The sequence below is a fragment of the Lissotriton helveticus genome, chromosome 4_2, assembly GCF_964261635.1.
Source record: "Lissotriton helveticus chromosome 4_2, aLisHel1.1, whole genome shotgun sequence".
NCBI lineage: Eukaryota > Metazoa > Chordata > Amphibia > Caudata > Salamandridae > Lissotriton > Lissotriton helveticus.
In genome coordinates this window covers 34,809,144-34,881,232 of record NC_136064.1, presented here as the reverse complement: position 1 = coordinate 34,881,232, position 72,089 = coordinate 34,809,144, and positions in this window count along the sequence as shown.

Genomic DNA, 72,089 nt, shown 5'->3' with positions numbered 1-72,089 from the left:
ACTATTTCGTCTGGAAAAGTGGTAGAATCAGTAATCCATCGGACTGCTGATCGGGCTAGTTCTTGTTCATGCATGGTACTTAACTCACTGTAACCGATTCGTGATTTCAGAATGTGATCGGTAGCTTGAAACACTTGTTCTAGAGAACCTTGTTCTGGTGCTGGATGATGGAAAGTAGACTTGTGTTCTAGGCGTAAATGGCGATCTGGAAATCTAGATTTTCCTACATACGCTATTCTGGCGGGATTCTCGTCCTCTACCTCTTCAGTATCAGAGTTACTTTCTTTCTCGCTTACTTGTGCTGCTTTACGTTGTTCGTGTATCTTTATTATTTCTCTACGGATTTTCTTGTACATACTCTCCATAGCACCGACGGTCTTGTGCTTACCCTCGGCTATATTATCACTCCACCTTGTCAGGATTTTCATTTCGGCCGGATCTTTAGACGGGTAATCTTGTTCTCTTATTAGACAATTGATCAGAAACTTTAATATCATGAGCTGGATCTCGGCTTTCCTTTGAGACATGGCCTCGCTAATACTTTCTGGATCATCCCCTGTACGGATGAAACGATATATTCTGTCTAGATCTTCTTTCATATTCGGTAAGGTGACTAGATACTCGGCCACCTTTCTTACGCGGAATGAATATAAAACCATATTATCCTCGCCTGGGACTGGATCATAGCCGCATTCGCCAAGGGATTTTCTTATTTCTGCTACAGTCTGATGTCTAGGCGTACGCTGTGACGCTTGTGCATGTAATTCGGATAACGTTAAACGCTTGTGTGGCGGCGGGGTTTGAGGAGTACCTCCCCCTGCGGCCCCTAAACTGGAGTCTAGGTCTACTGAGGCTCTTCATCCTGGCAGAGTGGGAAATGGAAATGTAGGCTGGACTTGTATGACGGACTGGACCGGGGGTACCGTAACAGGTACTCCGGTGTCTGGAGGAGCGGGAAGTGCCTGATTTACAGGGACTGGTGGAGCGCGAACAGGATTTGCATATTCTGGGACTGTGTCGTCCAAATAGGACGAAATAAAAATATCAGCTGCGGTCTGTTTGTGACGTAGCTTGATCGGAACTAATGGTGGCGGGAAATTACTGGATGCCTCTGGGGTCGCTTTTGGCAAGCCCTCGGCAAGGAGAGGATACATACCCCTAATAAGGGCATGCCTCTGTCTGTCTGACTGTTCGGCTTTGACTTGTTCACCAATCTCGATTAGTTCTTTTTCTTGTGCTCGTTCTAAGGATTCTCTACTTAATTCTGACTTTCTGATTTCCTTTTCAGTTCTCTTATGAGATTCTTTACGCCATAACTCGATGGCATCTTTCTGTGATTGTCTGGCTTTCTTTTTCCATAATGCTTCTTCTACTCGCATGATGTACTCGGCATCCCATGTACCCGATACGGGCCATCTATACTTTTCTTCTAACTGTTTGGTATACTCTACCCATAAATCTAGATACAATATGGCGCTTATGCCATGCTTCTGATACATAAAGTGACCTGGACTGTCCCTCGGCGGGACAGGAACTGCTTCTTCTAACAAACCCTTTCTAGTTTTTAGCTGACGTAATCTCGAAAAGAGAGACATTGTAAACTTGAATCGGAACACAATACAATACACGAGAAACAATAACAATTTGGAGAACAATTCAGGCATACCACGACATTGGAAATACATTGAACAACATCATAACATAACAGTTCGGACAGAATATTACCTGGAATACTGAGAACAGAAACACAAGAATTTCTCGAGAACGGAACAGACTAGAGTTACTGGATGCACTGCTGAAACAGTACGGAACATACCGGTCCCATAAAGGGACGCATCAAGACCCGTATCCACCTAGATGAACACTTCGTTTGTGAGTCTGTGTACCACCAACCCACGGACCAGAGTCAATTTAGATTGACCCTGTCTAGATACTACCCCAGTAATGGTACTCACCGGGCAGCAAGAACGGAAAGCCTCGGACTGGACTGGACTGCTACGACGACGGACGACGAACTTCGGACTTCAGTTACGGGTGGGCCTCCGGATACCTCGGACCTTGGACTCTTGGCTTGGGCTCTGGTCGGGACTCGCCGCGTTCCTCCACCGTCTCGTTTGGATGCTGGACCGCCTCCTCCGTCTCCTCCGTGGGCCTGAGGGATACTTGAAGCAGAAATATCTGCCGGTGCACAGAAGAGTTCCGTCACGACTGCAGAGGGTCAGGGGGTCGGCGTGGCTTCACCGACGCGTGGGGAAAGGGCAAGTCCCTATTCGGGCGCCATTATGTGGTAAATAAATAAATAATACCTCTCTTTTTGACTAGACATATATCATAACAGATAGCTCAATAAATAAGAGTCAAGATTCGAGGTAGTAGGAGTTTTGCAGGTTTAATACAGCATAAGGACAGGAACAGGACAACCTGCATAGGAATAGGATGGCAGGGCCCAGCAGCTGCTGGGGCTGGGTCTGGGATGAGCGCGCTGACTTTTAATAACAATACATGAGCATATATACATAACGCAAACACATAGCATTACATTGCAGTAGGCGTAGCAGTGGGTGGAGCAGAAGGCGTGACGCGTAGCAGTCGCGAAAGATAAGGGCGAAAAGAGGTGTAACGGGGCGTATACATAGACATGTGATGCAAACATAACAGAATATGTCATGAATGGGGCGGAAACCATGGAGGGGGCTACCTAAGGAGCCGGGACCTCTAACCTGATGGTGCGCGCAAACTAGCAGTGACGTGCTACTAGGAGAAGCTGGGGGCTATGAACTCTGTGCTAGGAGCAGAGACTGAAGTCTGGAGAGTCAGGGCGACATGTACCTAAACAGTATCTAGTATCTGATGTTTAGAGAACATGTTGATATAAACTAGAAGTCAGGAGGGGAAAGGCTAACTTGATTCTAAGACTGGACCATGCATTATTCTACATGTAGTGCGTGATGAAGAATATTAAATGACCATTAAATGCAGTATTTCTCTAACGTGGAGACGTGAAGGCTAGACAATGACGGAAACTATTGATGCAGTTCAGTAGCTTAGGAATGCAGAGAAGGAGGACTGAACTGATAACTGGAACTATAACATACTTTTGGCAGACTCAGAGACTGAGCCAGGCTGAGCCGGGCACTGCGAGGCAGGAAGTAAGTGAAGGGTCGAGGATACAGGTGGGGGCTGTATCGCTCCTCAGCGAGGCTTCAGGAGACAGGAGCTGAATCTGGTGTCCAGGCCCTTTTGAGGCCTAGAAACGGGGACTTTATAATAGAATAACGTGCACACTGAGAAACGTGGCAACGTAGCTTTACATAGGCCTGATATTCGTAGTATTCACGAGGACTGGAAACTGGCATACTAGAGGTGGACACAACTGTAATTGCGTCATTAATCGGACATGGGGAATGCATATGCATATTTAATCATGCACACATAACATATGATGGATGACACGTAGGGACACAGAACATGGCAAAATTTACTTTTCCACACTCTCTGGAGGATTTACCCATCCCTGCTGAATGGCATGTGGAGGGAGGTCCTACCAGAGAGGAATTCTGTAAGGGGCAGAGGGAGTGCCCTACCCTTGAGGGACTGAGGCGTCAGGCTGAAGCCCAGGCAGTAGGTGATGCTACGGGACACTACCATATTTACTGGGAGGATGGCCTCCTCTACAGTGAACCTAAGGTACCTCTACCTGGCTCATCAAGGGCCTTGGTGGTCCCGCAGCAATACCGAGCCTTTCTGCTGGAATTGGCTCATGCGATACCACTGGCAGGACACTTAGGCCAGGACAAGACCTTTGCACGGCTTGTCCTCCACTTTTACTGGCCTCAGATGAAAGTGGCGTCCAACACATACTGTAGGACATGTGTATCCTGCCAGGCTAGTGGGAAAACAGGGGTGAAGCTAAAGGCTCCCCTGGAACCACTTCCTGTCGTTAGCACCCCCTTTGAAAGGGTGGGCATCGACATTGTAGGGCCATTGGATCCACCAACAACAGCTGGTCACAGGTTTATCCTGGTTCTGGTGGATCATGCCACACGGTACCCAGAGGCCATCCCTCTGAGGACTGTTACTGCACCTGTGGTGGCTAGGGCCCTGATGGGAATCTTTACCCGGGTAGGATTTCCCAAGGAGGTTGTGTCTGACAGGGGGACCAACTTCCTGTCAGCTTACATGCGGACAATGTGGAAGGAGTGTGGGGTGACCTACCGGTTCACCACTCCTTATCACCCCCAGTCCAATGGACTGGTTGAGAGGTTTAATAAGACCCTGAAGGGCATGATAAGAAGTCTGCCGGAGAGCTTACGGAGGAAGTGGGACGTCCTCCTACCTTGCTTGCTGTTCTCTTACAGAGAGGTGCCGCAGAAGGGAGTGGGCTTCAGCCCGTTTGAATTGTTGTATGGGCACCCTGTGCGTGGGCCTCTCAGCCTGGTGAAGGATGGATGGGAGAAGTCTCCCAGAAAACCTCCCCAGGATGTAGTGAGCTACATGCTGGCCTTCAGAAGCCAGATGGCCAAGTTGTGGAAGCAGGCTGCTGACAACTTGGAGGCCAGTCAGGCAGTCATGAAGGAATGGTACTACCAAAATGCTCACCCGGTGGAGTTGGAGCCTGGCCAGAAAGTATGGGTGATGGAACCTGGAGAGCTAAGTGCCCTTCAGGATCGTTGGACAGGTCCATTTGAGGTGTTGGAGAAGAAGGGTAAGGCCACTTACCTGGTGGATCTTAAGACCCCGCAGCAGCCCTTACGGGTGCTGCATGCCAATCGCCTCAAACCCCACCATGAGAGGCCAGAGGTCATCCTGATGTTGGTGACTGATGGTGCTGAGGAAGCAGAAAGCGAGCCTCTCCCAGATCTCTTTTCATGTCAAGAGAAGGATGGTTCGGTGGAGGGAGTGATTCTCTCCCCATCCCTAACTCCAGAGCAACGAGAGGATTGCCGTCAGGTATTGGGGCAGTACTCCTCGCTGTTCTCCCTTGTCCCGGGAAGAACCCACCTGTGTACCCATGATGTGGACACAGGAGACAGCCCCCCAGTGAAATCCAAGACCTACAGGCTGTCGGACAAGGTGAAGGCTAGCATCCATGGCGAAGTTGCCAAGATGTTGGAGCTAGGAGTGATAGAACCTTCCAGCAGCCCTTGGTCCAGTCCGGTGGTGCTAGTCCCAAAAGCCGCCCCACCGGGCACCACACCAGAACTGAGGTTCTGTGTGGATTACCGAGGACTGAACTCAGTTACAAAGACTGATGCTCTTCCAATCCCTAGGGCGGATGAGTTAATTGACCGGCTAGGAGCTGCCCAATACCTAAGTACCTTTGACCTCACTTCAGGGTACTGGTAGATCTCCTTGACAGATGGAGCAAAGGAAAGATCAGCCTTCTCCACGACTGAGGGACACTTCCAGTTCTGTGTGATGCCCTTTGGGCTCAAGAACGCCCCTGCCACATTTCAGCAACTGGTGAACCAGGTCCTCTCTGGAATGGAGGGTTTCTCTGCTGCTTACCTGGATGACATTGCTGTCTTCAGTAGCAGTTGGGAGGACCACTTGCAACATTTGCAAGCCGTTCTCCAGGCTCTGAAACGAGCTGGATTGACCATCAGAGCCAGCAAATGCCAGATTGGGCAGGGGTCGGTTGTGTACCTTGGACACTTGGTGGGAAGGGGGTCAGTGCAGCCCCTGCAGGCGAAGATTGAGGCAATCATGGCCTGGGAACCCCCCAAGACACAGACTGAGGTCCGAGCTTTCCTGGGCCTCACAGGTTACTACCGTCGCTTTGTGAAGGGGTATGGCACTATTGTAGCGCCCCTCACAGAGCTCACCTCCAGGAAACAACCTCGACGGGTAGTTTGGACAAAGGCTTGTCAGCAAGCCTTTGAAAAATTGAAGCAGGCAATGTGTGAAGCACCGGTCCTGAAGGCTCCCGATTTCTCCAAGGAGTTCATTGTCCAAACAGATGCATCCGAACATGGCATTGGGGCAGTGTTATCGCAACTAAATGAAGAGGGCCTGGATCAGCCTGTAGTCTTCTTATCCAGGAGACTACTTCCCCGGGAACAGAAGTGGAGTGCAATTGAGAGGGAAGCTTTTGCGGTGGTGTGGGCTCTGAAGAAGCTGCGGCCATACCTCTTTGGCTCGCACTTCCTGGTTCAGACTGATCACCGCCCCCTTCGTTGGCTGATGCAAATGAAGGGGGAAAATCCCAAGCTGTTGAGGTGGTCCATCTCCCTACAGGGAATGGACTTCCGGGTGGAACATCGGCCTGGAGTGGACCACGCCAATGCAGACGGTCTCTCCAGGTATTTCCGCCTTAGTGAAGAGGACTCCCAAGGGGTTGGGTAGTTCTCCCCACTTTCAGCTGGGGGGGGGACGCGTGTTAGACCTGTCTGGATTTTTTTTGCGTAGTCCCTCCTCATTATTCTTTATTTTGTCCCCTTTTTGCCCCACATCCCCTTAATATTTTTGTGTCCACTACTTTTTTTTAGGTGTTGGTCAAGGGGATAGGTGTACTTTTTCCCCCCATAATCTTTTACCTCAGGCCCAGAGGCCTGTTCTGTCAGGAAACTGCTGTAAATCACAAAATGGAGGGCCCTAACTGTTTCCAACTGCCACATCTTAGACTGCCCCATAGGATAACCTTAGGCTTTCCAGAACCTTCTGGACCCTACTGGACTCTGTGTGGGTAGACTATAAAAGGGCAGGGGTCAGGAAGCCATTTTGTGTAGTCCATAGTGTGAGAGGAGAGAGGCTGTAGTGTGAGGAGGAGGACGCGCTAGAAGAGGCTAGTTGGTTAATTGAACTGACAACACCTTTCAGAAGACGTTCCCCCTTGTGCTCCTGACCGAACCCTTTCATTGGGCTAACATCGATCTGGGCCAGTCAAGCAACCAGGGACTTTGGACACCTTCCCAGTTTGGGCCGTGTCTCACATCCGCTTTCAAGACCCCCCATAGGTTTACTAACTAGCTCCCCGCCTTCCTGCTGAAGTTCTAGCCTACCCGGATTAGAAGAGCAGTGCCCGGTGTGTTTTGACATCTTGTGAGGCCGAGGCGTCTCTGTCTGGAGGGCGCGAGGGGGCGTGAAGGAGTGCAGACCGCGGAAGAGTGGCGCAGCTTGCTGTTCAAGCCACGCGGCGGAATTGGCGGTGAGACGCTGTTCCCCTGCGCAGGAGCAGAAGCGTGTATCCCCCGGCGGAAGGAGGCGGTGCCGTCTGTGCCACTGGTTCCCCCGCATCTGCGCAGCAGAGGCCTGCATCCGAGAGACGCGAGGAATTCCCAAGGAGCAACGCGTCTCCGGTTACCTCAGCGGACCCGGTCTGGTGAGGGCTGGGGCGGAGGAGCGTCCCGCATTCCCCGAGGAGCGGGAGCCTAGAGCCACAGCCGATCTGTTGTCAGCTTGCCCAGTGTCCGCTTCAGACGGTGAGAGGAAGAGCGAAGGGCCGCCGTCATTGATCCTCCCCACTCCAGCCCTGAGGTCAAGAGGCTGGCTGGGCGGGGATAGGTGGCTGCTACTGCCGCTGGTGTTTTCTTCGGTGGAGCCGGCTGTTAGCCTCTACCCCTGTGGACTGGGGCAGGACAAGAGACCCAAAAACAGTAAGGAGCAGTGGGGGTGAGGAGGAATAGGGCTGAGCCCTCTTTGGTGTCGTGATAAATCACGAGTCCTAGCGCCTAGCAAGATGCCCTGATATCCTGACGTCTTTAATCTTAAGCTGTGTCAGAGTAGGTGAGGGGGAAGTTAGCTTCATATCCCCAACCTCATTTTTACAGGTCTAAGAGAAGCAGCTATTACGATAGAAATCAGAGGGGAACCTAAACTACTGTCAGAAGAGCGCTGACAGTACTTGCTAAAGGTGAAACTCCCTTCAGATCCTCATAGCAATTGTTGTTGAAGAACAGTAAACTTGTGAAATTCCTGCATTCCACTCTGAATGTGCATTCTAGCGCTGTATTAAGGTGCAGATAAGGGGAGAGAGATCTTAACACTGTAGTAAAGGTAAAGCCAGTGATTTGGCAGGTTAAAGTGATGAAAAATATTGATGTCATTGATTACTAATGCAAAGTGACACTGCTTAGCGCAATCCTATTGAGATAATTTCAATTCCAAAAGCAAGCACTTCTGAACTCGTGACAACTGAATGTTTTGAACTGTAATTTTTCCACAGCAAGAAGAGTGTTATTTACTTCTCTACATCAAAGGTATAATTGTTATTTCTGAGAAGAACTGAGATGTCTCACACTGTATAATTTGAAACCAAAGAGTATATTATTTTTATAAAGCAGTGCCTATTTTCCCACAGTTTTGGTGTAGCGTTTTCATTTTGAGTGCTATTGCATGGTTTTACTTTTTGGTGGTCTGCAACCTTCACACTGTGCCTCTGAAAGGTTAGTCTTGCCCTAGGCCAGGCTACCCGAGTTCCAACACTGGCTATATGCACAAAGTTAGATTTTATGTTCCTCTTCAAAAGCATTCAAAGCCTTTAGCGCCATGAAGCCACCCGGTGTACGTGTGCTCTACAAATTATTACTAACATTAACATTAACATTAGATGAAGGTGATGCATGCCTCCTAATCCTACTTGACTTATCTGCGGCTTTCAAAACCGTTGATCACCCAGCATTGAGCGACTTCCTACCCGCTCCATGCTTGTTCGCTCACGTATCTGATCTATACCCAGCTCGATCCTGCATGGTCTATCATAATATCTGTCTTGTATATCTGCACATAACTGTACATGTTGTAAAGTGCTCCGATACCCTCAGGTCCAGCTAGCGTGTAGTATTCTCACATGATGTTTCTTTCTCTACGTTTCTTCACTCTAGCTGCTCAGCCTGTGTGTGTGTCCTCTGTATGGAATGTTGGTGCGTGGACCTTTACTAGAATGCCTGGGTGACTGGATGAGGTGTGACAGTTGGTCAGAGGGGCTGAGCAGCTAGCAGGCTGCTCCTGGTGGGGTTGTGAGTTACCTGTGATTTACCACCTACATGACTTTTACTACCTATTAACCAACCTGTGAATAAACCTACTTGGTTTACATCATACCAGCGTAGCGTGGTTACTACATTAATTTTGGCGACGAGTTGGAGACCTCCCCACGCGCTAAAGGGGTAAAAGTAACCTGAAGAGACCTGAAGATGTCTTCCACAACAAGTTTGGTAAAGGCTACATCTAAGAGGAAACGACAGGCGAAGCCTACAGGAACAAGACTCAAGACGCAAGAGCCACAAGTTGAAGCAAAGAAACTCAAGAAACCACAAACTAAGGAAACACAAAAGGAACATATACAGCACGCCAAAAAGCCCCACCAGTGTCCATCAGACCGGACAGCCCCTGCCAAAGCGTGCTGTGTGGAGTTCACCTGGAAGTTATGGACTCAATGTGCACATTCAAGAGAAGTAAGCGTTGTTTATTTAACTATATTTGGCTCTTTTAAATCAAATGAACGCTGTGAAAAGACATTTGTTTCGTGTGGCTCTGCGCCAAACAAGAATGTTGTACTTCATCTTATGAAGAGACAATGGCAAAGAATAACGTTACATCTAAAATATGTCACCACTTATTTCATGAACGCTGCGCAAGCTAAAACATTCTGTACTCTCTTCATTTGGAATTTGTTTTACAAGAACTGCGATTCAGGTGAAGTGAGAATTATCCATTTAGACTTTACACATGTCAACTCAAATTGATTGCTGCACAGTTTGAAATGTGAAGGACTTCCTTACAAATCTATTTTACAGTGAACTGACAGCCTTTTCTGTCATCTGGATGCTGCACTAGTTGAGAACGGTGTGCCATTTCAATTGAAAATGCCGATTTAGGAAGCCTTCCTCTGGATGCTACACTCGTTGAGGAAGGTCTAATTTTCAACTAAAAAGTAAAATATAATTTTGATTTAACTTCTAAGTTTAAGCAGAGATTTGGTGCCTTCGGTGTTTCTCAACCACCACATTTACATTTTAAATCAACACTGCACAAGCTATTGTCAGCGCGCGCCCTTACCTTCACGAGGGTTGCATTCTCTACTCTGCTCACAGTACTATCATAGGATGTTTCTGACTTGAGCCATCCGGCGCTGCACCAGAAAACGTGCCGCCATCTTAAGGCTGGCAATTCAACTCTTCAATTCCAAGTGTGATTTTACAGTACAATTTCAAGTGCTTGACTCCCGTTTTGCCAACCACGTTTGTGTCGGTTGTGATATTTTACTTAAAGCTAATTGAAGCTTTGGCCTTTCAGGAACACCGTCGTGGGAGCAACAATTACACGCTTTCCTTGCCTGTTTGTGGATTTTCATGAGGATTAAGCTATGTCCGGTGAGAGGATGTATTTGTCTTCTTCCGATTCTACAACTCACTCATGAAACTGTAGCATGAAGAAATCGGAAAAACATACTTTGAAGGTTTATCTAAGCACATGTGATTTTGAAATAAAAACAGTGACTCGTTTTCTTTGAAGGTTGCATTTTTTTTATTCTCGAGTTGTGTCGATCTGGTTTACATGCATATCTTCATTCACTCATCTATATTATGCTGCCATCTAGTGGCTATTTTTCACATTTTCTTTTTGATGTCTTAATTCCATTTCTGTTTGCAGCGTTTAAATCAAAATCACATTTCAGTATATATGTAGCAATCTTACATGTCTCAAGTACAGTTTACAGCTTTATAGTATTACAGTTACGATTATTTCTAGTACAGTGTTACAGTTTTATGTTTATTCCCTTAAGTTAAGGATATGTAGTTTTCTTTACAAGTGTTTACGGCACTTTACATGGCCTCTTCACAGGGGTGTACCTTTACACGGGGTGAGTTGTTCCCTTACAAGAGGGTTGGCCCTACATCAGGGTAAGCTCTGGGACTTTTTTTATATCCAATTTTTTACTGTTTACATTTCGTTTTTACCCTTACGCGAGGGTGGTGTTTTTATTGGTTGCAGGGGTTGGTCTCTGCGTACATAAGACGCATTACGCCGCATGATTTTTCTTGTTGGTTCTACATATTGCTGGCCTCCTCACATTGGAGAGTTTTAACATTTTTTTTTACAGGTTGTCCCTTTAGTAATAGTGGGGCAGGGCATAGGGTGAAAGTCCTTTTGCAAGATTTAGCTACAATTTACATGTCCCCAACAAAGGGGTGAACCCTTCACGGAGTGTGTTTTCCCTTACATGAGGGTTGGTTCTAGGGTTTTGGTTGTCCTTATCAATTGTTGCAGGTGTTATTCCTGCGTGCGTAAGTCACCTTGTGCCGCACTTACATATTGTTGTCCCTTGTTGATATGGGCGCAGGACTTAGGTTTTTAGTCCCTTATGTCCACATTACTTGTCTTCCTACACGGGAGTGCACATCACATTGCATTGGTGTTCCTTATTTTAGTTTGGGGCAGGACATTAGGTTTTTAGTTCCTTTTGTTCACATGATTGGATATTCCTTACAGAAAACACAAACGGTTGTCACTTGTTAATGGTGGGGGCAGGATTTTGGGTTTCAGTCCCATTATTCAACATTACATTTTCTTCTATATTTATTTTTTGCATTTGAGAAGGGGGATGGTTATATTGTATTCAGTAGCCATCTTTCCTTCCTGTCTTGGGTTCCTTTCCCTCTCGAGGTGCGGTGTTCCCGTCATCCCTGGGTCTGGGCTTTTGACTCTGTTTTAACCCCTTCGACGCTCATGACGAGCTCAGCTCGTCATGGAGTTGCCATTCACTTCAATGGAAATTACATTACAAATCTGCAAGAGCCTTAGCATCCAAGTGGTTTTAAATTGTTCATTTCCTCTTCATGATGTTCTCTTCATTTTGGGTGTGGACTGTGTATGTATAATGTACATTTATGCTTATAGTTAATTGCATGTTCATAGTTATGCATTCACTCTTTCTTCTGTTCATTAGGGAAGAGGTATGTAGTATTCTCACATGATGTTTCTTTCTCTATGTTTCTTCACTCTAGCTGCTCAGCCTGTGTGTGTGTCCTCTGTATGGAATGTTGGTGCGTGGACCTTTACTAGAATGCCTGGGTGACTGGATGAGGTGTGACAGTTGGTCAGAGGGACTGAGCAGCTTGCAGGCTGCTCCTGGTGGGGCTGTGAGTTACCTGTGATTTACCACCTACATGACTTTTACTACCTATTAACCAACCTGTGAATAAATCTACTTTGTTTACATCATACCAGCGTAGCGTGGTTACTACATAGCGCTATATAAAACTCCTAAAATAAAGCAAATAATTAAAATAAAAACATTGAGACACCCAAGTACCGCACTGGTATCAATGGCACAGTCCTAAGAGGGTTCACATCTTACCTGTAACATTGCTCAAAACAAATAAAAATCAACAACTGTCTATCAAAACCTACACTAGTTCCTCTTGTTGTACCCCAAGGCTCAACTCTATCCCTATCCCTTTTCAATCTCTTCATGGAACCCCTTACTGTTATCCTGAACCAAGAAGGGGTCAAATATGACCTATACCCTGCTGACACCCAACTCTATTATGAAATTAAATCACCCAGTGACATCCTACACTACTCAAGATACAAACTTGGCTTAATATCAACCACTTAATGCAGAACCCCAACAAAACTGAACTATTACTTTTCTCCCCAAAACACAACCCTCTACCAATCCAAGTCTTGCTCAAGATTGTGGACACCATAAATTGTTTTGTAATACTGTCCAACTCAGTTAAATCCTTGGGCATCACCCTGGACAAAACTAAGTCATTGAAGGACCACATCAATAACTCAGCCAAAAGAGCACTCTACACACTAGAACACCTCAAGAAATTCCAACCATTCATTCCCCAGAAGATTTTAAGATGGTAGTGCAATCAGTACTCCTCTCAAAACTGGATTATGGTAACGCCATCATCACAGGAACTGCGGAAATTCACCTTGCCCCCTTAAGTCCCCTTCTCAACATGGCAGACCGGTTTTAAATGTTTTGAGCACATCACACCAGCCCTCAATAGCCTCAATTGGCTCCCACTGGAAGGATTATAATTCTACAAGACTGCTTGCATCATCCACAAAGCCCTTCATACACATAACCCCAACTATTTGGAGAACAAACTTTCGAAAGCTGGAACAGCCAGATCTCTAAGGAGTTCCAACTCCATTCTTCTCATACCTCCCAAACTGAAAAAGAAATCCTCCTGGATAAGCTCATCTTCTGGAAATGCTCCCAGGACCTGAAACTCCCTCCCTACAGACCTGCACTGCAACCGTTTATTTTCCTGCTTCAAAATGGGACCTTAAACACCTACTGCTCAACAGATTCTTTAACACGCACCCTAACAGAGCTATGTTCCCAAAGATCACACCCGTTCTGACTTTACCAGTTGCAGCTGTAAATGTATTGCTTCAGCTGTCTACTATGTACTATGTACTCTATTACTATGTACTCTATTAGCTCATGCTGTTCCTATGTCTTCATACAGTAACTACCTTTGTGGCCTAATTATTTTCTTTGTCTACATTTATGCATGTACTTCGTTCAAATGCATTTTATGTAAATCGTTCCGATACCTTCTGGTTCAGCTCACACTACATAAAACGTATAAATAAATAAAATAAACATGATAAGGAACATACAGTTCAAATGCATTTGAGAACACCGGAATTTCGAAAGCGGAGGCGGAGGCGGAGGCGGAGGCGGAGGCGGAAAGCCGGAGGTTAGCACGCTGCACCTGAATTGTATTTTAAACTCTGTCACTATTGTCTTCACTTACTGTTGATTTTAAAAACTGTAATTGACCACGAAGCTCACCTGAGCAAAAGCGCCGTACTCACGCGCTCAGCCTGCCCTCCCAGACCCTCCAAAACACAGCGAGTCCCCGCTGTCAGAGGGGGAAAACGCCCACACCGCCAGCGCGGTCAAAGGCGAAGCCACGCCCACTGCGAGGCCACGCCCACCGGACTACTTAAACGCTCGTAACAGCGCAACACTCATTTCTGATTAATTTCCCTCTGAGGCGGAAAGCCGGAGGTTAGCACGCTGCACCTGAATTGTATTTTAAACTCTGTCACTATTGTCTTCACTTACTGTTGATTTTAAAAACTGTAATTGACCACGAAGCTCACCTGAGCAAAAGCGCCGTACTCACGCGCTCAGCCTGCCCTCCCAGACCCTCCAAAACACAGCGAGTCCCCGCTGTCAGAGGGGGAAAACGCCCACACCGCCAGCGCGGTCAAAGGCGAAGCCACGCCCACTGCGAGGCCACGCCCACCGGACTACTTAAACGCTCGTAACAGCGCAACACTCATTTCTGATTAATTTCCCTCTGAGGCGGAAAGCCGGAGGTTAGCACGCTGCACCTGAATTGTATTTTAAACTCTGTCACTATTGTCTTCACTTACTGTTGATTTTAAAAACTGTAATTGACCACGAAGCTCACCTGAGCAAAAGCGCCGTACTCACGCGCTCAGCCTGCCCTCCCAGACCCTCCAAAACACAGCGAGTCCCCGCTGTCAGAGGGGGAAAACGCCCACACCGCCAGCGCGGTCAAAGGCGAAGCCACGCCCACTGCGAGGCCACGCCCACCGGACTACTTAAACGCTCGTAACAGCGCAACACTCATTTCTGATTAATTTCCCTCTGAGGCGGAAAGCCGGAGGTTAGCACGCTGCACCTGAATTGTATTTTAAACTCTGTCACTATTGTCTTCACTTACTGTTGATTTTAAAAACTGTAATTGACCACGAAGCTCACCTGAGCAAAAGCGCCGTACTCACGCGCTCAGCCTGCCCTCCCAGACCCTCCAAAACACAGCGAGTCCCCGCTGTCAGAGGGGGAAAACGCCCACACCGCCAGCGCGGTCAAAGGCGAAGCCACGCCCACTGCGAGGCCACGCCCATAATACCTACTACAAATGTGTCGGCCATTCCAGCGCAGCGGACGAGCGCAGCGGGAGCGCCGTTTGCGCGCCAAAGGCGCGCCTAAGGCAAGCCCGTCTGCGCCCGTCCGCGCACGACCGGGCCTAGGGCCAGACCCCCTGGCACCCAGAGCCTCTACCAAAACCACATATTCCCGTCGTGACCTTTTAAGCCTTAGACCTTCCATCGCCCCCTCATGCAGATATATCCATGATATGAATGGACCCTTTGTCAGCTGCACGAACTGCCAGCCAGCCCAGCTTAAACTCCCCACACGAGTGCTGAAGCCCGCAACCCTCAAACTTGCCTCGCTGAACTGTCGCTCCCTCCCTAAACATGCGACACCAATCCACCACTTAATAGAAGACTACGAGATTGACATTCTCTTCCTAACGGACACGTGGCTCACCCCACACTCTGACTCGGACATAGTGTTAGCCACACCACCTGGATTCCTCATCCAGTCTCTCCCTCGACCACTAGGTAGAGGTGGAGGTATTGCCATCATCTACCGAGACTCTTTCATCTGCAATTCCAGCGACGCACAAATTTCAGACTCTGAAAGCCTTCAATTCTCAATCAAACTAGACCCTACGAATTCCCTTTCAGGGATTCTAGTCTACCGTCCCCCCGGCCACCCTGGTTCCTTTCCCAATGCCCTCTTAGACACTGTAGCTACACAGGCTCACTCCGTCACGAATTTTATTTTAGTGGGAGACTTGAACATCCACTTCGAAGACACTTCAGATTCTGGAGTAGTCGACTTGATCACTGAACTAGCGGCCTCGGACCTCCGTCTCCTTAACTCAGGAGCCACTCACATTAAAGGCCACCTGCTGGACCCAGTCTTCACCAGCTCCCCCGCGATGCAAGCAATAGACTCCATCCCCCTTCCCTGGACGGACCACTTCTTGGTCCTATTCCAACTTCCAGGTTCCCTTAGGAAACCTCAGAAATTGCCCACTTTCACCAGAGGCAGGACTTGGTCCAAACTTCCCATTGAAGAATGGTCCAATACCCTGATATCTACTACCCCGATTCATGAAGATATCCCGGACAACGCCGACAGTAACTTCAGTAATTGGATCACAACCTCCCTTGACTCCGTGCTCCCACTCAGAATGCGCGAAGACAAAACCAACAACACGGGTTCTGCACCGTGGTTCACCCCAGAACTTCGTCAGCTCCGCAAAAACTGTAAAATAGCCGAACGGCTTTGGAGAAAAGACTGGCATAATGCCAGCAAAGAGGCCTACCACTCCTCAGTCAAAATCTATAAAACTGCTATTAAGCTCTCCAAAGCCTCCCACTATGACACCCGGATAAAGGAAGCCTCAAATTCCTCTAGGGAATCCTACCTCATCGTGAAGGAGCTATTGAAAGTTCCCATCTCTCCCTTGTCCACCACCCCCCAGGTAGACAGAAGCAATGACCTAGCCACATATTTCAACAATAAAATCGCCCGTATCCTCACATCCCTCCCTCTTCCTAGCTCCCCCACCCGCAGAAATATTACTCAGCCCCCCGGTCAGACGGGAATACGTCCCCAACTTGAGACATTCAGGCCAGTAACGCCTAACGAGGTGGAAGCAACCCTGAATAAAATAAAAAGCGGATCTCCTTTAGACCCTGCACCCTTGAGATTTCTCAAAAACGTGGCCCCCGCTATCACCCCTACACTCACGGAGCTTATCAACTGCTCACTTGCACAAGGATCAGTCCCCGACAGCTGGAAAAGTGCAGTGGTGAAGGCACTCCTTAAAAAACCTCAGCTCGATCCAACTGATATGGCAAACTACCGACCCATATCCCTCCTCCCGGGGATTAGCAAGATTACCGAGAAACTGGTGAATAGTCAACTCTCCCGATTCCTCAAGACAAATAACATCCTACGGCAATCCCAAACCGGGTTCCGCCCGGGACACGGTACAGATACCGCCCTTCTTGCCGTCATCGAGGAAGCAAGGCGCATTCTAGACTCAGGAGGATCAGTGGCAGTGATCCTCCTGGATCTGAGTGCCGCCTTCGACACGGTCAACCACCGTGTCCTCCTCCATCGGTTGGCGACAGCAGGGCTCACCGGGATGGCACTCAGCTGGATAGAGTCCTTTCTCACCGGACGCACGTTCCAGGTCTGGGACGGTGAATACCACTCGTCCACACTTCCACTCACCAGCGGGGTTCCTCAGGGCTCCTCCCTGAGCCCCACGCTTTTCAACGTGTATATGGCCCCTTTGGAAGATGTGGTATCACCATTCGGGATAAAAATCGTGAGCTACGCTGACGACACACAATTGGTCGTCTCCCTATCCCAACTAGACGACCACCCAGACAAATTACCAAACTGTCTCACCGAAATTCACGGGTGGATGTGCGAATCGTCATTGAAACTCAACGGTTCCAAAACCGAAGTGATGCTCATGGGCAAACAATGGGCGACCATCCCCCCGGCGATCTGGCCAGACGTGTTCGGGGAAATCCCCACCCCGAAACACGAAATCAAGACCCTCGGAGTCTGGCTAGAACCCGATCTCTCAATGAAGACCCAAGCGGCCAAAACGGCCGGGACCTGTCTTGGGCTTCTGCGGACTATCCGCAAAATCTTCCCCCTTCTACCGCCCGTGTCCAGGAAACTTCTAGTTCAGGGCCTCATAATGTCACGGTTAGACTATAGCAATATGGTCTACCTGGGTGCGCCGGAAGCTACCTTAGAGAGACTGCAAAGAGCCCAGAATGCAGCAGCTCGCCTAATCATGAGCGTACCTCCCAGAGTATCCGCCAAACCCGCTATTAAGGCTCTGCACTGGCTCCCAGTCCGCCAAAGGGTGAAATTTAAAGCCATGTGCACGGCCCATAAACTAATCAATGGCTTGGGACCTGCGATTCTCAGCGGCTTGGTCACCCCTTACATAGCACCGAGAGCTCTACGGTCTGAGAACGAGCACCTGGCCAATATCCCCAAATTCAAGAGGACACGTACCGGAGGCCGACGTTTCTCTGTAAAAGCGTCCACTGGTTGGAACTCCCTCCCACGCTCCCTCAGACTGGAGCCCAATTACCTGACGTTCAGGAAAAAACTTAAAACCCTCCTGTTTCCTAAATAAACCCTTCTCCCTTTTCCCCCTCAGCAGGATTTAATCTTTATAGCGCGGGGATGCCCTCGGGTCACCAGGCGCTTTATAAGTTGCTAAAATAAATAAAATAAATACTGCCCAATCAGAAATGTGCAAATTAATATTCACACGCTGTGGGAAGTACTGCTCATGTGTGAGTGATGAGGAGATTTATACGCTGGGGATATCACGCTGCAACCAGGCGTGAGCCTAGATGGATGGAGAGGGTTTAACACTATTCCAATGTGGAACCTTCAGCAAGTCTGCAATGACTAACCCTTTAATGCACTAATACTGGATCTCACGCCCAACGGACTCAATACTGCATGTGAAGGGTGACTCTAAACACCAGCTTACGAAAGAGACATTGATTACATCAGAGAGACCACTGCTGCTTTTAGCAACCTATTTTTTTTTTAACCTTTATTTATAATTTTTCAATGAAGGTGCATTCTGTGTTCTTGTCATGTTATATCGTAAAGCATAGCACCGGCGTATAGATATAGATTTGCGAAGGTCGCTTTTCAACAGGGACATACAAAGTATTCCATGTGAAGAAATTAATAACATTACATTGTAACAGCTCTTACCCTCAGCATGGTTACACCTGAATTTCGTATATTGGAAACATTTGCTTCAACAAAGCAAGTAACTCAGTGTCCATGATGCTGTGGTCCGAGATTGCAGGATATACATACCCCTCTATCTTTCTGCTACACTTTACCCCTTGCATAGCTGACCCTCCGAGTGTTGTCTGTCAGCGCCAGTGGCATCTCCTGCTTTACTGTGTAGGTGAGCTTTAAATGGTCCCCATATGTCGCGGGGTCTACTACAGATCGGCATCAAATCCTTAAGCGTATCTGCATGTGTGTTACGATACGTCATAATGCCACAACTAAGCGAAATTGTCGGTATTGGGCCCCTCATCCAGCACATCCGCACTCATCGCATTGCCAGCAGCATGCACATTGCCACAAGTTATCGAATTTTTTTGGTACCCCAGAATATAGACCCAATAGAACCAGGGTTAGGCAGTCTGGTATTGTATGACCCACCATTCCCTGAAGCCCTGTCAACACTTTAAACCAGAATGCATACCCAGCATTACCAACGTCGTATCTCTCGCATTGGTCCCCCTCGCATAGTTCATATCTACAAAGTGGGGATGGTGTATAATAGACCCTGTTAAGATATTCAAAATGCACTAGACAATGGGGCACATGCATCATTGTAAATTGCATTCGCAAATGGTGCGAATCGCAAAATTCGGCCGTTTGCGAATGCAATTTCAACTTTTGGGATGCATCATCCTTTTTGTACTTTTCGCAATTTAAGAAATCGCAAACTTGCGATTTCTTAAATTGAGAATGCATTTAAGGAATCTCAAATTGAGGTTTCTTAAATGCAATGCATCAAACTTAAAAAATTAGCGATTTCGCTAATAAGGGGAGCAAATTACCATGAAGTTGACCTTCATGGTAATTTGCGAAAAACTTTGAAAAATGCACTAAAGTGCATTTTTCAAAGTTCCATTTTACACACACACATGCCCTTGGGGCATGTGTGTGTGCAAGATGTACTTATAGGCAGATTTCAGGGGTGCAACAGGGTGTCCTTTGGACACCCCTGCACCCTTGAAATTGCATTCTCAATTTGCGATTCTCTAATGGAGAATTGCAAATTGAGAATGCCATCCCATTCATTCCTATGGGCCTCTAGGCGCATAGGAATGCATGGGGAGGTGTGAGAAAGGGGATCCCGGGGGAGGCAGAAGATGTCTGACTCACCACCCCTAGGTCCACCTCTCCGTCAAGAAGTAGCCGAGCGTTACTGAGAGGCCTCCTGGGTGAGGGCCCTCTCCTAGGATCATACAGCAGAGTAACCACAACACTACAAATGGACACCACACCAGAGGTTGAGTTCGTAAGTTTTATCAGACAATAAAGGGTGCTGGTTCTCAGCGGTATGTACAAGTAGATTGAGGGATCTATAAAGTCTCGTAAAAGGGTCAGGGTAGCGGGACAGTCTCGGTTGGGGTGTAGGAAGGGATACCCTGCGCACAGCTCTCAATCCTCGAGCCGGGGGTTCCGAGAGGTCGAGCCGCGGCAGCGCCAGCAGGACTCGACAGGTGGTCTCAACGGAGAGGAGGCCGCGGCAGCGCCAGCAGGCCTCGAGGTGGTTTCGGCGAAGATGGGCCGCGGCAGCGCCAGCAGGCTCTCAAGATGGTTCAGCTGCGGCAGCGCCAGCAGGCTCTCAGGATGGTTCAGCAAAGGTGGGCCGCGGCAGCGCCAGCAGGCTCTCAAGATGGTTCAGCAAAGGTGGGCCGAGGCAGCGCCAGCAGGCTCTCAGGGTATCTTCCGGTTACAGGCAATGAGTTCGTCTGGTGTCGGCCGCGACAGCGTCAGCAGGGCTTCCAGTCCAGGATACAACTGGCGTCCTACTCCGGGGCTGGCCCAGATATAGGACTGGAGTCCTTTGATGTCCCGACCCTCGCGCCTGGGGGCCAGAGGGGCCGGGATGACGGTGTCCAGACACCCAGAAGGGGGGTGGAGCCAGCGCCCAGGGAGGCCAGAGGGCGATCGATACCAGGCGTCCGGGGACGGCTGGAGGGCCATCGAAACTCCCCTTCCTCCGGGATCTGTTGAGTGGCCACTCGACCACCTGGGTAGATCTTGGCGCCTCGATGTCGGGGCTTTGCTGGGCCTGGGCCGGGGCCGAGGCCATGTGTCCGTGACGTGGTGGGCCCAAGATGGAGTCGGGCGAGGCCTCGTGCTCAGGACGTGATGGGCTCATGATGGAGTCAGGCTGGTAGTGATGGTCCGGGATGGTGACCGGACCGGTAGGGTTGGTGCGTGCAGGATCGGGCGGAAGGGGCCGCCCGAGGCTCTGTGGAGGGCCGATGTCGTCCGGGGCCCGCCATGCGGGAGGGGTAGGACCACGACACGAGGCTGGGTCCAACAGGAGGTATTCCTTAATTGCGATTTTCAATTAGAGAATCGCAATTAAGGAATTTTAAGAAATCGCTATTTTTTTAGCGATTTCTTATGCATTGCAGTTTGCAATTCCTTAATTGCGATTCCATATTTTTCGCAATTAAGGAATCACAAAAAGCAATATTGATGCATGTGCCCCAATGCCTGTCATTTTGCGATATGGTTTTAATCACTGAACAGCAGTATATCCATTGTTTATCAGTTATTATTACTCCCTAGTCATCTTGCCATTCCAGCCTTGCCTTCCTACTAGCGGAGTCATAGATCTGCCGCATAAATTTATAAAATAGCGAGATCCCATGTGCTGGGGAAGTTGCGTTTAATAGGTGTGATAGGGGGATTGTTTCTGGTGGCTCTGTCTTATCCGTACTTAGCTGTACTTGCAGCGATTGATATGCTCTGTGGCAATTATATCTAACGCTTAGTAATGTCTCGGAAATTAAGTCTAGAACCTTTCCCCAGGGTCTCAGGGTTTCAGCCTTAAAAAAGTGTCCCATATTCTGTATTTTGCCTGCTTTAGTGCACGCTTTACTGCACCATCTGCGCTCAAGGCCCTGTAGCACAATCGGATTGCCCTGTGTCCGCTATGGCCAGTCCGGGCCTGTCCATGGCGTGGGTGGGAAGGGGAGATTTGTTTAGGGTTCTTCTGCAACTTCATTGTGATTCTTGGCATATTCAACATGAAAGACGCTAGATGAGATCTGACAAGCTGACAGAGGTCAGGACCAATGGGTGATGTACACAACACTGCTAGCTCACCACTCAAACGAGGTACAGTTTTAAGATTCCTCATGTGGAATGTAAGGCGATTAAATCACAACTGTAAAATATGTGAAGTAGTGACATATCTCCAATATCAAAAGATAGGCGTGGCCATATTGCAGGAAATGCACCAAGTACCCCAGACCAGTCTCCTAACGCAACATATAATGAGGGGGGAGTGTTTGGCAGCTGGGTTCACATCCCATTAACGTGGGGTGTTGATATTGGTGCACATGGTTCTGGCATTACTCTTATGAAGGTCCACACTGACACAAAAGATAGATTTGTGATTGCTCGCTGCAGAAAGGGCCCTTTCGATGCCTTATTAACCCCTTCAGTGCTAATGACAAGGGTAACTCGTCATGGAGTTTCCATTGATTTCAATGGAAAGTCAATGGGAAGAGGGGGATGTACCTTAGCAGCCAAGTGGTTAATAAGTGCATACGGGCCAAACTATGACGACCCGCAATTCTACCACGCATTGCATAACAAAACGATAACATATAGCCATATGCTGCATATATGGGCGGACACTTTAACTGCATTTTAACCCCTGAATTGGACAGATCTAAAGGCCCAACACGAAGACCTGCAGCATCGGCACGCACCATCACTACCATAGCGGAAACTAGCGGATTAGTGGAGCCCTGGCGACAAATTAATTCCCATGGCAAACATTATTCCACTGTCTATGATACTGACACACACATTGAGTATTGGTAGCTGCAAAATCGGCCGAAAACCGGCCCTGGCAAAGAGCTCGGCAGCACCCCAAACCCCCCCCCCCCCCCCCCCCCCCTCGGGGGAGGGTGGGTGAGGGGGGCCGGCCGAGCACTTTGCCAGGGCCGGGTTTGGTTCCCAGTCCGGCCCTGGCCATGGACCTAAATCTGGAACTTAGCCTGCCAAGAGTCTCACATGCTAACTCCCCTAAGAAGCCTGAAATGAAAAGGAAAGTAAGAGAATGAAAAGAGAAAAGAAAAAGAAGAGGGAGAAGATCTTAAACAGTTTAAGCTAACAGTAAGTGTGGTTGAAACACAGGGGCGAAGAGCGTCGTGTTGCCTCTATTCACATAGATATATGCTTACATATCCCTGCTGTATTACATTTATCGCTGCTACATCGTATTGACATGTAAGCACCATTGCAGAGCCACTAGCATCAAGTCAATGGTTGTTGCTCTTCCCGGCAACCAGAGGCACATTTACTGAGTTTACTAATATATTAGTGGTTTTGATTCAGCAGCGCGGTCCACCCAGCAGCAGCAGCCTGATGGGGGCTCACCTTGGCATGCATAACTAACAGGCATGTAGTGTCTTCAGCATCTCAAGAGCAGACCGGCAAATGCTGTATATTGGTGACTCACTACTACTCATACAGTCATACAGTTTTAACAAATTTCACCTTGGGTGGCTGATCTCACAATCCATTTTCACTCATCCGGCTGGTTGTGGCGGCCAGAGACATCATTGCATTTCTCTTTTGCCTCAGCCTTCTTGATAGCCTTCTGTAGGCTTTTTAGGTCTGTAAAGATACCGGGTATAGCATAGCATACTCCAAATTGAGCTTGTTTAGTTTCCGTTTCGCTGGGGCAAATTGACATTGCGCTTCTTGCATCTGCAGGGTAAAGTCCGGATACAGAAAGACTGTTGAGCCCTCATAGTTGAACGTCCTGAGATCCTGGCACGGCGTAGAGCGGCATCCCTTTACCGGTAGTTGAGAAGTCTCGCTATAATGGGGTGAGGTAGGGCACACGGCACCGGTCTTGGAGCAAGCAAATGAAGGGCGCGCTCCACTATAAACATAGCCGAGAACGTATGAGGTTCTCAATGAAGATGTCTATGGGGCTAGTGATATTAGCCTCAGCCAAATCCACTATGCGTAAGTTATTCCTTCTGGAGCACGCTTCTCAGTCTTGCTCTGCATCACTGCCAGCAGCTTGTCAGCTTTCTTTCATGTTTCTTGGGTCTGCCCTGCAGGTCTTCTGCATCCGAAACAAGCCTTTCAAACATGTCCAATCTTTCAGAGTGATTGTCTATTCTTTTGGACACACGGTCCATACGATAAGAGAGACAATCAATCTTACCGTCAATAGTGGCAAGGCTTTGTTGCAGTGGAAGAGGTGCAGGGCAGTGGAAGAGGTGTGATGCAGTGGCCAGGGTGCCTGACTCCGGTTCTATCCCCTGCACCCACGGTAGGTTAGCCCAGCACATGTGGGGGCATATTATCAAGGGGGTTTATCTCCGCTTTTTTGGCTTTAAAAGCCAAGAAAGCGGAGATAAAATTATCTCCCTATTACCAAGCTGTCGCTAACACCAGTTAGTGACAGCTAATAGGAGATAGCGACCATCTTGGGCCCCGCTTTGCATGTCAGTGATATTTATCACTAATGACATGCAAAGTGGGCGTGCCAAGATGTTAGCGACTGGAAACAGTCGCTAACATCGCTATCTCCTATTACCAACTTTTGGAGATATTCGCGCTAAGCGCGAATATCTCCAAAAGCTAACACCTGCCCTGAGCAGTTCTTCACCATGTTATCCAATGGGAGGTGGATAACATGGCTAAGAGCATTTGCTCGATAATGCATGAATATCGCTGACTTTTCAGCGATATTCATGCATTGCGGCCGTTTTTTATCGCATTTGCGATAAACCTTGCTAATAGCAAGGTTTATCTGCGATAAAAATCGCCGATGTGCGGCGATAATGTTTGTCTCTAAACAAGTTAGAGACAAAAATTATCGCTAGTTGTTGGTAATATGCCCCGTGATTCTGGGCAATAGTTCGCCTAATCTTCCCGACGGCCTCCATTGCTGGGACACCTCTCCGGAGGTAGCTGTGCACTTTACAAATGCTGGTATTTAATTTCATGCAAAAACAATTGATGGACAGAATGCAGAACAATGTCATACATGCACCCCAGTACAGAGATCTGGGCCTACACCCATCGTTTTTTGCTCACCATGCCATTCCAGTTGCATATGCAAATCAGACTTGACCCTGCGCCCAATGGATGCAGTCCAGCCCAAACTGGTAGTTCATTTAATTTCATTGACATTAGTAGTTCCTTTATGCCACTTTCATGTACGCCTCCCATTACACACACTTCCTGATCCAGAGCAGGGGCGTCTTCCTCACATGTAATTGTTGATTTGCTGATCGAAGCTCAGTTTAGGTTGACTTCTGTCTGACTTTCCCATCATGCTAGATACTGTTGCCCTCACTCACTTGAAGGTGACATGCTTCATCATTGGGCGGTGCTCCTAGTTAGGCCTGTGCTGCAATGCTTGCCGGGCCCCACAAGAGGGTGCTTTATTGGAGATCTATTAATTGAAGCCGTAGGGAGCACCGTGTGGTTAAAGGTGGACAACCCCACAAAACAGTGAGAAGACTGGTAAATGATATGAAGTAAAATCAGCTACCCCCCAGTTGTCACCAAAATATGTAATGAGGAATCACTGGGTAGAATTGACTTTAAAAGGATTGCAGAGAAACGTAGGATATGATATTCCAGGTTCCTGCAAGTGAGCAGTGAATTGGATGCTCATATGCCAGCACTATAGCTATGGTTTATGCTATGGGTTGACATGCTTCATGCCAAAATTAGCCATGAAGTGGCCTATTGGCATTGAATTCTGTGACCTAGGGCCCGATGTAGGTCGGTCGGTAACGGCCGAAAATCGGTATTTTCGGCCGTTTCCGACCGGTATTCAGTAATCGGTATGTAGGGACACATTATTTTACAGATTCGGTAAATTTACCGATCGGTAAATTTACCGAATCTGTAAAATACCGAATCGGTATTTATACCTATTCGGTATTTTTGATATGTAGGTGGGACTCTTCTGAGTCCCACAAGCCTTACAGAATCGGTATTTTACCATGAAATCCAACTTCATGGTAAAAAACCGATTCCGGTGTGCATGCACATGTGTGCATGCACACCTGTGCCATATGACAGGCAAACCTGCCCTTAGGGCAGGTATGCCTGCCACATGGCCCCCGAATCTTTTTTGGGGGTGCTAGAGGGTGTCAAAGTGACACCCCCTGCACCCTTGTCAAAATCGGTATTTACCGATTCGGTAAATACCGACCGGTAATGCCCCATTCATTCCTATGGGCTTCAAAGCCCATAGGAATGAATGGGCCATTACCGGTCGGTATTTACCGAATCGGTAAATACCGATTTTTACCGATTCGGTAGCAGGAACATCTGGATGTTCCTACATCTCAACCCCTTAGATTTACCGATTTTTAATTACCGAATCGGTATGATTCGGTAATTTAAAATCGGTAAATCTATTTTACCGACATCTGGGCCCTAATCTTCTCGTTAGAGTAAGAGGTGCTAAAAGGATTCCTTTATTTATTTATTTTATATCACCCCGCTCAAGTGATGAAAGGTAAGGTTTCGTACCCTTAAATAGGAGCAAAATATTAAAAAACGCTCTGTTATGGGTAACCACGTTAAAACATAAACAAACAGAGAAGAATCAATGCAGCAAACTAAAACATTCACATAAAGCCTTCCGCTCCACAGGCATGTCAAGAAATGGATGTGTTGCCATGACATGCTACATGCTGACAGGATGATGTAAGCCAATACATCGGATCACTGACATAATATCTATGGACATAATATCGACCACCAAAAATATCGGCGTCAAAATATCGACAGACAATATATCAAGTTTCTATCTACAAACAGGTAAGTACTAAAATATCGAGTCAAAAATATCATTTAAAAAAATATAGTTTGTAAAAATATCGAATTTCTTAAAAACAATGTTAAATTAAAAAAAATTAAACATTAATAACTAATATACACTTAAAAATACTTAAATTAAATTAAACATATTAAATCATTAATTAAAGTAAAAAAAATACAATCATATTTATTAAAACATATATATATAGTAACATAATATAAATACAAAATATGCAATATTATTACTGTAGGATAGCGGAAGTGTAAAAATGACTATTCCCACTCCAGAGAGTGCAACAGTAGGGAAAGCGTTGGATAGCGTAGGGGTAAAAATTACTATTCCCACTCCAAAGAGTGCAACAGTAGGGAAAGCGTTGGATAGCGTAGGGGTAAAAATTACTATTCCCACTCCAATGAGTGCAACAGTAGGGAAAGCGTTGGATAGCGTAGGGGTAAAAATAACTATTCCCACTCCAGAGAGTGCAACCGTAGGGAAAGCGTTGGATAGCGTAGGGGTAAAAATTACTATTCCCACTCCAGAGAGTGCAACAGTAGGGAAAGCGTTGGATAGCGTAGGGGTTAAAATTACTATTCCCACTCCAAAGAGTGCAACAGTAGGGAAAGCGTTGGATAGCGTAGGGATAACAATTACTATTCCCACTCCAAAGAGTGCAACAGTAGGGAAAGCATTGGATAGCATAGGGGTAAACATTACTATTTCCACTCTAGAGAGTGCAACAGTAGGCAAAACGTTGGATAGCGTAGGGGTAAAAATTACTATTCCCACTCCAGAGAGTGCAACAGTAGGGAAAGCATTGGATAGCGTAGGGGTAAAAATAACTATTCCCACTCCACAGAGTGCAACAGTAGGGAAAGCGTTGGATAGAGTAGGGGTCAAAATTACTATTCCCACTCCAGTGAGTGCAACAGTAGGGAAAGTAAATATTTCATATATTATTTTAAAAATAGATATATTAATTAATTAAAAGTAATTACCAATTTAATATAATATAATATTTAATCAATTAAAAATACAAATTAAAATAAATTATTACAATTAGTTACCTATTAATACAAATTAATTACAAATTAACAATTAAACATTAGTTAACAATTAATTCAAAATAAATACCAATAAATAAATGTACATATTTAATTAATTATAATTAATTTACTTCCCACCCTATTCCCCTATAAACCCACAACCCGCTACTGAATTAAATTACGCAAAAATTAAATAACATAAAATTTATTAATTAAAATAAATTATAACATAAATACACACTTTTCACACATATAACATAAAAAACACTATAAAAATTCAATATTAATAAAAATTCGATAATTTTAATAACCTATATTATATACTTCGATATTTTGACTTTCTATATTTGTAAAATTCGATATTACATTACTTACCTTAAAAACGATATTTTTGATGACTATATTCTTTCCATTCGATATTTGGTCCATTCTATATTTTGAAGTCGATATTTTGTCCGTTCGATATTTTGAAATCGATATTTTGTCTGTTTACCAAGCCAACATGTATGTGTATAAGCATTGTTGATCACTTTGCAATCAATCAATCAGGGGGTTTATAAAGTGCGCTACTCACCCGTGATGGTCTCAAGGCACTCGTGGTGGGTCCATCTCCGGATCAGTCGTAGAGCCTGGTCTTGAGGTCCTTCCTGAAAGTGTGCAAGGTAGGGGAGCGTCAGATGTTCACAGGGAGCTTTTTCCATGTCTTTGCAGTGATGTAGGGGAAGGCTCTCCTGCCTGCTATGTTTCTGCAGATGTGGGGGACCTCTGCCAGTATGAGGTCGGCGGAGCAGAGGTTCCTCATGGGTGTGTGGAAGGAGACTCTCTCCTTGAGGTATTTGCAAACGATGTTGTTGAGGGATTTGTAGGCGTGGGTGAGGAGTTTGAAGGTGACCCTCTTCTCGACGAGGAGCCAGTGGAGATCTTGTAGGTGTTGGGTCATGTATTTATGGCATGGCCTGGTCCACGCAGCTCTAGAGTCAAGGTCACCGCCCTCTAACCTGAAGCACCAGACATTGGAAGGTATTCGTCTTCCAGGGCTCCTGGTCACTACCGAGTGACATAGACTCTGTCCCTCCTGCTTTAAGGTACTCCTCTTCAAGTATCCACATTTGGATTCCCACGGACACATTCTCCCCTTGCAGCAGTTGTTGTGTAGCGTTTTAGGACCCAAGTGTAATTTTTCCCGATTCATGCCCTTATATAGGTGCAATTCACATTGCCCTAATATAGGCATAGAAATCATACCCATATTTAGACATAGCCCATGCAGTCCAATTACAGGCATGGCTACTTCCACCAGTTCCAAAAAGCCACACTGATTTATTGTAAAATTGGCTTAAGCTGCTAGGGAACCTCCCCTTGCGTGAATATTAATTTGTCCAAGAACTCATGGAGTTTTCAAAGAAATACCATTCTCTTGGGCTTCTTTGATGACGTTATTATGTCCGACTTTACGTCAAACTAGGCACCTTCAAGGTATAAATATGCCTTCACTTGCTCTGACAAGACACAGTGGTTTGGAGCAGTTCGATTATCTACTTGCCCGACGCAGCTCGCAACAGCAAGTGCCGAAGGAAGCCGACCCTCCAGCTGACGCACTGACAGAGAGGCTGCCTTTCTCTCGCTGAGAAACCAGCTCCAGTGTTTCCAAGCTCCCCTTGCGGGGTGTTGGGAAATCGAGTCCGAGACAGAGAGATACCAGACCTCCTTCATTCTAAAACCAAGGTACAGAGCTTATTAGACCCTAAGAGAAATCTTGGATAGATTCTTGGCAAAGAAAACAAAACCTATGCTACACCACACTTATTTCTTCCCTCGTACTAGACTTAGGTTAGATACTTTGGGGTAGGCATATTTTAGAAGCACCAGTTGAGTACTTTAAGCCTTCATTATTTATGTATGTTATTTTATATGGCGTAGAAACCATACAATGCTCCTAAGAGTATTACTTCATATTACTGTTTACGCTGTACGCATTACACTTTGCAGCCTGCATAACGATTGTAGCAGTTCACTTCTCTTGTATGAGAAAGAACACTGTTCAATAAATCTTTTATTGAAAACGCCCATCTCTCTATTTCTCTACAACTCTGTAGAAGCAAAGCATGCATGATTGACTGAGTGAAATACTTATCTATTGTTTCCACGACTCTGAAGATACGTTTATTCTTGGGAAACTAAGTTGTCATGTTTATGCGGTTGTCAGAAACTAATCCCTTCTTGTGAATTCGAGAAAGTTTCTAGTGACCTCTGAGCTAGCTGGCACTCACTTTTAAGTTTAGTATATGCAATAGAGACTTAGTCGACCTCAGTCCTACGTCACATCTATAGTATATACTTTTACAATGCGGAGAGCCTATTGGGAATATATGAACTACACTACATGGCACCCAACATTTGGTAAGGCACTAATTTAACGCTAGATTCTAGAGTAATTCAGTCGTGCTTTTCACAGAGACCCCTTTTCCCCGTAAAATACTCCAATAGACGTCTGGAGTGGGTGAAAGGATAAAATATCTGCCATAACTGAGTAGGACGAGAATCACATGTATTAGTTTTTGGTTTGTTCAATATTGAAGGATACAGTGTTCCAAAATATTGTGCACCTTATCTTTGTTTCCTTGAAACTTGCTATGCACTCTTTCATTAAACAATGTCACTCAATGGCGACAACAACAAGATTGGTGGAGCTGAAGACCAACCAGGTTTAGACATTACCAGTTTTAATTAAACCGACCCGGATGCTATAATCATCCCAGTAAATTTAAGGAAAACTATCACTTTTTTTTGTCATAGAGGCACATGAATAGCGGCAGAAAGAGGTATTCTATTCATGGATATTCTTCCCTGAAGCAAATCCAGTATCACATGTGTTCCACTTCTACAAAGTAGAGGAACCTCCAGCTGAATACACTCCTTTCGAGGATGTTGAAATTCCATTAACATACAAAGAGCATGCACTCTGGTTTAAAGGCACCCTATAACATCAAAATCATATTACTAGACTCGGTCCACTAGGTAGACCAGGAGCAACATGGCCGGTACTAGCCAGCTATACACCGCATCATGCCATTGAAGAAATGTCAGGTGCAAAACTATTAGTTCAACAAAAAACAAATAATAAAAATTCATAGACAATTAGTACAATATGTCATGTGGACACTAACAGTCCAACCTGCTATAAGCATTCCGCAACACACCCCTCACCAGGGGAACACAAATAAAATGACACCACAGACTATACAATCAGTCATTGGTAAATTACCTGCAAAACTGGAACAAATTCCATTCTGGATAGGTCATAAAATTACTCAAATCGAGGCAGTATTTCCTGATAGTACACCTCATGAGAAACACATAATTCTAACAATCTGTTTACCAATAGGTATCGCACCACACCTGGAATACTGCGACACTTGGGGTACAATCTTTGCTGCAATATACACAAAAACACATGGTGTTCCGTCCATGGTGGCGATACTAGACGTCTGGAAACAGATTCAAAATGAATACGGGGCAGAGCCTGCTTTAAATCTAGGTCTGAAATTACTGAAGGATTTCTAACAGGTCACAGCTATAATATTAGCTAATATTAAAAGTGAAGCAGCATCAGTGGCGATCCACCAGAAATTAAGAGAATTTGATGTAACTGAGCAACCATATGAACTGGCCAGAATAATTGAAAAATCCTATGAAGAACTAGGTAGAGATAGTTTGGCTGGGAAACCAGTCAAACCCCAACTAACAGAAAGTCTTGAAAAGGTCTTTATTAAAAACACTTTCACCACTCCTAAAAAGAAGTAGGAGGCACTAAACAGACCCTTCCTAAAGAGAAGCGTTCTCAATCCAGAGGTAGGTCTCCTCAAAAGGAGCCCTCTGAAAAGAGGTATAACCTTAGGAACAGGCATAATTTGAGAAAACCTGATAGATATCAAGATACTGATTGACGTTCCTCTCGTACCTTTCAGACTTCCTCACAGAAATCGGATAGAAGAGGACGGTCAGAATACAAGGAAGAATGTGTGAAGTCCAAAGACGATCAACACGTTCCAAAAAATAAGAAAACCCAATTCACCAAGAAGAATGCAGCAGGTCTAAAAATCAGACATGCCGAGGTTCTTGAGGACACAACTCAAGAACGGGGAGTGGGCCCAGACAATGCTAGACAGCGCAGCAGAAGTAACCATAGCTCGCAAGATCCTGAAGGATCATCTGGAGACAGTGGACTTGAATGAATGCATACAAGTTGAAACTGCAAATACCAGGGTTAGTATCCCACACAAGTTATATGAAGTAACACTCTGGATGGAGGGGGACATAACTAGAAAAATAAGAGCACTCTTTTGGGAGAAACTCTCCAGGGGTTATGATTTTCTTCTAGCTGAACAAGACTGGCCACCTGAATTTGTCAGGGAGTGCCCACATGGCGAAGAGATCATTATGCCAGCCTTCTCAAATCATATTCCAATTCATAAAAAAATACACCTATGCCAGAAAATGGGCTGTAGCCCAGGCTCCAGCATTATATAAAAATCATGTAGGATGGGATGAGGATTCTCCTCTTCACAAAATTCAGTTAAAAACTCAACCAACTGCATAGAGGCAGCATCCAGTTAAGCAAGAAGCGAAAAAGAAGTCAAGGAGATATTAGATCAACTTGAATACCAAGGGATGATTGATAGATGCACCTCGTCCATGAACAATCCATTGTTTCCTGTCTCCAAACCAGACAATGCATATCATCTAGTTTTGGATTACAGGCACTTAAACTCTTGTTGCAAAACCTTTACAGTACAAAATGCACAGAGTGCAGCACTGATGAATAACATTGTGCGTAAAAAAATATAAAACCACATTAGATATTTCTAACATTTTCTTCTGTCAAAACATCATACCTGAAAGCAGTTATTTGACCGCTTTCTCAATTATGGGGGTATAAAGTCACTTTTGTCGTCTCCCCCAGGGATTCAAGAATAGTCCAGGGTTATTTTCAGCTAGAGTAACAGAGTTACTACAAAAGTATGATGATGAGGCATTATCCTATGTCGATGACATCTATCTTATAGATGAAAACTTGGATAGGCACTTGAAAAGAGTGAACACCATTATACTTGGGTTCGCATCTGAAGGGTATAAATTCAATTAAAAAAAATCAAGAATTGCCCACCTGAACATCCTTTTTCGGGATACGAACTATCAAGCGAAGGCAAAAGCCTGGCAGCAAACTTTCTAGAGAAATATGCACTGCTCCAACCTCCAAAAATGCTGAAAAACTTACAGTCAATTCTAGGTTTCCTGAATTTCAGAAGAACTTACATTCTAATTTACGCAGAAATGGTTAAACCTCTCTACAAATTAATCAAACCTGATTTCAAACAAGTTAATTAGACTCAAAAACACCCAGAAATGTTGCGTTCAGTACAAACAGACACGTTAGCAACAACACATTTACAAACTCGCGTAAATGTAAGCAACCTTGTAATTCGAATCATCCCAGGAAGATGCAAATTTACGTACTTAACATTTAATGAATGAGAAAAAGTACCAATAGCTTATAAATCACTCTTGTACACACAAGTTGAAATGAAATTCACTTTAACAGAAAAAATTCTGACAGCGGTTCAAAATGCAGTAGCAAAAGAGAGAGCCCTCGCACAGGGAAAACGTATAATGGTCGTTACACTTGTACCTGCCTTAGAGGAAGTGACAAAAGCGAGCATTCCAAATGTAAAGACTTTATATCTCAGATGGATACAATGGGTTAATTCTCTTGCTGCAACAGACGTTGAATACGTTTTTGACCCATACTTGAAAACACAAGAATTTTTTCAATATGAACAAGAATGTCCTTTACCTACTGAAATTCTGCCTCTAGAACATTATGGATGTATATTATATACTGGCAGATCAGCACAGCCCGCAATTGGGGGTGAACAGGCTTATAGTGCTGAGTGTGCCATTGTTAAAGGTCGCTGGTGCAATGGTAATTTCCGACCTATGGTCACAAAAACACAATCTCTCGAGACTGTACAGCTCAGCGAGCTGAACTACAGGTATTCAAGATGGCGCTTGAAAATACCGATCGCGAATTCCCCACACTCAGAGTGTGCAATTCTTATTACTGCGTTCAATATTACAATTAATACTTGCAGAACTGGATTCAAAACGGTTTCAAAGATTCAAAAGGTGGCACAATCAAGCATAAGTTGCTTTGGAAACAAGTAGTTCAATTACAGAAAGAACTACAAAAGACTCACGTGATCCATAGACTGAGTCATCAACGTGATGGCGTTCACGTTGTAGGGAATTCATTGGCTGATGAAGCCGTGAAGGCAGCTGTGCAAACGGCTTCCGTAGCTGCAATCACTCGTTCAAAAAACAAAAATAGACAGCGAAATTATGCAGGATGTCACCGATTCCAAAAAGGATAAAGGTAAAATTTTACTGAAAGGCTTTCCACTCAAATACTCATATATAACTGATGCAAGTAATGTTTTGCTCGAATCCCTGGAGTAGGGGATAGAGTAATTCCAAACATGTAACATAGATTAGGACTAATTTTAGCAGCACATGAAGGGCTCGCCTCTGCACACGCAGGTGTTTCCGCCACAGTGTCATTACTAAAACAAAGATACTGGTGGCCACGTATGAGGAAACAAACTAAAAACTATGTTCTAGAATGTGAAATCTGCCAAAAAATGAAGGTTTCAACAGTGATACGTCTTGCGCAATCGCCCCTCTTATTTTCAGACAAATCATTGGCGTGCGTTTACCTGGACTACTGTGGTCCCTTACAAAGGGATGGCAACTATAAATAAATCATGGTGGCAGTGGATTCCTGCTCAAGATTCATTTGGATATGGCCTCAGCGCTCTGCTGACGCCCGAACTGTTATAAAAGATTTGCAAGCCTTTATCGGCACATACGCAGTCGGCACGCTACATTCTGACCAGGGTCGTGCGTTTAGCTCTCGAGCTTACAAGGAGGTCATGACCAATCTCAGCGTTGCATTGCGGTACTCAAATCCATTCCATCCTGAAAGAAATTCTGTAGTGGAAGGAAAAACCGGGACATAAAGCAATCTATAACAGCTAGGGTATTAGGCTCGGGTGACGGGTGGATCAAACATCTAATAAGTGTCCAACTTAGTCGAAACAATCTGCCAAGAAGTTCTCTGGGTGGAATCCCTCCATATGAAATCCTTTTGGTACTAGAATAATTGTCCAAGACCTCGATCGTCACACTTCAGTAGAACAAAAACCCATTGATATCAAAGACTGTTTGGCTATTTTGCAGGACTTAAATAAAACAAGGAGAAGTCTAATCAACACATCACAGAAGCCAACGACCACTGAAGGAGAACCACCCGTCCCAGCAAGGCCTGCCTAGATTCCTAAGATTGGGGATCTAGTTAGGGAAAAGATTGAGGATAAGAAGGAATTTGGGCCTTCTTACACACAACTAGTACCTGTCCTAGCAATCCACGGATCAAGAACGGTGCTACGGCCGCCTCTTGCTGGAAGAAAGGAGAACAGGTTTGTATCAATCCTCCTGGTAAAACCACATTTTGTGGCTGATCATAAGTAGTAGGCCAAGTGGACTCCAAAGATGTAGCAGACAACGAAATCTGGCTACTATCCAAGAGGTTCAAACTGAGAGACTGATCACCTTTGAAGAATCTGCAGTGCGAAAAGAAGGACTAGGCAACAAAGCCATGGAACTCATACCTCTTGAAACCCAAATAATAGTTTGTCAAGAATCACCTGTCTACAATGATATAGCATCGGACTATACTAATATGGCAAGTGATCATGTGGTTCCAGCGATTTCAACTAATCCTGATGCAATCCCTACAATTGACAGAACTGCCTCTGGCTATTTCATTACCTTTGAAATATTTTCCAAGGATCCCAAGGAACCTGAAACAACGCCAGCAAAAAAAACTTTTAAAGAACAAGCTACAGAACTTTTTCATCAACTTGAAAAAACTTAACTAGTTTCACCATGGGTAAAACTTTGGGTTGTGCTAGGTGTACTTATCCTCTTACTTTGGTTAATTCTTGTATTATGTACTATGCTGATAGATGGAAAATATAGTACAAAGGACACAGCAAGTCAATAAATCAACTTGCTACTGAAGCCACACAAATCATCTCATCGTGAATAAAGAGACTTGTCATCCGTGAACATCATAGCCGTTCCTAAACCTGGTGGTATAGCCTGGGACAGAACTGATTATGAAATTTTTGGTCCTGAAGAGCAGTTGAAGATAAGATTCCACATCAATTTAAGGTTTCCTTTAGTGACTTTGTTTCACCCAGCACATTTTCTGATGATTGGGACTTTTAGACTGTTAATGATATGATGTCGGACTTAGAGATGTCTGCCAAATTTACAAAACATGAATACTTAGAAGGTTCATCAGATTATGAACAAATGTACTATTATAATCACTATGGCCATCATTATTTGCACAAATCTGCAAACCCTAGAAATGTTTATACGTTCAATCAATGGCAGCATTGTCTTACGCCATTAAAGGGTAGCTCAAAAACATTCTATGAAAAATGTCCATACTTTTCAGGTTTTAATGTTTCAAATCCAGAAACATTTTACTTTAAAAATGTTAAAAGGAAAGGAATGAAAAGTATGTTGACTAATACTTAGCAAATTTATTCTGCAGCCTTTTATTCTCATTTGTCTACTTTAGGCTTTGACTTTTGGAAAGACAACATTGAGACAAAAACTGTCTGGGGCACAAAAGACTGGCAGGTGTAGGGGTTAGAAGCTTTATTTAGAGCCTGCATCATCCTGAAACAAATAATGTTTTTAAATTACACTGTTCACCAAACATATTGTCTTGGCTTAGCTAAGATAAAAGATTTAAACAAACCGTCCATACCTACACCTACACCGGATAGTAAGAATACTTCAGAGGGGGTGGTCGACGTAAAAACAATTTTACATAAAAACAGAACTGATCCTGATTGGAAAAAACGGTTAATCTGGCCCACAGACACAAACAACTGTCAAGATAGATTCCTGAACAAAACACAAGGGCTCACATTCAATAGGCCAGATCCATGATATGTCCAGAGACAACATCCAGGGATAGTAACATCATACAGTGTAGGAAAACTGTGCCTTGAGTGGCTACAAAAATCCACACTACCAAATATAAAGCAACACTTAACTTTACTTAATGATGGCGTTGATCTGAGGAACTTCCCACAAGGACCACAAAGACCACGTCATACACGTTTCATATACGCCGGTATCTATGCTGCTTATTATAATGAAGCAGGAAATCACGCAAATGGAAACTGCAGAACGAATACGAGAAATTGATCGTATTCATTTAGAGAAATCACTTTCTGTAGTTTACAATGGGTTAACGACTTTGTCCTCCAGAATTTATTCTTTGGACAGCATTATATCCTCTGCCATAGAAATAATGGAACAGGACTTGCTAATTTTACAACATGGACAGTCACAATTGCGTTACAAAATCTTCGTTTATGCTATGTGCCTTGGCGTCTAATCAACACCACGTCATTGTTTTCTGGATTTAACCTTACAGATAAACACATCTCTTTGGCACAGAGGAGAGCAGACTATACAGTGCTGAGCATAAAAAAACTGGAAAGATTACCATTGACTGTTTCTGAGAAACCAGCGATAGAATGGATAATACATGGCACCATTACTTTGCCAGTGCCAATTAATCATTTTCAGTATTGCTTAAGACACATACCAGCGGGCCTGTATCAAAGGTTGGGTAAAGATTACATGAAGTCAACCTGGGATTTACCATATACACACAAATGTTGGAGTGGGGGGAAATAAGTATTTCTTAGTGGTACAAATTGAAAAAGCGCACTAAGTGGTACACTTTTATGTCAGGGTATTAATTTACATGGAGCCTGTGATTGTTTTTCAAACAACTTATCCTGCCACCTGCAATGTTCTCCGGCTGCAGTGATTGATCCAACTTTTGGGAAACTTTCTAATGGGAGTTATTTAATGTTGAATGATCACAGCTGCTGTGGGATGTTGCCAGGGAAAGCCTATCTCGTAACTGTGTCAGCCAGGGTCACTTGCTTTATGCAAGTATTGTTTCCTAAAAGGAAGACAGACGGGGAGTCACCGCTATGGCCTTCACTGAACATCTCTATATGAATTGATACTTTAAGCAGAATGAAAGCCATTCTTTAACAAAAAACTGTGCCACTGACCTCGTCCAAATAGACGTATGAACTGCAAGTTGCAAGGACTTCTGCAGAGATACATGCGCTTTTATTGACAAATTGCCCTATACATTTAGTGGAAATGTTAGGTCGTATCTTTAACATGTCTGATACGAGTGGTATTGTATATGTATTTAAGACAGTTTTCATCTGGACTGTTAGCACCCTTTGAAGCAGTCCTCGGAATATTTCCAAACTTTGTGCACTCAGTGTTTGGCGAACTGCCTCTAACATTGGGACTCATAGCAGGAATACTCTTTTTTCTCCTTCTGCTCTGATATGGCAAGCCAATTCTCCAACGACACCCAGTTCACAGTAAAGAACACTCTACTAGCAATGAGGTATCGTGAGCGCACCATTCAAATTTTGGTATTATCTCGTTTAAGAGAGCTGAATGCCACATGGTTTCTGTCGTTTAGACCAATCTGGCAAGATTGCATCCTATCTGTTCTGCACTGCCTGCTACGTGGAGAAGAATGCATGTTAGACATCTGTTGTAATTTGGCAGCAACTGAATTAGCATTTAGCTCAGCTACACAAACTTTCCCCGTTAACTTGACCAAACGTGCGGGGGCCATTTTGTATTTCTTGGCTTCCATTTTCTATGAACATGCGGCCTCGTGGTCAGCGTGCCCTTTCGTCCTTCCTTCATGCCAATGACCATTTACCTTGCCCAGCAACAGGCTATTTTTAGTACTGGTCAAGCTCACGCATGCGTACTCAAACTTTTGGATTAACGAGTGGTCACTTCTTAGGAATGTTCCCCAAAACTGACCAGTGGCACCAAAACTCCTCCCACATGTTGGCTGTGTTCCAAAAATGCCCTTATATGTACCTGAAACTGTTCAAATGTATACCGCCTACCTTTTTATTACTGTTAAACTTGTATAAAAGAGGTCGCGCACCAATGTTCGGGGTGATACTTCTTGCATTGCCGAAGGGTGTTGTAGGAATGTACCACCACCCCATGGGGTCTTAATAAACTTCTCTTTTGCATTTTCCAGTTTCCGTGCCAACTTCTATTTTATGGTGTTTGAGAGTTTTTAGCAGAGTATGTAGACCTGACGAAACCCGATACCACAATTGGCGACCACGAAGGGACTCATCGGCGACTCGGATGCCCGAAGGAGAGGTCGCGACGAAGGATTGGAAACTCGCCATGGACGCGTACGCTGCCACTGAGTGACCCGAGTCTTGGCATCCGCGGTGTTTCTTCCTATCCTTCTGACTCGACCTTCCAGGTGGCGCCGGTCCTCGACTGAGATCCTGATCGGTTGGGTTGTCGTGCAGTGCCCGTTTGGCTGATTCGATTACGGAACTTGGCAGTTGGAACCTGGACGTTTGGAAATATTTGGTAAGCCTGTGATTGGTAAGGTAGTCTATTGACGCTTACTGTGGCTCTTTGAATTTGTTTGAGTTAGCTAACGTTTGGACCTATGATTTGAGTATATGTGGAGTGCACCTCACATAGACAGGCACGTAGAGATATTTCTCTGAATGTGAATTTGTTTGAACGGCACACCGTGTGTGAAGCACACTTAAGTGCCATTTTGTGTAACATCGCGTTTTCGTGATATTTTGACATGCCTGTTCTAAGCACACTTCGAGGAATGTGCTGTTTTGGAAATGGTACCAATTATCGATTAAATGAATCTCAGCCGGCTCCCCCAGAGGGAACTCCTAATCGCGAAATGTACATAAAATGTGGCCTTCCTCCCATTATGTATAGTATATTATGGCATAAATATACCAAAACTGATCGTGAATTACAATGGCCACTACATGGGTCATTTGATTTACGAAAAGTTCAGTACGTGGAACAATGTTTGTTTCAGCGCAGGTCTAGACAGGATATGTTTTATTGTGTACGTATGTGGGAGAAAGCGGTGCGTGAACGAATGAAGCGTGAACAAGCCTTGGTGGACAAGGAGCAGCGAAAGGCTGCTCGCGATAAAGCTTTACAGCTGCAGGAAAAGGAATTGCAGGAACAGAAAGAGAAGGAGAGTCGAGAACGTAATTTACAGGTTAATGGTCAGTTTCCTATTCGACGTCCTCTTTATCCTGTCCTTACTAATGAGTCGGATGATTTTTCATTGTTAGATTGTTGCCCGCCTCCGTATGTTCCGCCTACAGCTCCGGATGAGGAATCGGACGAGGATAATCAGGATAAACAGCGTACCAGGTTAACTACCGAGCGAATGACGGAACTGCATTTGGTTGCTCGTAAACTTAACTCAAATGCTATTACTGTTTCAGAGATCGATGATCTTATGAGTAGGTGGTCTGAAAAGGAGCGATTGTATTTTCTAGATCATTTTGCAGATGAAGTTGTTGACCGATTTAGGAAGCATTCTCCCGAGTTGGAACCCAGAGTTATATCAGTTGGTCGTGAGAATTTCCGTAAAGGTCTTTTTGTTCTTGCAGATGCGGAAGAGTTTTTCCAGCGTTTGGTTCAGCTACGGGATGAGGCGACACGGCTACGGGCAGCGAAAAAGGCATCGAGTTCGTCTACAACTGGGTCAACAGAAGTATCCAAAGAGTGCCCTATCTTTGGAACAGATAAGAGCGCTGCGGTTAACGTTATGCCTATGCAAGAAGCTGCGCCTTTGTATGTCCCCTCTAAAGGGGACGGCACAGATGATGATAAGAGGTCTAAAGATGCGAAGGGTTATTTTGTGTATAATTGGGTTTATACGCCATGGAATAGAACGGACGTTATGGCACTTAAGAATGCTTTGCCTGATCCTCGTAAAAACCCAGCAGCGTTCTATGAAGGCGTGGAAGGGTCTATTTCTTCGTGCGTTATAACATTAGTTGATATTGATCTTTTCTTTGGGTGAATATTGCCTCCTGATATGTGGAGGGCGATTCATAAGTTTGATGATCGAACGACTTTAGGTGCAGATTGGAAGGAAATAGCTTGAGCTGATTTGGATAGAGAACCTGCATGTAAGCCATGTCAATTTATTTTAGATCTTCCAGTGGCTATTTTGAATAAAATAAAGACGCTTGTTCCTCCTAAGAAAATTGACTGGACGATGCTGGCTTCTTGTAAACAAAAGCCGGATGAGTCGGTCTCTGATTTCTTTTCACGTTTCGAGGAAGCATTCCATGATTACAGCGGGCAATCATTAACAGAAGATACAGACAGACATTTGTTCGTCGATAAGTATGTGGCTAATCTCTTACCGGAGATTGCAAAACGTTTAAAAACGAGTGAGAGTTCATGGACCACTACAACCCCTGCTTATTTATTAACTATGGCTCAGTATTATGAACGACAGGAATTGGAGGCTAAAGAAAGTAGTGATAAGAAAGTGAAGGACTTGAAGACGAAGGTGATGTTGGCTCAGGTTTATGCGACACAGTCGAGAGAGAACGATAGGGGTAGACGAGGATCGTATGTTATGTCTCCCCCCCGTTCTGATATATCCGAGGATCAATGTGCATACTCTAAACAGTTTGGACATTGGGTTTCGGATTGTCCGGTGCTTCATGAACAGCGTCCTCAGCGTGGACGAGGGAGTGGAAGGTCACGGAATAGTTATGCGGGACCGAGAGGTGGAGCGAGTGATCGTGGTAGGTCAGAAGCGAGGGGTCGTGGTCAGGCTGATCGTAATAATTTTTTGCTCGACGGAATCAGTATCAGATAGCTAAAGGAGAGAATAGTGAGTCACAGGATAATCGTTATGCGTAGGATTGCGTAGGATGGGGTGTGGAATCGGTTGAATTACCAGTCGATCAAAGGGGTCCATATATATCAGCACATGTTTTGGGTTCTACTGATCAGTTTCTGGTTGATACAGGAGCTACTCGTAGCGCTCTGTCGAAACACTTGGTTCCAAGGGCTCCCCTGTCTGGCGAAATGATTACATCAATAGGGTTCGATGGAACACCTTCTCTTAGCCCATTGTCCCAACCCCTCATATTTCACATCGACAAATTCACTGCCCCATGCCCGTTTATGTTATCCCCAAATACACCAGATAACATTGTGGGACTTGACATGCTTAAACATTTTCGTGCAATGATACGTTGCGCCCCTGAAGGGGTGCGGGTTATTTTGAATGAGAATTACCCAGAGGTTGAAAGATCGTGTCTCATGCAGGAGGCCGATGCGTTAGCGTCTCTTCCAAGTACTTTATGGGCCACTTCTGATACTGATGTGGGACAAATGATTATTCCTCCTGTGCGTATCACTGTAAAGGAGGGAGCGTCTTTGCCTCGTGTCCCACAGTATAAGATCTCTAGAGAAGGCAAAATTGCTCTGACACACATTGTGAATGATTTGATAATGGCAGGGGTGGTGGAGGAAGTTCCCTATAATGTTTGTAACAGTCCAATTCTTCCGATCTTAAAGAAAGACACAGACACTAAGATCTATCGTTTCATTATTGATTTGAGGGAAATCAATAAGATAGTTGTACCCCAGTATCCGGTGGTTTCTGACATTACTGCCTTACTCACCTTGATTCCACCCACAGCCACTACCTTTACAGTAATTGATTTGAAAAACGCTTTCTTTTCGATTCCCATTCATCCTGATAGTCGATATTTATTTGGCTTCACATTAAATAATAAATCATATAGATTTTGTCGAGTTCCTCAGGGCTACACGGAGAGTCCTAGCATTTACAGCCAGGCTTTAAAGAGACAGCTTGATTCTTTTAACTTACGATCTGGGGTGGTTCTTATCCAGTATGTTGATGATATTCTACTTGCAGCAGATACACAGGAGCAATGTGAGGAGAGCACTCTCTCCTTACTTTCTTTTCTTGCTCGGAATCATCACAAGGTTTCTTGAAAGAAGTTGCAATATTGTAGACCAAAGGTGACCTACCTCGGTCATCTTTTGTCTAAGGAGGGGCGTGCATTGACATCAGATCGAATTCAAGCAATTTTAGACACGCTAGACCCTTGTACTCAGAAGGATGTTCGTGCCTTCATAGGTTTGACGTCCTTTTGTAGGCAATGGATATTAGGATTTTCGCACATTGTAAAACCCTTGTTAGCGTTGTTGTCTAAAACCACACCGGTTCCTCTTGAATGGACAGATGAATGTCAGAATGCTTTTGAACAATTGGGACAAGCTCTTTGTTCTGCACCAGTGTTAGGTACACCAGATTATAGAAAGATCTTTACACTATATGTACACGAGAAGGATGGGTGCGCATTGTCAGTCTTAGTGCAGACACATGGAGATAAACAGAGACCTTGTGCGTACTTCTCAGCAGTACTCGACCCTGTGGCTCGAGGATTGCCTGGATGTTTTCGAGCAGTTGCAGCAACAGCAGTAGCTATACGACAGAGTGAGGGAATAGTTTTGTCACACAAATTGTTGGTGTTAGTTCCCCATGCGGTAGATGCTTTATTGAACCAAACGAAAACGCAGCATCTAACCAGTGCCCGTTTAACAGGATACGAGTTAACACTGTTGGCGCCACATATCACACTGAAGAGGTGCGCCACACTGAACCCTGCTACTTTATTGCCATATCCTGTTCCTGAGACCCAGAAGGAAGAACAACATGATTGTGTTTTTCTGACTGAAGAACAAACAAAGGGTCGTATCGATTTACAGGATACGCCACTTGCAGATGTAGATGGGGAACTGTGGGTTGATGGATCGTGTGTGAAGCTGCCAGATGGCACGACTTCCGCAGCCTATGCGATCACGACACTTAAAACAGTGGTAGAAACAGCACGAATACTGCAAAAATTGGCCCAAGCGGCTGAACTGATAGCCTTAACGAAAGCATGTGAGTTAAGTGCTGGTTTATGTGTGAATATCTACACTGATAGCCGTTATGCTTCTGGAGTAGTGCACGATTTTGGCCTACTCTGGAAGGAACGAGGGTTTCGGACCTCAAATGGAGCACACATCATGCACGGAGAGTTGGTACGTGATCTCCTGAATGCACTAATATGTCCAAAGAAGGTAGCGATAATTAAGTGTAGTGCACACAAGAAGGTGACAGACAAAATAGGGCAAGGAAATGCTTTTGCAGACCGCATTGCGAGAGAAACGGCCATGTTACAAAATGTCTCTCCTATGTATGTGGTGAGATCGCAAGCTGAGCGATGGCATGATGCTAGAGAAGAAATTTTAGACATACAGAAATCAGCATCTGAAGCAGAACTCGCAACCTCGGCAACAGAGGGAGTGCTGGATGATGAGGGTTGTTGGAGAAGCAAAGACATGGAGAAATGGAAATTGCCTGCCGCTTATTTGCAAGCAATGGTTCAAATGACGCATGGGTTGGCACATGTTGGAGCTCTTGCAATCACTAAATTGCTTACTCGAGTTTGGGAGCATCCTGAGATTGCCAACACGGCCAAGAGAGTAGTGCAGACTTGTCTGATATGCCTACAATACAATCCTGCTAAAGGGACTTATACTCCTAAAGGAGGGTTCGTTCCACCTACTGCACCATTCGAAGTACTGCAAATGGATTACATCCAGCTTGAGCGCTGTAATAACCTCAAATATGTCCAAGTGGTGGTGTGTGCCTTCAGCAAATGGATTGAGGCCTACCCCACGAAGGATAATACGGCATTGACAACAGCTAAGGTGTTACTCAAAGAGTACTTCCCAAGCTATGGTGTTTGTAAATTTTTGTGGAATGATAATGGTCCTCATTTCGTTGGGAAAGTAGTGGAGTATGTCCTGAAAGGATTGGGGATTAAGCAAATAATTCATGCTGTATTCCACCCGCAGTCAGCAGGTCTAGTAGAAAGGTATAATGCGACTCTGAAGCCGAAGCTAGCAAAGATCGTGGCATCCACGTCTTTGAAATGGCCGGACGCTTTTTCCTTTGGCATTACTGTCTATTAGATCAGTGCCACATTCCCGATCTGGCCTCACACCTTATGAAGTGGTGTTCGGAAGGCCTATGAATATTTGGCAAGTTCCAAAGCCTCGTTTGATACATGATGTGCCTTGTATAATGATGAACGATTATTTGGCATGATTAACAAATGATTTACTTTCTATTCATCAACAGGTTCGAGAAGCGCTCCCCGACAATTCTATTGGAGAGGCTCATGATCTTCGTCCCGGGGACCATGTAATGGTCCGTGTGTTTGAGAGAACCAGCAGTTTGGAGCCGAGGTGGCGTGGCCCTGAACAAGTGTTGCTGGCAACGCAGACGGCTGTGCGTGTCACGAATAAGAAGCGGTGGATACATTCAACTCACTGCCGTCGTGTTTCTCCGGACCTGGTGAACCCTTCGGTGCTGTCTGATTATCGAGACATCCTGGATGCAGAAAAGAGCCCAGCTGTTACGCCTCACGAGTCGGAGGGAGCCTTCCCGGACCACACTGTTTCTGGTGGAGCGAAGTATAATCTGCGGCCAAGAAAATAATATTTTGTTCTATACTTTTCGAGACTGGTTAGTAACCGTTCCGAGGTTTGTGAAAACGGAAGCCGGGAATATCAAGGGGGGGGGATCAGTTCTGGCCAGTGTAGCGACACCCGTCTTGAATCTCGGAGAAGAAACCAGCGGCAGCCTCGGTTCTCAGCACTACATTTTTTTATTTTTTAGTTTGGTTTTTGAAACTTTGTTCTTTTTACTATGGCACCTACGACACTGAGAAACAGAAGAATTTTGGGTGCAGTTCTTTTTGCTACAACTATAATGTTAATAGCAGTAATAGCTTGGACTAAAGAACGATTGTTTCCTGCACGAGAATATCTACTGCCTACCACTCCAATTCCATCTGAACATTTCCATTTTACTTTGCCCTATCATGAAGAGAGACATAGGCAGACTTACTTGAATAATAGTTTTATTCAAATTTTACATCATACCCACAACATGACGAACACCTCCAATTGTTGGGTATGTGGAATGTTGCCTGGACATCAGAAAAGAGGAGGAACTCCGCTTATTCCTCTTCCGTTCTCACATAATGGTTCTTGTAATGCTTGTTACACTCTTCTTTTTACCCTAAGATGGCCAACAAAAGGTGGACTACTCTTTCGATTGAATAAGGTCTGTTACAACGACAGAGATGGGTATCCACAAGCAGAAGGAACTAAATTTGAGTGGGAAGAATATCGACCGGACAATGTATCTACACCTCGTATTTTCACCAATCAAAGACTTATAAATCTGTCCAGTTTACATGTGATCACGGTTATTGATACTAAAGCTGATCTTTGCATTAGAAATAAAGGAACAATTCCGGTAGGGAAAAGTGAATGTAATACTACTCTCACATTTGATACTCCGAATGGTATTACCTTTGTAGCCTCACAAAACACTTATTTTATCTGTGGTAATAAAGGATATCATCGTCTTCCTCTTGGATGGTTAGGAACCTGCTATATATCTTTTGTACTACCCCCTGTGTTTATTGCCCCGCCTATGTACCATAATGATTTTGTATTGTATCACAATTTGATATTAAATAGGGTTAAGAGAGCATTAGAGCTTGACAATGTTGACCAAACTGACACCTCACTACAGCAATATGCAGACTTCAATTTAGGCCTGTTTTCCTTGGTTGATGCTGCTTTAAACAGCAGGAAAATAAGGTGGCTAACACGTGTTGTGGAAGCTGTTGCTAATGAAACTGCTTCTGCTTTAGGGAACATAACTGAGGAACTCCAGATTACGAGAATCGTTATGCTTCAGAACCGAATGGTTCTGGACATAGTATTGGCTGATCGTGGGGGTGCATGCCGCATTATCGGAAGTAGTTGTTGTGTTTATGTCCCCGATAATTCGCCTTCTGTATATGATGCCATTTCCAAATTGCATAAAATTGCTGCTGAAATACACCCCGAAAATGGAACATGGACACTTTCTGGTTGGTTTTGGACTTTGCTCAGTACTTGGGGTTGGAAGCTGTTAACAATTCTGTGTGTGATTATTGGAATACTCTTCTTCTTTTGTTTATGTATCCAATGTGGCCCTACTTTATGCTCTGTATGTATTACTGTCTGTATCCCATCTAAACGAGTTATTGCTAAAAATGAACAGCTGAGTAATGTTGAAGTGATGAAAATAATGATGATTGATATTGATGATGAATATCCTGATTACTTCCATTATGAGGTAGCTTCAGCTAAATGCTAAAAGGGCCGTCTGTTGTAATTTGGCAGCAACTGAATAAGCATTTAGCTCAGCTACACAAACTTTCCCCGTTAACTTGACAAAACGTGCGGGGCCATTTTGTATTTCTTGGCTTCCATTTTCTATGAACATGCGGCCTCGTGGTCAGCGTGCCCTTTCATCCTTCATTCATGCCAATGACCATTTACCTTGCCCAGCAACAGGCTATTTTTAGTACTGGTCAAGCTCACGCATGCGTACTCAAACTTTTGGATTAACGAGTGGTCACTTCTTAGGAATGTTCCCCAAAACTGACCAGTGGCACCAAAACTCCTCCCACATGTTGGCTGTGTTCCAAAATGCCCTTATATGTACCTGAAACTGTTCAAATGTATACCGCCTACCTTTTTATTACTGTTAAACTTGTATAAAAGAGGTCGCGCACCAATGTTCGGGGTGATACTTCTTGCATTGCCGAAGGGTGTTGTAGGAATGTACCACCACCCCATGGGGTCTTAATAAACTTGTCTTTTGCATTTTCCAGTTTCCGTGCCAACTTCTATTTTATGGTGTTCGAGAGTTTTTAGCAGAGTATGTAGACCTGACGAAACCCGATACCACACATCTATCTTATGCTACCATCAGTCATGCCTACGGATGTTGATACTTTGCTTGGGCCAGTAACGGCTCATGCACTGTGTTGTCCCCAGCCGCTACCAATCCTGATGACGGCTTTTGTTGAAATCTCACAGACGCAAGTTACTGCCAGTGAGATACTTGAGGCAACAGGTGCACAGGTACCATCTACCTCAAGCACTGACGCTGACGGCGATGCTTCTCATCTGTGTACTATTGACCTGCTAAGCGAGGTAATCCAACTCTCACCTACAATGAACACACATTCTCCACAATCTTAGAAGACGTGATGTTTTCTCCTAACAATGAAACTGACTTGTAAAAGTTGGCACACAGTGTTTCGAGAGACTCTGTATTCGACCTTCATTTTTTCAAAACAAACTTCAGACTGTTTTCCAAATTTGTATTTTTTCTTTTGAGCAAAAAGTAATCTGCTTAAAGTAGAACTATTCTTAGAGAACAAGAATTCTGTGATAAACTTCCAACAGACAATATTTGACCTTGTCCACATTTAAACAGTTTTTTATAAACTCTGCTATGGAATGGTCTCTACTTTTTCTTCTCTAGTAAAGAGCCATTTCATAAATGTAATTTCGTGATTGATTCAGACAGCATTTACAATGTCATACTATATGCTGTGGATGGACCAATGCTTTACAAATGCGTGCAGAACAAATGCTCATTTTTGCTGTACATCCATTTCAAATGCATTTTATGTATTTTGGGTGGGGTTATTAACACATCATACTTTAGATATGTTTTAGATGCTCAGGATTTAGTAATATGGAACATAATAAAGTGGAGTGAGTGTTGTGTAGCGTTTTAGGACCCAAGTGTAATTTTTCCCGAATCATGGCCTTCTATAGGTACAATTCGCACTGCCCTAATATAGGCATAGAAATCATACCCATATTTAGACATAGCCCATGCAGTCCAAATACAGGCATGGCTACTTCCACCAGTTCCAAAAAGCCACTACAATTTCTTGGAAAATCGGCTTAAGCTGCTAGGGAACCTCCCCTTGCTTGAATATTGATTTGTCCAAGAACTCGTGGAGTTTTCAAAGAAATACCATTCCCTTGGGCTTCTTTGATGACGTTATTATGTTTGACTTTACGTCAAACTTGCCACCTTCAAGGTATAAATATGCCTTAACTTGCTCTGACAAGACACAGTGGTTTGGAGCAGTTCGACTATCTGCTTGCCCGACCCAGGTCGCTACAGCAAGTGCTGAAGGAAGCAGACCATCCAGCTGACGCACTGACAGAGAGGCTGCCTTTCTCTGGGTGAGAATCCAGCTTCAGTGTTTCCAAGCTCCCCTTGCGGGATGTTGGGAAATCGAATCCGAGACAGAGAGATACTAGATCTACTTCATTCTAAAACCAAGGTACAGAGCTGATTAGACCCTAAGACAAATCTTGGATAGATTCTTGGCAAGAAAATGAAACCTTTGCTACACCACATTTATTTCTTCCCTCGTACTAGACTTAGGTTAGGTACATTGGGGTAGGCGTATTTAACAAGCACCAGTTGAGTACTTTTAGCCTTCGGTATTTATGTATGTTATTTTGTATGGCGTAGAAACCATACAATGCTCTTACAGTATTACTTCATATTACTGTTTACTCTGTACACATTATACTTTGCAGCCTGCATAACAATTGTAGCAGTTCACTTCTCTTGAATGAGAAAGAAGACTGTTCAATAAATCTTTTATTGAAAACGCCCGTCTCTCTATTTCTCTACAACTCTGTAGAAACGAAGCATGCACGATTGACTGAGTGAAATACTGAACTATTGTTTCCACAACTCTGAAGATACGTTTATTCTTGGAAAACAAAGTTGTCATGTTTATGCGGTTGTCAGAAACCAATCCCTTCTTGTGAATTCGAGAAAGTTTCTAGTGACCTCTGAGCTAGCTGGCACTCACTATTAAGTTTAGTATATTCGATAGAGACTTAGTCGACCTCAGTCCTACGTCCCATCTATAGTATATACTATTCCAATGCGCAGAGCCTATTGGGAATATAGGTACTACACTACACAGAGGCCAAATTCAAATTTCAAAGCTTTATTCGACATTTGTCATAAAAGCATCCTACCTAACCCTAATACAATAAATACTACATTCTTTAAAAATAATTCTAAAACACGTATTAAACGATGACAGTCGAATATTATACATTAAAAATTCAATTGATTATAACAAAATATTTTAAGAACAATTCATGCAATAGACAAATTCAATTTGTGCAACACTATTTCATTTACATTAACTTTAAACTGCGAGTACGCATTGTCCATGCCCAGGCAAGAAACTTAGCTACGGCAACAACCAATGGTGTAGAACAATCGGATTCTAATATTCTAAGGGCTGTCAATTGTCTGCGAGAGCCGATGTTTAGGCATACTGGCTTTAACCATTTACATCTGGGGCTAACATATAAAGGACAACAGAACAACAAGTGCGAAATGTGCTCTATTTGGTCTTTACAGTGGTGGCAATGTTCATCCCACATTGGCGACCAGTGTTTTTTAAATGCATTCACTGGTAAAGTACCTATGCGAAATTGGAAGTAAAGTTTCCTGTCATATGGTCGTTCTATTATGTCCCAGTATGTTTCACATGTTGGATACATTTTAATGTCACAGAAACGATTTGTCAATTTTGATTGGGAACCTTTACAGAACATTCTTACATAGACCATCTCCCAATATAGGTCTTTCAATTTCGCTTTAGTTGGAAAACTAGCCACGTCATGGTTGCCCCAGAGGTATTCCAATTTTAGCAGTACAAGCAGCCCCCGTAGTTCCTTCAACCCTTCGATGCAGTGAAAACGATCAAACTCAACAACGTCTTCAAGAGCTGTAGCATAATGCTTCAGCTCTGGAGTGACCATCAGGCGCCTCCAATAGAGGAGTGGCCGCAGTCTTGCTATGTCCTCAATATTTTTTCTGCCCAGGTCTAGTTTTAGCGGAATTACAGGTGTACTTTGGGGGACCATAACAAGCCCTCGAAGAAATCTGTTTTCCGCACATCCCAACTCCCCCAAGTTTGAAAACCCCCATAATTCCGAGCCATATAAGCAGGCCCCTAATACTTTCATGTTGTATATTTCTAATACACAGTTAACCGGCTTTGTTAGCGATTTGCGGTGTTTTAAAGCTACTGCACCAGAAAGCTGGTTAAACTTCAATAGGGTCTTATTAATATGCGACTTCCACTTCATATTTCCCTGGAGGGTGATGCCTAAATAAGTAAAGGCATCCACTTTCTCGAGGGGGGTTCCTTTGTATTTAATTACGCCTTTGAATGAAGACTGGTAGTTCAGGCACATGAAGTTTGTTTTAGTGGTATTCAATTCAAGGCCCCTGCTATCACAGAATTCACCAAAGGCATCCACCACTTTTTGGAGACCGCTCGGAGTGCGTGAAAGTAAGAGCGTGTCGTCCGCGAACATTAGGACAGGGACGTGGGAGCCAGCTATAATAGGAGCATCGCATGGGGATTTCATTAAGTGGGCAACAATACCGTTTATGTAAATTGAAAATAATGTTGGAGCAAGGACACACCCTTGCCTTACTCCTCGTTCTACTGGAAAAGAGTCTGTGACTTCACCTTGCTTGCCCCATCTAATTTTAGCAAAGTTATTGTCATGGAGGCGAACTAAAAGAGTAAGAAGTTCTTGGCTTAAACCTACTTCTGCCAGAGTCTGCCACAGTTTTTCTCTAGGCACTAGGTCGAAGGCTGCTTTTAGGTCTACAAAAACTGCATACAGCGTGCCCTTTTTTAGTGTGACATTTCTCCAATAAATAGTCATTAAATAGAGAACTTGGTCAACAATACTAGTCAATGGCCGGAACCCTGCCTGGTAGGGGGATAATATGTTCTTCTCATCGATCCATTGCTGCAGCTTATTCTGGACTAAGCGCCCCATCAGTTTTTGTGCTGTATCTATTAGACTGATGGGTCTATAATTTTGGGCTAATGTTTTGTCTCCTTTTTTAAATATGGGAATTATTTCTGCCCCCTTCCATGACGGGGGACATCCCCTCCCATCGCCACAGCATTTGCCAACATTGTGAAGTAAGAGCCCCAGGCAATCCGGTCCGATAGAAATACATCGGCTGGAATACCATCCATACCCGGCGCTTTCCCCCCCGCTATGTCATCCATCGCTAAGCTGACATCCTTCTCATTAAATATTTGAGTTTTGAAGAAGGTAAATGAGGGGGGTTGGTCATCAATGTATGCAGGGTTACGAGCATACTGTGGTTTAAAAAACTCTATCCATTGATTTATGGGGACATGATTTTGAGGCTGGGCGGCTATTCCTCCCCTTTCCCATTTTACTATAGCCCAAAAGCGCCTGGAGTCCTTAGCTGCACAGGCCTCCTTCATATCTTGCCAACCTTCTTCGTCCCAGCGTTTCTTAGCCAGTTTTTGGGTTTGTCTATATACATCTCTCGCCCTCCTGATTGCTATTACATTGCCAGTTTTCAATTCCAGACTCAAATTTTGCCGTGCCATCCTACAGCTTTTGTCATACCAGCCTTGTACTGTACCATTTTTCCCCTTTTTGCAAGTAACTACTTTTTTCGAGAAAAAACTTTGTATTTTGGAAAACAGATTACCATGAGCCTTCATCACGTAATCTTGAAAATTGCTTGTCCCTTGGTGCGACTCGATAATATTTACCTCGTCTACTACCAGTTTCTTAAGTACCTCTAGTTTTGCCACATCTTCTAGGAGGTTTTTCCATTTGAGATTACGCAAATTATTCGAGCAAACTACATCCTGCGTTGTCATCCCAATATTGTTACTTTGTGCTATAGGCTCATAGCGGGAGTAGAATGTCAATCGCAGGGGGTTATGGTCGCTTTCTGGTCTATTTTCTACAACCATGTCTAGCATTTTACTCCAGATCCTTACATCTAGGAGTATGTAATCAATTCTGCTAGTGGATCGGCCATTGTCGAACGTATTAAGTCCTTTTTGGTCGGAAGACGAGCGACCATTTGCCGCTCTCAGGCCTCTAGCTAAGCAGAGACTTTTCAGTTGGATTGCTACATTACTCCATTTTTTAATGGCTGGCAATTCCAGCTGTGGTATTCCCCACTTATCGTCCTCCTCCTCGGACAATGTCCTGTCCTCTTCTCCCAGTGGCTCAAAGGTGACATTAAAATCCCCTCCCACGACTATTTGATTTGTAGTCGATGACATATCTATGTGCTGCTCTAGAACCGTTATAGTGTTAGAGGATTTGCCACTGGACACTCCTCTGGCATAGACATTATACAAGGTAAGCTCGTGGCCATTTACCCATTTAATGTGAAGTGCCATAATGTCATTGGAAGGTATGGATAACTGTTTTATGGTACAATTCAGGGACTGCCTTATCCAGATTAACAATCCTCCAGAGGGGCGTCCCATCTGGTTTCTAGTGGCTGGGATATAAAAATTTAGAAAACCCTCTCTAAATGTTGGGGTTAATGACCATGTTTCTTGCAACATGATTATATCATGCTGATCAATGTAATCAACCCATTCCAATGTGGGTATCTTGCTTGCTATGCCTGCTATATTCCAGGATAGAAGGGAAAGCAAAGTCGAATCATTATGGGACGATAACTGCCCTGTTTTTACGTTCCGGATTATTAATCTACTTTCAACATTTTATGATTTGCCCTCCGTTGGTGTTATTTTGGGCTCTATAGCCTCTGCAATGCAAGCGATACCCTCAACATCTGATATTTGAACTTCAAGGACAGAATTTCCATGCACCGTATTGGTTGATCTTTCATTGTGCATATTCCGATTTGTCGAGTCGGTGGATGTCACATTTCCTATACTTGCATGCCTTTGCGACATTGGCCTTGCACAACTTGTGAGTCAATCACACTCGTTCAAGTTGGATAAAGCCAAGTAGCGGTTTTCCAAATTTATCCCCCAGTCACAACTTTGTTGTTCTTTCCTAACCCTTCTTGCTCCAACGGCTGACCACTTTGTCCTTAGGATGCTTGGCTTTGACACTAACCCTCTTCTGCTGTAAAAAAAGTCCAACGTCAGTGGAATTATTTCTGCCATTCTGCGTTGGGGTGGAAAAATGTTGAGCAGAATATCTGATAATACTTCAGGGCCCTTAAGGTTCAATACCACACAATCCCCAGTAAATTTTTTTGGTTTCGTCCCTATCCACTTTACTCTTCTTGCTGTTAGGAGATCTTCAGACAACTTTTCTCTGCCCCATGGGGATATTTGCATGTTGTTACCTAACCACTGCAAGGATTTGTTTAGGAGGGAATCAGGGGACTCAATCTGATCTTTTTCAAGTGGTGGGACGTTAGCCAGTACTAAAACCAGTGGAGAGGCTTCCACAATTAATTCCACGGGATTTAGTTCTAGGTCGAAGTTGGGTGTTAGAACATCCCCTTGGGTTACCGAGGGTACTGTATCTACTGGATTACCAACATCATGACCAACATCATTCCTATCACTGGGCACACTTGTCTGAATAGGGGGGGGTATTGGATGTAAGCTCTCAATCACATTTAACTGTTTTCCGTCTATCTTGTTCATAATTTCATTTGGAAGTTCGCCCACAGTGTCATTCGTAATTTTCAGAAGAGACTCCAACTTATGGACTTTGTCAGACAAATGATCTATTTTAGATATGAGCGGTTTAATTATGCAAGATATCTTGGCTTCTAACGTGGCCATAAACTTATCTGACAACAGCTCTTCAAAGTTTATAGAGTTACTCCTTTCCTCCCTTGTGTCATCAGTGGCGTGTTTATGTTTAATTTTTGGGGGCGTTGCAGGTTTTTTGCTATTAGACCGTAGCCCTAACCTTTTTGGTGGAATTTTAGTGGGTCTTTTCACCACTCTTGGGGCCGGGACTGGCGTTGGCGAAGAGATACTCTCTTCAACCACCTCTAGGTCAACACATGACTTAAATAGCTCCTCCCCCGTTAGTAAATCCACATTTGTATCATGTTGTAGAGCATTTTCAGACGAGTTCAGTACTGAACAATCATTACTTACAGCATTTTGAATAACAGTAACATTTGCAGCTTCTAAATCCAAGTCAATTAAATCTTGGCTTTCACTTTGGGAGCAAAAGGAAGAATCACTCAGCCCCAAAGAAGACCTCCGTTCGCTAATAATTTTTGCCACCCTATGTACTAGATAGTTATCCATGGTGTTGGCAGGCGTGGTAGGTGTTTTTTGTTTAGACATGTTTCAACACAATTAATGCGCTACGAGTAGCAAACAAATACAAATGAGTCAGTGGCCAAGAGAACAAACGCAAGACTCACAGTACTAGGGATGTTAATAACCGGGTCCAGTCCAGTCGTGACCAGTCTTGGACTGTCTTAGACTGTCCGCCCTTTGTCCGGGCTTCGTCCGGGCGTCCCGCTCGCGTCCCGCGACGCGGAGGACGGCGGGAATTTCAAGCGCCTCCGGGCGCGGTGACCCCCGAGATCTCTTCCGGGTCGCTAAGCAGTCTGGGTAACGTAGTTCCCCTCCGCTGGGCGGCCGCGAGAGCAACTCGAGCGGCGGCGGGAGGGAAACAGCAAAGTCCGGTGGCAGGGAAACAGCAAAGTCCGGTGGCAGAAACACACACCCCCAGGCAAGTTCTACCAGTTCTGACAATTCCGGCAAGCTGGGACAGACACCCGCTCCACCGAGGGCGGCGGGAATTTCAAGCGCCTCCGGGCGCGGTGACCCCCGAGATCTCTTCCGGGTCGCTAAGCAGTCTGGGTAACGTAGTTCCCCTCCGCTGGGCGGCCGCGAGAGCAATTCGAGCGGCGGCGGGAGGGAAACAGCAAAGTCCGGTGGCAGGGAAACAGCAAAGTCCGGTGGCAGAAACACACACCCCCAGGCAAGTTCTACCAGTTCTGACAATTCCGGCAAGCTGGGACAGACACCCGCTCCACCGAGGGCGGCGGGAATTTCAAGCGCCTCCGGGCACGGTGACCCCCGAGATCTCTTCCGGGTCGCTAAGCAGTCTGGGTAACGTAGTTCCCCTCCGCTGGGCGGCCGCGAGATCAACTCGAGCGGCGGCGGGAGGGAAACAGCAAAGTCCGGTGGCAGGGAAACAGCAAAGTCCGGTGGCAGAAACACACACCCCCAGGCAAGTTCTACCAGTTCTGACAATTCCGGCAAGCTGGGACAGACACCCGCTCCACCGAGGGCGGCGGGAATTTCAAGCGCCTCCGGGCGCGGTGACCCCCGAGATCTCTTCCGGGTCGCTAAGCAGTCTGTGTAACGTAGTTCCCCTCCGCTGGGCGGCCGCGAGAGCAACTCGAGCGGCGGCGGGAGGGAAACAGCAAAGTCCGGTGGCAGGGAAACAGCAAAGTCCGGTGGCAGAAACACACACCCCCAGGCAAGTTCTACCAGTTCTGACAATTCCGGCAAGCTGGGACAGACACCCGCTCCACCGAGGGCGGCGGGAATTTCAAGCGCCTCCGGGCGCGGTGACCCCCGAGATCTCTTCCGGGTCGCTAAGCAGTCTGGGTAACGTAGTTCCCCTCCGCTGGACGGCCGCGAGAGCAACTCGAGCGGCGGCGGGAGGGAAACAGCAAAGTCCGGTGGCAGGGAAACAGCAAAGTCCGGTGGCAGAAACACACACCCCCAGGCAAGTTCTACCAGTTCTGACAATTCCGGCAAGCTGGGACAGACACAGAGGCATATTCTTGAAGTCCTCCATTGAAAACGAGGCAGCTACCAACACCACTTCACACCTATGCACCTGCGATCCTGGTGTAGGTAACATGGGTACTAGGGTATCCATGCGTGGGGTGGCTCTATAACCACCTAACTTTCAAATGGTTTCTTCAGGGTCCATTGGGAAGGGTCCTTAATCTTTAGAAATCCAACTGCGACTTGCACATAGAATTGTAGGGAGCACGCTGTTGTATACTCACACTGCACATGCTCTCTGCGGGGTCCCTGTCTACTTACCTTGGATTGTTCTGTGGGTCCCCAGCAATTCTACATCCTGTGAACATTGTCCTGACTCGAGTCATGGTTCTTATACCACTTTCTTAGTATATGGTCTGGTCCCGACCTGGGACCCAGTGTATTTTGTTCTATTTACTGTGTTACCTTGATAAAGTATTGTGTGCATTGTGTTTATGTCCTTGTTGGAGATATTTGAACATTCTAGAGAGTATTATATAGCAAATACATATGTTTATAAATAGTTGGAGTGGCTCTTTTCACTTAATCTATACTATAAGATTGCATTCTGGTAAAGCAAGCTGCTTTACACTCCTTCCGGTATAAGCCTGAATACTGCTTTCCACAGCTACCACTTGGAGAGCTTTCTAAGGTTGCCTAAGACCTCTTAAATCACCATAAGGGTTGCCTGGAATGGTGCAGGGTGTCCACTTACATAAGTGTACATAATATACCAGGCCAACATCTGACAATATGGATTTCTATGTCATGCTATGTTATTAGGTAAGGTGGCCATTAATAAGCAATGATCCTATATGTCGGTAGTAAGGGTGTAAAACACAGTATATATGGTATGCCCAATGGCACCTGGTCCCTTCATGGCATGCCCCTTAGTACAGCTGTTATAGGCGAAAAGTGGCAGACATCTCACAGATGGCAATCATTACAGGGTAGTTGTTAGTACTAGATGTCCCATCTAAGATTGTGCAGAGAGTAGTGAAAGCTAACTGAAGCCAGTCCATGGGATTTCAAAATGTAGCCCTTTGTGGTCCGTCTTCAGACGAAAAACCCAACACTGTTCTCTTTCACACAGCCTTCTAGGCAAATCTTGGCCTTGTACAGTTATGATAACAGCCCATTTCAGATCAGAGGTGGAGTGACTGGTGTTGACAAAATGAGTGCTAAATTTAGTCGTCAGACTCTTGGCTCTCACATTGCTCTGATTTTCACACATCACTCTCTTGACAGCTCATGTTGTCATGCCAGCATACCTGAGCCCAGAGGGTCAAGTAATGACGTTGATGCAGTTCTTAGATTGGCAGTTGATGTGTCTTTCCTGGCACCACTCCCTCCCAAGACTAAGCTGTAGTGTTTTGGTAGCTTGTGTTAAGATGGCATACACATTGCACCTACTACATGGGTAATGACATGTCACGGGTGGCAGACCCCAAACATTGTTGATGTTTGTTTGTGCACATGTACTTCGCGGTCTAGTTTGGATCACTAAAACTTGAATGTTATTAGTATGCTTATAGGCGATCAATGGTTTTAACGTTTTTATGTCACCCATATTAAGGATTGCCCAATGTTTTTCGAATAACTTTCATAATGTGGTTGGATGCTGGCATGAAAGTTGTCACACATGGAAGCATGGGATTTACAGGTGTTTCTTTGGTAGCTAGGATGGCTTCCTTATTACTATTCAGGGCTTGTGTCCGTGATGTCCTGACTATATGTCATGGGTATTCGAGAGCCAAGAGTGTATGATCCAAGAAGTCAGCTTGTTTAACAAAGTTGCTCAACTCACAACAGTTTTGCCTGAGTCTAAGGAATTGTCCAAGTGAAGGTAAGATCTGAGGGAGCAAGAATTATGTCTCCCAAAAGGAAACAGATTGTTGCGATCTGTGGGTTTATTATATGTCTTGGTCTTTATTAATCCGTCCTCCGGAGAAAAAAGGAGGTCCAGCATTGGTAGTTGAACATCAGAAACATGTCCAGTGAATTTCAGAAGGGGTTTAAAAGAAAGGATGCATCTGTAAAAGTCTTGGATGTCCGTGGTGTCCCCCTTCCAGATGATCAGGACGTTATATATGTGTCTTCACCAATGTTAGATTCTGTTCATGAATGCATTGGTCTCAGTCAAAATGGATGACTGATCAAAGTGGTGCATGTAAAGACATGCCCGGCTTGGAGCATAGGTGCAGCCCATTGAAGTGCCCCCACACTGTATATACAGTGTTCAAATTGGAGAAAGTTATCTGTAAGTGCTAGGGTGGCACAAATCATCACAAAATCAATTGGAGTAGGGGGTTCCCAGTTGCCTGATCTCATTACCTCTTCAATCACTTGTAGAGTGGCTTCTTGTGAGATATTGGTATATAATACCTCCACGCCAAGTGCGACCAGGAGGTCAACACTTCAGGGACATTAATATCCTTGATGAGTTTGAAGATGTCTTTGGTATCTTTGGGGTAGGTGGGGGTTTGGGCCACCAAAGTCTGAAGGAAATGTTCACAGAAACATGAGGGAGGCACTAATAGTGAGCGAAAGCCAGAGACAATAGGGTGTCTGGGTGGCAAGCGTGTTTCTTTGTGGATCTTAGGTAGACACATGTTTGGAGATAGAGCTGTGAGTTACCCCCTCATTCACAATGGCTGTGATGGCTCGACATAGTCTAGGGTGGGATCCTGGCTCAGAGGCCTGTAATGCCTCTGAGCCAGGTTCCCAAAGAGATGCAGACATTCATTCCTGCTATCAGTCGTGTCATGAATCACAATAGCTCCGCCTTTGCCCACAGGCTTGATGGTGATGCTGGTATCAGTAGAGAGGGCTCCACGGGCTTCCTTTTCGGTTCTGCGCATGTTCTGGAACCCTAGTGAGATAGACATTTTAGTAACGTTGTTCATTACAACCTTCTTAAAGGTTGCAACCTCACTAGGCAAGGTGTTGATAGGTGGGTTAACCTTAACGGTAGAGGGTCTGTGGAAAAAAGAAAATAATCTGATTTTTCTAAAAAACTAGGCCAACTCGCAGTTGAGTTTTAAGAGATCCTCTCTGGGGGTAGGTACAAAAACTAATCTCTTATTATGGGCTGAACATTCAGACACACTGAGGGTCCATGTGGAGAGATTGATGATTAGATTGGGTGTCGTTGTTTTTTTCCTCTGGTACGGAGCACCATCTAGGCTTCCTTGGGTTTCCATTGTACCTGCATGCCTCTGCCTCTTTCTTCCTCTGTCCCTGCCTCTTCCTAAAAAAGGAGGGTTGTATGGCATCAGCATCCGGGGTTGAAAAAATGGGACTAAAGTGGTTCCCACATTGGTTGCTGCTGGTAAGGAAAGAGGTGAACCATGAATTGAGGCAGGCCCTGGTAGCCTGTCCATTTCTCATTACCACTCCATGTACCTGATCCAGAGCTCCCACTAATGCTCATGTTCAGTACATAGTGTCTGATTTGGATTGAGCATTCCACTCATAATCATCCCAAGTCTAACGGTACTTTTTTCTCCTGGCTGAATTTATTCACATCTTTCTGCAGTTTGTATATCTTCTGTTGGGTGAGGTACTCTTTGGTCTAATTCATTTAGGCATTGATCTTGGCTAGTCTAGATTTAAATTGTTTATTCTGGACTGTGGTTTTTCAAGGCATTTTCTGTAAGAGTTATTGTTACCGATCAGCACTAACCAGTCCCTAGTACATTTCCATGCGATCTTAGGCCAATCTTTGCAAAAGGCCAGATCTTCAAGGAAATTGCAGGGCATATTAGTGACTAACAACCAATTTGGTGTTGTGTTGGGTCTCAAGTATTCTGTGAGAATTTGCACCATTTAGGTGGGTTCTCAACAACTCCTTTTTCAGTGTAGACAATTTGACCTAATCTTCCTTAAGACTGCTTGAAGGTGCACTCCCATTGTTGCCCACCTCACGTTTCATTTCTTGAGTGGGGTGATGTAAAATAAAAGAATCCTTTTAGCAACTCTCACTCTATCGAGAAGATTATGTCAAAGAATACTTTACCTGGTCCTGATGAAATCCAAATAGACTGCTTCATGGTTGCTTGTGGCATGAAACATGTCGACCCATTGCATAGACCATAGCGGAAGAGTTGGCCTATGAGTGACTGATTTACTGCTCATTTGCAGGGACCTCGACCATCATATCCTATGTTTCCCTGCTTCCTCTTTAAATTAAACACCACCCAGTGATTCCTCAATAAAAAATTTGGTAACAACAGAATGGCAGCTGATTTTACTTCACACCATTCAGCCATCTTCTCACTTTTTTGTGGGGTTGTCCAACTTTGACCCCCACGGTGCTCCTATTGCTTAAATTAAAAGATCTCCAATAAAGGGCCCTCTCTCAGGGCCTGCCAGGCATTGCAACTATTGCTAGGAGTGCCAATCATAAATACCCCAACGCTCATTAGGAAAAATTATACTGGGCAGCAAAGACTCTTAATACAGTCTCCTTCTTATGCAGGAGCTTGTGGCGAATTAAATTGAATTGAATTACGCATTTCTATAGCACACGGATACTCAAAAAGAGCGTCCCGGCGTTGTTTAGTATGTCCAAAGGTGAGTAAACCAGAGTTATAGGTCTTTGCTGCATGCTAAAGTCTGAATAAAAATGTCTTCAGCTCCTTTTTCAAATCTTGCTTCTTTGGTATTCGTCTAAGGTAATCTGGGAGTTTATTTCACAGATTTGCTGCTATGACCATGAAGGAAGCCCTTCCCCTCTGCTGTTTCAAAAAGCGCGGGACACAATAAAACCAGCTGAGCTCGACCGCACAGTCTACCTCGACATTAAGCCTTGATACGATCCTTTGGGCACCTAGGTCCTTTATTGTGGAAAGCTTGATGCGTTAGAGCCAGGGCTTTATGGATAATTCACTGACGAAGTGGCAGCCAGTGAAGTTTGCCTCAATACACTGAGACCAATGTGAATTTTGGAATGCCATATTCTACATGACCTGTAGGCGCTGGATCAGATATTCCGGGGCACCAAGAAACAGGACATTAGCATAGTCCAACCTGGATAAAATGAATGATCTAAACACTGTGGGCATCACGAAGAAGCAAATAAGGAAACTTCCTCAGCTTGCAGAAAATCCAGAAACAGGATTTCACCAATGCTGACACTTGTGCTCTAAATGCGAGCTTGGTATCCAACAGCACACCCAGATTTCTTGCCACCACAGTTGGTGGCAGCGGCAGGGGAAAACTTTCAGGCCACGCTCCATCCAAGCTAGGAAAGGGGTTTTGTCCAAATATTAAGCCTTCCATTTTATATGAGTTGCACTTCAGTCTATTAACCCTCAGCTAGTCTAAAAGTGCTGCCATACAGTTGGTAAAGCCAAATTTGCCCTCTCTGGATTTGAGTATCATCCACATAAGAGATGATCTTGATATTATCGGATTCCACCAAATGAGCCATGGGAAACATGTAAATATTAAAGCGTGTAGGACTGAGAGAGGTGCCTTGCGACACCCACCATTTCAACTCTTTACATCCTGAGGCGTCTGGTTTCATCCAAACCACCTGCTCACAGCCTGCAATGAAAGAGCCCAACCAGCTCAGTGCAGAGCCCACTACTCCCAGATGTTCTAACCTGTACAGTAGGATGTGATGATTCACCATATCAAAAGCTGCTGACAGGTGCAACAGCACCAGAGCCACATTGCTGCCAGAGTCCAGATTGAAGCTGATGGACTCTGAGAACTGTGTGGTCTCAGTTCAGTTGCCATCTCTGAATCCTGATTGTGAGTTATGGAGCAAGTTGTTTTTCTCCAAAAAGATGGTGAGTTCTTCAATGCCTTGGATGCTAATGGCAACAGTGAGATTGGCATGAATTTTGCTAAGGCTTCAGGATCAGCATTGGCCTTTTTTATTAGCGGAATCACCCTGGCTTTTTCCAGTCATCAGGCATTACTCCTGCATCAAGGGAGCTTGCAAATAGCTTCTAATGAACCGGGAGCAATAATGCCTAAAATTGACTTCAATATGTGGAGGGATATTGGATCCATTGGGAACCCTAACCTGCAGTTCAAGAACGCAGCTGTTACACCCTCTACTGATGATACCAAAAAAGTAACCAGTGAGGGATGCTTTAATTGCTCCTCTGGTTCTTATACCTCTGGACCTGCCAGAGTGTTGTTCTCCCCTACCAGATTCTCCTGGATTCTGAGGATTTTCTACTAAAACAAATCAGTCAGATTTCAATGGGGGTGACTTAACTTTAGAATCAGTTACAATTTTAAAGCTCTCCATCCCATCACTATCAGACTCCCTAATGCAGTGAGAGTAAAAAATGCTATGAGACCTCTTGATATTATTATGAAAGGATTTCATGGACAGTTTATAAATGGCTTTATCAGAGTCCAGATTCACACGCCGCCACACTCTTTCTAGTTTCTTACACGCTGCTCCTTCCAGAGTGAGTTCCTTTGTAAACCAGCAACCTGAAAGGGTTTTGTATCCTTTCTAGATTCTGTAGTGGGGGCTACAAGATAAGCCACCCCCCTGAGCCAAGAGCCGTTCGCCCTGTCCCCCTCTTTAACGATATACAGGATCTCAGGTTTAGAGTACACCTTACCTCATCCATGGAGACCCTGCTCCAGCATTTTATTTCATAACTAGCAGCCCGTCCAGACGTTGTCCGGGTATGAAATAGAATGTGTGTAATGTGCGTATTTGGCAAGGGCAATTTATTTTAAAATCTTGTGGTAGACAACATTTTTTGTTTCATTAGAATAGGGACGGAGAAGGCCCAGCTGCAGCCCTGGTTGATGTTGCAGGCGCGTGTAATTGGTGTAGTGATCCGCTGCCTGAGCCCGGCTACAGCCCTGGTTGATGTTAGCAGGCACGTGTAATGTCGTTGAATGAGAGAGTTATCAGCCGCGGGTAAATCCGTTTAATGAGAGATTTGAGTGACAGCGAGTAGAAGAGGCTGCAGTAATTGTCCCCGCAGACACGCTCATTTGCTTGTTTCCCCGTTTGAGGCCCCGATTTTTATTTATTTATTTATTTAAATTTTATAAAGCGCATGGTTACACTAGCAAGTGTGTCCCCACGCTGCTCGCTACAGTTGTTTCATAGAGTCCAAGGCATGAATGTATGCAGAGTCCTTAGTCCGGTCTTAGTCTTTGGGGAAGAGAACAGTTTTAAGGTGTCTTCGAAAGTTAGACTCACATGGTTCCCGACGCAGTTTTTCTGGCAGCTGGTTCCATATCCTAGCGGTCGTGACTCTAAAGGATTTCCCACCCATTCTAGCCGTTTTGACCTTCGGGACCTGTACTTGTCCAGTGCCGCATGATCTGAGTTGACGGGTGGGTTTGTATCGTTTCAGAAGCCCAAGAAGATACCTTGGGCCTCTGCCATGAAGAATACGATGTCCTATACATAGGGCTTTATTTATTTTATTTATTTTATTTTATACACTTGTATAGCGCGACTGTCACTCCAAGGAGTATCTTGGCGCTTATAGCCCGTAGCCTAGATGACAGGCCGGAAAAGTCAGCTCGCAGCATCCGTCTTGTCCATACAGAACACGCTCTAACTAAACCAATGTCATACAGACCGTATCTGAGAGGTTGAAAATCCAAGTTTTCAGAGCCTTGCGGAAGTCTTTCTCAATGGAGATCAGACGCAAATTGGGTGGGAGTTTGTTCCAGGCCTTCGCACCCAAGGTTGCGAGGGATTTACCTCCTCTTGTTGAAAGTCTGAATTTGGGGATCTGTAATAGATTCATATTGGCTGATCTGAGGAAACGTGTAGGTGCGTACAGTTTGAACCAAGGGAGAAAGTATTTGGGTCCTTGTCGATGATAGGCTCTGAAGGTAATCACAAGGATTTTGAACAGTATGCGTTTGTGGATGGGTAGCCAGTGTAGGGCCTTGAGAGCGGCCGAGGCAGATGACCTCCTCGGCCATTTCAGGACCAGACGGGCAGCGGCATTTTGGACAACCTGCAGCCTATGCAGGACAGATTTGAAAGTTACCCGTTCCCTAATCGGGAGCCAGTGGAGTGTTCTCAATGCTTTTTTTGTTGATGCCCTTCTAGGTAGTTGTAGGATCAAGCGGGCCGCTGCACTCTGTATTCGTTGTATTCTCGAGAGGCTTTTTACGCTGGCCCCCCGATACAGCACATTTCCATAGTCCAGCCTCGATGTTATTAAGGTATGGACCAGGGTCTGGCGTACCGGTATGGGCATAAGGTCCAGCATTTTCCTAAGGACCCGCAGTATCCCAAAGCAGGTGCCTGCCACCTGTTTGGTTTGGTGGTCGAACAATAGGTTTTTATCTAACCATACCCCTAAGTTCTTCACTAGATTACTAGGTGTGGGTAGTTCGCCCAGTTCTTCCGGCCACCAGGCTGAGGTCCACACTGATGGAGATTTACCTACGATCAATACCTCCGTCTTATTCCCATTAAGCCGGAGGCAGTTGTCCGCCATCCATCGTGCCACCTCCTGCATGCAGGACGTAAAGTTGTTAGCGCATTGCTCCTCTGGTTGCGTTAGGGTCACAATCAGTTGCGTATCATCTGCATACGACACTATCTCAACCCCATATGTGTCTCTGATACCTCCTACTGGGGCCACATACAGATTAAATAGGGTGGGGCTGAGACTGGAGCCTTGTGGCACTCCCTGATTGAGTTTGATTTCTTTAGATCTGAACTGGCCCAAAGGTTCGATCTGTGAGGAATGATTTAAACCATTCCCATGCTTTCCCTCTCACCCCTCCCTTTTTGAGACACTGTAGCAGTGTGTGATGAGCTACAGTGTCAAAAGCGGCACTGAGGTCAAGGAGAATCAGTGCCGCCGTCTGGCCTTCGTCTGCATACCTTTGTAGGGCTTCCGTTGAGGATAGCAGGTCCGACTCGGTCGAGTGTAAAGCTCGAAAACCCGACTGTGAAGGGTGGAGCAGTCCGTTGGTTTCAGCAAAGGCCGATAGTTGTTTATTGACTGCTTTCTCAGCAATTTTTGCAAAATAGGGGAGGAGGGAAATAGGTCGTAGATTGTCCAGTTTTTCTAGACTGATATTACGTTTTTTTCTCAAGGGAAGTACTATTGCTCTTTTCCATGCAGTAGGGACTACTCCTGTTTTAAAGGAGAGGGCCAGGAGATGACTAATATATGGCTCTAGGGTGGTTATGCTGCCATGTAGTCTTTTTGGGGTTGCTGGATCACTCGGTGAGCCTGATTTGATGCTACATGCTATGTGGCATATTGTTTCCTGAGAGGGTGCTAGAAATGCCGAGAGGCAGTTAATCTCTTGTGCATTCAGGGTACTTTCTGCCATCCCAACACCTGCTCTGGCTGTATCTGGGAAGCCAGCGTAGATTTTGTCTACTTTGCTAGCAAAAAATTCTGCTACTAGATTGCAAGTTTCAACAGACCCAGCCATAGGGGCTGCTAGTGGTGCGAGGTCAGAGAGTTCCCTATAGACTAGGAACATTTCCTTCATGGAGCTGTCTGCATTTGTAATTCTAGTGCAGAAATAGGATTTCCTAGTTTTCCGGATTAATGCGTGGTATATCTTTAGGCCATTCTTATATTCAACTCTCTCTGTCTCAGAGTAGCCCTTCCGCCATTTCCTCTCTAAGTTTTTACATTTCGCTTTTTCTTCTCGTAGTTCAGTATTGAACCAGGGGGCAGACTTGGATCTCCTCGCCGGAGCCTTTTGAGTCCATGGTGCTGTGTAATCTAGCGCTTTTAAGAGTCGCCGATTAAGTGCTATGCAGGCGGATTCTATTTCTTCGCCCTCGGGGGCCTCCTGCTGTTAGAGCTTTATTGAATGCCTCCGCGGAAAATTTAGCCCATTTCCTACGTATATTAGTGGAGCTAGGTTCATTCTGAGGTCCCTTGTTCGGGACCGCCACCCGGAAAGTGACTAAGAAATGATCTGACCAGATAACAGGGGTAGGGGGCTCTACAGTTAGAGTGTCCCAATTAGCGAAAACAGGGTCTAGGAGATGGCCCTGAGAGTGAGTGGGTCTTTCTGATTTAAGCAGCATCTGTATGCCTTCTAGCTCCTGTTTGAGTTCCTGAGCTTCAGTGTTCCTAGGGTCGTCAAAGTGATAATTTAGGTCCCCAAGGAGGAGGAGTCTCTCGTGTTTGAGAGCGGAGAGCGTGAGGGTTTCCATCAGTTCGGTGGCAAAACTGGCTCCAGGCCCCGGGGGGCGATATATCAGGAATCTCTTGATACAGTACCCCTGGTGTACAGAAATGGAAAAGGACCCTGTTTCACTGTTAGCAAGATCCCTTCCCTCTAAGTTGCAGACCAGATCTAGTTTATGTATTATGGCAATTCCTCCCCATTCCCCTTTGGCCTGTCTATTCTCTTAATGTCGTATCCCGGTGGAAGGGCCCCCAGTATTTCTGGTGCCGATGTGGTATTCAGCCACGTCTCCGTCAGGAATAAGGCATCCACCTGACCATCCATAAGATAGTCGTGTATCTCCATCTTATGTTTTCCTAGGGAGCAGCAATTTAGAAGGGCAAGATTGAGTATCTTACCTTTATATCTGACCCCAAGTTGTCTATTGACAGAGAAGGAGCAGTGAGAACACTTCTTATCTCCGTTCTTAATATTTAGACTATGCAGACAGGTATTTTCTAGGGGAGGACATAGGTTTTTAAGTTCTACGGAGCTATAGTACTTTCGGATACAGCTCCCCGTAGAGATTTCTGCCCCTAGCCCCGGTGGGTCACGGACGGGCACAGACGGGCTTGCCTTTGGCGCGCTTCCGGCGCGCCCGCTGCGCCCGTCCGCTGCGCTTCCTGTGAGGGCCTGACATTTGAGGCAGAGTGGACTAGGGTGGGATGCAGGCCTGTTTGATGTTACCAGGCGCGTGTTCCCCCGCTTGAGGCCCAGCTGCAGCCCTGGTTGATGTTATCAGGCACGTGTAATTAGTGTACTGACCCGCCGCCTGAGCCCAGCTAGAGCCCTGGTTGATGGTAGCAGGCGCGTGTAATTGCGTTGAATGAGAGAGTTCAGTAACAGCGCGCAGGAGAGGCTGCAGTAACGTTACCTACCAGGCCTCCAGATGAACGCGTTTGTCACGCCCCCAGCACACGGCCACAGCAGACAATCTTCTGATTAATGTACGACCCACATGGCATGAAGGGCGGAATGTAGCACAGGCCCCCAGCGTTTCTCATGCACCAAGCATGCCCCTTGATGCGGCGCAATTGCGTTCACATGGCATGAAGGCCGGACACACGCCCCCAGCGTTTCTAACGCCCCCAGTGTGTCACGCCCCCAGCGTGCCCCTTGATGCTGTGCAGCAACGCAATTGGCGCTTCTATGTACGCCTCACATGGCATGAAGGGCGGACACACGCCCCCATCAATTGTCACGCCCCCAGCGTTTGTCATGCCCCCAGCACACGCCCACAGCCCACGATGTGATGGCCGCACCACACGCCCCCAGCATTAGTCACGCCCCCAGCCCACGCCCACAGCACAATGCAGACACGCCCACAAAAGACTACTTTGCTGGCACGATTCTTTTACCTTTTAAATGTATAGAGGAGTTGACCTAACGGCTAAGGCGCTCAACCTCGGACCTGGGGATCTGGGTTCGAGTCTTGGTAACGATGCCAAACATCCTGTGATTCTGGGCAAATCACTTAATCTCCCCGTGCCTAACAAAAATGAATGTGTGTCCTCATGTAACGTAAATGGTGCTATGTAAAGCGCTTTGATACCTGTTTCAGTTCGGGTCAAGTTCGCGCTATATAAAACTCTGCAAAAAAATAAAAAAATTAAAATAAAGTATGGTGGACGTCTGCATAGCCTATATCCTTCTGCTGCAACTGCCCTTTCAAACGCTGTATTGGGTGTTGTGATTGGTGCTGTGGTTACTGAGATTACCCGCCTCAAATGTTTGGGCTCTCTCTTTATAATATTAGTATGGATGCAGCTGTGCATGGTGGGACTCTTTTAACACATCCAATTTCCAACCAAAAGGAAAAAAGGAAGTGATCTGACTAAGGAACTGGCCGGGGGGATCCACCATTTATTATTGTGCTAGAGAATATGTTGTCAATCGTGTGACCAGCAATATAGGTAGGACAGGTAGTAGCTTTCACTAAGTTAAAAGAGGTTGGAGATAAAACTAAAGCCTAGTTAACAGCTCTTCTGCCAACTAGAAGTGGATGTTAAAATCCACAAGTAAACTGAAATTGGCATATGAAATGCATTTAGGGGCTAGTACTTGATCAAGGGATGAGGTAAAGTCTCCTGCATATCCTGGGGGGCAATAGACTAAAATCCCAGACCGGCAATGCTGTCCATCAATGGACAGGCTAAAGCCCAAGGATTCTCCTCCTGTATTCACATCTGGCTTAAAACTCTTACATTCATATATTCTTTTATAAACCAACACCCCCCTCCTCTATCTCTCACCCTGTCTTTGAGAACACAAAGATCAGGGCATGCGTCCTCCTTCATCCAGGTTTCTGTCATACAATTATGTCCAGAGTTTCCCCCCTTAGCCAATCATACACATCTAAAGCATGTTTACGCAGGGAGTTGACATTTATTAATACTGCTTTAACCTCTCTTTGCTCCTTACTAGGGGCTCCACTGTTGAAGTCCATCTGGTCCAAGGGGGAGAGGACAAACCTGCAGATCCCACATGGGACCCTCCCCCCACGTCCACCGATACAGGGCTACAACCTGATAAGATACCCCCTCTCAAACCGGTAAGCTCCTTGATGTGTAAGTCCAGACATGCCGAACCTCCACCATGCAACCATCATTGTGGCTGGTGATGGCCTCGTTCAGGACACGGACAGGCGCAGACTGGCTTGCCTTAGGCGTGGCAGTGGTGCACTAGTGGTGCGTCTGCGCTACAGCCTTGATTCTATAGAAAACCTCCTTCCCAACATGTGTAACACTAGAACAGGCCTGCCCAAAGATAGCGTTGCTTTGTGCTTCACACAGCCCTCTTCCCGGCCGGCAGTACTGCACTCAGACCAGGCGCGCAACACCGATTGGACTTAAAAAGGAAAACAGTATGCATTCAAAAAAGAAAAATGAAACTTTTCAGTTTAATTGTTTTAAAGGCAGCCAGTGGTTCCAGTCCTGCTCTAAAAATATTTTCTCACATACTCATAAAGGGGAAGGGGTCCCTTGGGGGATCCCTTCATGCTTGCGAATGGTTTACCACCTACTTGAAGTAGGTGGTAAACTGCAAATGTTTTGCAGCCACAAATTTGGTTGCAAAACAATTATAAATGACAATGTTGACTAGCTATTAGGAAGGGAAGCCAGCACAGTCTCAATTTCACTTTGCATTGCAAGGTAACAGTTGTACGCGCTCCTACTGAACTCCAATCTTTCCTGCCCCCTCGCGTGTCCCTTGGTCCCATTGCGCCTACACAGCCTGAACGGCCTCTACTGTCACACGACCCTCTGCACCAGCGCCAGCGTCCCGCCCAATTATACCCTTTTCCACCCCGTCCCCAGCCTTACCTTCTCCCTTCCTTCCCCATACAGCATCTTTTGCCAAGTACAACCCGGTCCTGAAGATGATCCTAACTCACGAGGATGGAAACGGCGTCAACCACTCAGCGCAATAAATGGTGCAGCCCCCAGTGTGGCGGATCTGAATTATTCCTTCCAATCAAAAAACTATTGCTTTGTAATTATCTTGAGCTACATTGTTCTCTTGATTCACTGTTCCACAATTGTCACTTGCGTCACCACCTTATGTTTCGCTTGCACATACCTAGCACCAAGTCCAATTCGGATGTTTTGTTATTTATTTATGTACAGGGTTGCTACAACTGTGTTTCTAACTTGTCTTTAATTATATGATGCCACGAGCACGGTTCAAAACAAATTGAGTCTCCTTGTTTCTGTTCAAGTAATGCTTTTTGCATACATGTCTAATTGTCTCTATAGTAATACCAGTTGGGATATTGTTTGTTTATTCCAAACCAGTGTTGGGGCAGGTGGCCACCGAAAGGCCCTCTTAATTCTACTTCCTGTGGTCAGGGTGCCGTTTGAAAGGGTAGCGGTCAACATTATTGGTCCGCTGGACCGTCCAACTGCCTCAGGGAACAAATATATTCTGGTGGTAATGGATCATATCCTGAAGTTATTCTCCAAAGGGCCACCACTGCTCCAATGATGGCAAAGGCCCTCCTTGGTGTCTTTACCAGAATGTGTTTCCCTAAGGAAGTAGTATCAGATAGAGATGCAAACTGCATGTCTGCATATTTAAAATATAAGTGGTAACAATGTACATGATTTTGAAGGCTTGCATATTTTAATTTTGAAGGAGCATCTTTTACATAATTTTCACCAAGAGCCACTTCATCAATTCCTGCTTGACCTAGGTCCACATTCTCCTAAGGAATTGGAGAAGAAAGCTCATCACTGGGTCTAGACAAGGGTTACCAAAACTAACACTGATGGTGGACACCAAATATTAGAGGCCAAAAAGCCCTCCCCCCAGGAAAGATGGTAACCCTAAAGAGTCTTCTACTGTTACCCAAACACCTGCTAAGAAGGGTAGTCACAGTGTCTCTACATAGTCTAAGTGTGGGTACGGGGGGAGGAACTGTGATCCCTACAAGGCTTGGCATTGTTATTTGTAAAGCAGTAGGCCACCGAACTGGAAGTATTAACCATAACACTAAGAAAAATGCTTCTAGTCTACCTACAGTACCTGCAGTTGCTAACATACAGATGGGACCCAGAATTGGTCTGCCCATGTCAGATGTCCCACTGAAGCAACATTAGTCTCTGAGGGAGAAGCAGACCTAGTTGGTGCTGCGTTGCCAGATAACAAGAAAACATAGAGGCAGAGTCCCAAGATTAAAGGGTCCAGGATTGAGTCCTTGAGCACTACTAGTGCTAGTGTCACCATGGTGACCTTACAACTGGTTCCCTCAGATCAATACCTGATTGGAAGGACCTATCAAGTCACCAAAGCTGGTAATGTTACTACAGTCCATCCCATGTCCATGGTCACTTTGGACTGGATGGTTGTAGTTGGACAAAAATAAGTACTTATGTCTCCAACTGTCCCTGTAGATTGTAGGTAGGTCTCTCAGGTAGGGGTTGTGTTATAACCAGAGCACAGAGCAAAGCTCTGAGTGAAAAAACGGTGCTAGATTCTGGAAGAATGGACCAGTCCTCCATGAGTATTGGCAAAAAGACTAGGTTACCAGCTTCTAAAAAGACCCAAAGTCAAAACCCCTCTTGTCAGGAAGAGGACTTGTATTCTCAGAGGGAACTGACCCTGAAGAGATTGGGCCTTAGCAGGCAAATCTATTGGGCCCAAGGGGACCCTCGGATGGATCTGAGCCAGGTACAAGAAACCTGTCCCACTCTTGAATGCCTGAGGCAGCAAGATGCTGCACAGAAAAATGGTGTTGTCAGTGGCACCTACAGGGTCTTGTGGGAGGATGAACTCATATGCACTGTGGCCAAAGACCCAGAAACCTGGTGCAACCAGTGAAGTGGTAGTGCTGCAGAGTTTAAGGGAGGATCACTTTACTCCGGCCTGTGACATCCCCTTAACTGGGCACCTTGGCCAGGATAAAAAGTGGAATACAGTGGTCAATCAATTCTATTGGCCAGGGATCTCACAGAAGGTGAAGGACTTTTGTCAGTCCTGTGTCACCTGCCAGGCCAGTGTCAAGGCTGGTGGCCATCAAAATGCCCTCTTAACTCTACTCCCTGTGGTTGGAGTATCCTTAAAATGGGTAGGGGCCAACATTGTTGGTCCCCTGGACTCTCCAACAGCCGCAGGGAACAAATATATACTGGTGGTAGTGGATCATGCCACCCGGTATCCTGAAGTTATTCCCCTAAGAACGACCACTGCTCCAGTGGTAGCAAAGGCTCACCTTGGTGTCTTTACCAAAATTGGATTCCCTAAGGAGTTAGTATCAGACAGAGATACAAACTTAATGTCTGCATACTTAAAACACGTGTGGGATGAGTGTG